Source organism: Marmota flaviventris, chromosome X, assembly GCF_047511675.1.
Source record: "Marmota flaviventris isolate mMarFla1 chromosome X, mMarFla1.hap1, whole genome shotgun sequence".
NCBI classification, from domain to species: Eukaryota; Metazoa; Chordata; class Mammalia; order Rodentia; family Sciuridae; genus Marmota; species Marmota flaviventris.
In genome coordinates this window covers 63,927,254-63,999,342 of record NC_092518.1, presented here as the reverse complement: position 1 = coordinate 63,999,342, position 72,089 = coordinate 63,927,254, and the positions used below count along the sequence as shown (strand labels likewise).

Here is a 72,089-nt window from a genome sequence, read left to right as displayed (position 1 = left end):
GAAAATAACCCTAAAAATAATTACCCCTAAAATATTAGACAGGCAGCCCTAAATAAATCAGCTCAACAGCCGATAGCTAATTTCAATAAGAAATTTAACATGATAGACCTTTTTTCAACTTCAATAATATGAGGTAATTCCCTCCATACATTGATATTTTTAAAATTGATAAAACCATAAATTATAATAATTGTTTGAACTAATTTCACTACATTAAATAAAGTTATTAAGGATGCTCATGTTTTGCTTCTTATACACAAAAATTACTTTGACATAAACCCCTCAAAATGCCATTGCTAGCTCAATGTCCTGTAAAATTTTAAATTAGATCACTGTCTTAAATGCTGGGAGCCATTAGCCAAGTAGGTATGACAATTTCCTTGCCAGCGTACCCCATGTTGCTGACATGTTGCAGCGACATTGAATGTAGGTGACCTTGCTCAAGGACCAAGGCAGATTAGGGTGTTCCCGGTTTAAGATAGTCGTGTTTAGGGCGTTCCCAGTTTAGGTTCCAGGCAAGTTCTGCAAGCAGTTCAAAGCAGAGGAATCTATCAATATGTCCATTTCCTCCCAAAATCCGTTTCCTCCCAAAGTAAGTTGACTCTTTGATTGAGCATTACTTGTTGAGTTCTTCACCGGCACTGGGATGGAGATAGGAATTCTGGCAATGATGCTAAAGAGACATTATCCTGAAAAGAATTATTAAATATAATGAAAAGGAAAGGTGAAAGTAAACAAACAGATCTGTTAACCTACTTTAAAAACAATCCTTAACAGCCTTTTACCTAATTTAAACTAGTAAACAAACAGATCTGTTAACCACCTTTAAAAACAATCCTTAACAGCTGTTTACCTAATTTAAATTAAACCATTTAAATCACGTGAATAAAAATAATAATAATTCGGATCCATTTTTTCATGAGCGCTCCTCATATAAGAAATATGGACATACGCACATACAGACATACAACACAAAACACAAGAGTGTACACAAACGTACAACACATAAGAAAATAGTAAAGGCCTTGTAGCTTTACCTAGGTGAAATCTCCATTGCAATGTTTAAAAACTCCACAGTCAAAAAATAAAACTGATCAGAAAAACATTAACCTAGGTTTGTATGAGCTCAAAAAATAAAAATAGAACCTTATGATGTGGAAAAATGCAATAATAAAATAGCTATTGAAAAAAGCATCCTGGTTAATCACTGTCGCAGATGTAAGAATGGCCAAGCTGGAGTTCTGGATATCAGCTGTTATGGATTTGAGTCAAATCATCTTCTTTTCGATCTGTAGAGACTGTTTTAGTTAATCTCTCTGGAATCCAAATGGGCTGCTGTTCTCCCTGTGGAAAAACACAAACAGACCCCCGACTCCAGACAATCACTGGGTCAGGACCTTTCCATTGTCCTGTTAGAATATCTTTCCAAAGTACTTTAGGCTTATGTACATTTTTTGGATACATATGTCTTTCTGCAGCACTAAGTCCTGATGAATCCAAATTTAAAAAGTTTAGAGTAAAAAGTGTTATTTTAAGTTTATCTTTGGGGGATATATACCCCTTTCCAATTCCCTCTTTTTGCTTTAATAAGTATGTCTGTATCTAATAGTTGTCTTAGCTTTTTGCATTTTCTATCTGTGTAATACCTTACTTGACATTTTCAACCATTTTCTATCTTATTTCTATCTTCTAGTTTTTTTTTTTTCCTAAGGTTTGTATTTTTACCCTTAGTTGCTTATTTTCCTCCTAGTTTTTTTTTTTTTTTTTTGTAGTTGTTTTCTATTTTGTGGGTTTAAAATTATTGTCTTCCTACATTTTTTTATCTTCCTACATCTTTTCTCTTTTTCTTTTTAACTTTCTATACTTCTGTCTTTAAAGTTTTTCACTTTAAATTTTTAATCTTCTTTATCTAAATATCTTTTATCCTATTATCTTCCCATTTTTTTTTTAAGTAATGCCTTTAAGATTAACTAGGCTTCGAATGATGCAAAAAGCAATCTTTTTTCCGCCATGAAGGTATCTCGACCACCTTCAATTTAACCTTTTAAAGCCTTTTAATTATCATCTATACTGTACTTTTAAATGTACTTTTTCACCACCTACAACTTCACTCTTTTAAACGAGGCTTAGATTCTGTTTAAATCGCTTCAATGTTAGTTTACATGGCTGCCCTTCAACCAAAGGCTTTTTTTTTTTTTTAACTCCATTGAGAAGCTTTGTCTCAATCTGCCATGTACAAATACCTTTTTCTTCTTTCTTCCTTTCTCAAGCTTTTAAAGTAAGTCTAGTTTCCTCAAAATCTTTTTAAATGGCATTTTACAACTTTTTACTTTACCACACAGAGATTATCTCATCTAGAAACATTTCTTTTTCCTTTAACCTTTTAAGTGCTCCCAGCACTTAAACAACACTGTTAACTTGTCTTTATCCATTAACATTTGAGATATTAACTCCCCTTACTTAGGTCATATTGTTTGATAACAATAATGACAGTTTTTCATGGATTCATAGATAAAAGACTATTCATTTTTGTATTTCACTCTTTGTTAATGGTAAACAAAAACAAAACATCTTCTCTAGGCTTATTTAGCATATGTACTCCCTATTTTGGATAGATGTGTATAAATTTCTCATGCCCCTAGTAAAGGCCACAGCTTATAAGATAAAAACTCTGTCACTAGCCTCATCCCAAATTAAGATGATTATTTAAGTTAATCCAAGGCTAAATTTCAAAATATAAAATTTCCATATACATCTTATTATATTTTCTATTTTTGATAATCCCATGAAAGTCAAAATCGAGTCATACCATTAATAAAGACTAAGTTTCCATTTGCCATAGTCCCTTTAAAAAACTTTTGTCAAGTTTCATGGCCAGCTAGAGATAATAAATCTTTTCTTATTATTTAAATACTGTAATATTGTCTATTATTAAACTAATAATGACTTGTGCTAGCGTTTCATTCAGTGTAAATATATTAAAAATGGGAGGAAACAGGACCCTACAGGCACATAATAGATCTTACAAAATATTTTTAAAAATTTTCTCTTAATTGTGATATTGAGAGTCTCACTGCTGCTGAAAATGATTTAGTAAGTTAAATCAAATTTCAAAAGATAGAGTTTAAACCAGCCATCATGAAAAAGTTGAAAACCATGATGCTGGGAGCCATTAGCCAAGTAGGTATGACAATTTCCTTGCCAGCGTACCCCATGTTGCTGACATTTTGCAGTGACATTGAATGTAGGTGACCTTGCTCAAGGACCAGGGCGGATTAGGGTGTTCCCGGTTTAGGTTCCAGGTTTAAGGTTTAAGATTATTCCTGCTGGGAATAGGGCGTATCCTGCTGCCTGAGTTCCCCTTGAGTTCTCACGGGATTCAGACAGTATTTTTTGGGAGACAGAAGCCCAGTGAGAGTGGATTTGGGCAGAGAACGTGGATTTCCCCAGAACGTGATTGTAGACGGCTGGTGTGAGTTCGGGAATAAAGAGTTGCTGTTTGAATCTACAAGCTGTGTGGTGGCTCATGATTGTGTGCCCAGCCAGACTGCGGCATTTGTGCCCAGCCAGACTGCGGCACCATGACACAGGCAAGGTAAATCTCCCAGCTGCAGAATTTACAGCCATGCAGCTATACAGGCTTGTCATATAAGTAAAAATTATGAAGAGACTTCTGTAGACCCATCTCTCAGGTCCACCTTTAATGTGCATTGCAGTGTGGACTGGAAAATCCACCCATGTAACTAGATTAATTGTACTGAGTATAATAGCCAGTTATATCTATATGTTGATCCTATGGTAAACAGGCTGTCTGGGAGTATCTTTTGAGAAAAGACAGCATATGAGAAACCTAAACCAGCCAATCATGCTGGTCCTTAGAAATTAAGACTATATATCTGGACAATTGTCAAGATAGAAAGATCATTGAAATAGAACTTTTCTATACAGGCCAGTTATTTGCATAAAATATCCACCAATATATTATTGCCCTAATCATTCTACAATAGAAATTGGCACTTTACCTAAGTGGAAGAATTGTCAAATGTCCTGTCAGTATAATGAAAAATGTCTAGAAATGGTGGATATATTTTAGGCTGGTCTCCAAGAATCACGTGAGGATGCCATAACTTCTATAAACCTCAACCCTCAGCGAGATGGCATCCCAAAGGATGTTTTGATGTTTCACCTCTGCCTTCAGAATATTTACATTACTGACAGACCTAAAAGACTCCTTAAATGTGAGAATTGAGAGAAAGGATGGTTAAATATCCTATAACCTATAAAAGGTACAACTTGCCTAATTTTAGCACTAGTTATAGTAGGGGAAAGGAGATTGATTCTCCATCAATGTTCCTTTGTCCTATGCTAGCATGCTGAAGTTAATTTTCAGGGCTTGAAACAGGTGCATGCCAATTAACCAGACCTAAGCAAGTTCTTGATCTCATAATCCTTGAAGGGACTATTTAAAATATTATTCATTGTTTCTACAATCACAGACTTTATGGCTATGTTTTAAAACTTACAACATATGGATTTTCTTAATAGACTTAAATTACTTTCAAAATACTTCATAGTTAAGTGCTGATGGAAAGATTGAAACTAAGTTAAAATGCTCTAGAAGCCACTGTAATGACTGATGTAAATGAACCCTCTTCTCTATGGTTTGTGGAAAGGCTTAAATGCCATGCCAAATAAAAATGTCTGTGTTACACAATGCTTCCCAATAAAATTGGGAAAAGATTAATAATCTTATGATGAGTGTTTGGCAGAGTAATAATAATAACCTGAATCTTCCACAGTTAATTAAATGACTTTAATTCTAAATATGTTGAAACATTATATATGGTATGTTCTTAATGGCTTTTTTCCCCTACTAATTCCTTTCTCAATAGGAGGTTATGATGACCTCAGACCAAGAATCCAGTGACTGAAAGACATAATTCCCCAGTTGCCTTTTCTTTATTAAGAAAGGGGGGATATGTCAGGAGCTACCCTGGATGCATACGCCTTTAAGTCTTGATGCACCAGGGTTCTGAACAATTATTGCCTTCAATCTGGCACAATAATGCTAGGTTTCAGTAACTTGGGTGTTACCCCAACTCAGATAACAAGGCGTGGCTGCAAGAGTAGGTGTCACTGCTGAGGTTGAGTTACACTCACCTATTCCTTTGTAATCCTACCCCTTTTCCCTTTTGAAAATAGAATATTCCATGGAACAGCCTCCCCCAATTAAACCCAGGTTCGAGGCATGCTCTGTCTATTTCTTGTCTGCCTTGCCTCCTTTGTGGGAGCTGGGTTAGAGGAGCTGTCATAGAACACAAAGAAAGAAGTATTTCTCTGTCTCTGTGTGATTATTTCATGCCAGCCCATTTCACCTGGAATGACTAAACCCTGACTGGTTTAGTCATGTGTTTCAACAAAAAAGTCTGTCTTTCTACACTGATTTATGAAGACTAGCAAGGGAAAGCTATTCCCCCAAGTTTTTTTTTTTGACTGTGGAACATAAAGAATTTCTTCATAATAGTGATGACACCAGAAAAAAAATCATCTGTATGAATTCAATTGTATTGCTCAAGGGATATTTTGGCAATATATTCTACATTTAAACAGCCTGAGCTTATCACTCCAGGGCTTAAATATTAAATATGAGGATTTCTTTGGGTGTCTTAAATGTGGTACAAATGGTTTAATCACTGAGAGTTTAACTTGGTGATTTTTCTCCCTTATCAGAGAAAAAAATGGCATATTCTAAAACTACATCCACGTGCTGAAATGAAATGGGAAAAATGCCTTTCAGAGCTGAATACAACCAAAGAAAAGATTAGATCCATTTGCTAGTATCTTCCAAATTGAAACATTTCAAACTTTCAGCTTGTAAGTGTGAAATGTTTATCATCTTCATATCTGACAAAGTGTCGAAACTAGTCTTTAGTGGAAATTGTTCCACAATTTCTAGTTAATGTTCTATTTGAATATAAATATCTAAGACTATCTGCCAAAGCCATCAAATCCTTTCTGCCATTCCTAACAACTTAAATTTGTGAACTGGGACTTTCTATTTTGGTGAAAGTAACAGAAAGTCTACAGAATCATGGCTGGAATTATAGGTATGTGCACACACACATCCATTAAAAGCTATTTTACAAATGTGGTGATATATTACAAATAAATTATTGTTAGTAGCACTACAAAATGATGATTGACATTGATTGAATTTGGGTCTGAGAAACTTTCAATCCAGCTGAATCCTCCCATGCCTGAATTTCTGCTTTAGGAATTTCCTTTAATTTTTTTCAAATCATAAATCAATCCCCAGTACTTCCCCTTTCCTTCCCTGCTCCCTCTCCCCATACATACATCATCTTAGTTTTTATTTTATTTGTTCTTTTTAGTGATAGACAGTAGAGTGTATTTTGACATATTTGTACAAACATGAAGTATGTCTTATTCTAATTAGGATCCTAGTCTTGTGGAGATTCACATTAGCACTTGTGCACATCTATGAATGTATGAAGTGTGCTAAGCATGTGCTATGGACTTTTATAATTATAATACCAGGTATTCAGCTGTATTTCTTCTTTGTTCTTTTCAGTAGTGAAAATATCCTGTGAAGGTGGAACCCAACATTAAGTTAGACCAAAATATGTTGAAGTATTAAACGACTACCATGTTTAATTCAGTTTGGTGGAAATCCTAGATAATAATATAGTACAGAGTGTCTCTTCTTAACTCAGCATTCAGTGATACCACATTGGTAGCTTGAAATTGGCCATGGTGGGATTACTTACAAAAAGTAATGGGGACAATTTTACAAATTAAGGCCTTCCCCTTAGAGGGAAACAACCTGCCCCAAAGAGCTGTTTGTCAAATATTTACCAATATACCACTGGACTCACCTTCCTTACATCTCTAAGGAATCTATCTCAAGGGGAACACTAGGAATTCTCTCCATATCTCTGTGCCCCAAATGGTATTTCCTTGTACAGCTCTGTAATGTGCTGTTACTCCTCCTGACCTCTTTACACTCTGTCTCCTCCCTTATATGCTTTCTTCTACTTTCTATTCTGTCTTTTTAAAAGTATCTCTTTATAGTCCTTCTTACTGAAGGCATATGTTGGATTTATTTCTACCCTTTAAGTGTGTATGACCATGAGCTCCGAACCCTTTTAAGTGCCAGGAAAGAAAGAACTTAAGCTTTCACTATAATTAAATGAAAATATGCTGGCAGGGTTATAAATTCCTACATTCATGTAAATTGGGTTTTTTTTGTCTTTGTTTTCTGCTGACTGCAGTTTAGACTCTTTTTTTCTTGGTACTGGGGATCAAACTTGGGGGCACTCAACCACTAAGTCACATTCTCAGCCCTTTTTGTATTTCATTTAGAAACAGGGTCTCACCAAATTGCTTAGTACCTCACTTTTGCTGAGGCTGATTTTGAACTTGCAATCCTCCTGCCTCAGCCTACCAAGCTGTTGGGATTGTATGCATGCACCACTGCACCTGGCTCATATAAATGCTTTTTAAATCAAGCATTCATTATGGGCCAAGATGCTAGGTACTGAGAATCCAGAGAGAAAATAAGACATGGCTCTACCCTCAAGGACCTCACATTATAGAAGGGAGAAAGACAAGTAATGAATAAGCAGATATTATGATAAGTACTGAAAGAGAGACATTATGTAGTATTATGGGAAGCCAGAGGAGATAAGCAACTGAATTTTCTTGGCGAGGAAGGGGATTGGGAAGTTTCACAGAAGACTTAACACTTGGATTTGGTATTGAAGGATGAGTACACATTCTTAATGCCAAGGAGGCATGGAAGGTGGATGTTTTGAGGATTGGAAACAAAGACTTGGTGTATGGGGGGATGGTAGGCATTGTAGTTAAAAACTGTAGCCTTAAGTAAACTTGGCTGAATAAAGGAATTTAATGGAAGTATTAAAAGAGGCTTTGGGGAAGAATTAAATAAGAACTGGAGTATTTCTGAGAATCTGGGCATATAGGAATGGAGTGCATGGTCTTTTCAAGGTACCACAATATGGCTGAAACAGTTCAACTATTTTCTGTCTTTGTGCTCCAGATTCAAATTCCTGAGAGAGGATGTGTTTGGCATACTTAGTATTACCTGCCCACCCAAGACCTGGTTAGGATTGGCTACAGCATCTTGATTGACAGTACCACCAAAATTGTACCAAATGGAAAAGGGGCAAATCCCTAGAAAAGAAAATCACAGTGTAGGAATGGATGCTGGATGAACAACTCAAAAGATATCTAGCACTGTCCTTTAATTCAAGTGGCATCTCTAATTGGACACCCTCCTAAGTTCTAGCTTCTTCTAACAAGCCCTCCCTCCAATGTATGCCCTCTACCTTACAGCCTCTATGATGAAATTGGCACCTGAACTACAATAACATTACCTCCTCTGTGTCTTCTCATAGCCCTTAGGGGTAATAGGCAGGTGTCTACTATTGCTAACCTCTGGGTGCCCTCACTTTTTCCTGTTTGGTCTTTTGACTCTCCCAACTTGTTCCCCCTATTAAATTGCAGCTCTGGCCAGGTATGGTGCCAGATGTCTATAATCCCAGTTACTTGGGACACAGGAGGATTCCAAGTTCAAGACTAACCTCAGCAACTTAGCAACAACCTGTCTCAAAAATAAGAAGAGCTGGGATATAGCTCATTAATAGAGCACCCCTGGGTTTGATCCCCAGTAGTAAAACAAAACAAAAAAGCCACTAGAATAGCCCAGTGGTAAAGCGCCCCTGGGTTCAATCCCCAGTATCACACATACATAAAATTTCATCTATGGACACTTGAAAAAGGCTGTGTTTTCTTAACTGGCATAGTTCCTACTCCCCTTGCAAGGGTAACTGCTAACAAAAATCAACACAGAGGTTCACTGGGCTCATAAGAGCCCACATATCAAGGTGCAAATAGGTCCAATCCACTCACATATTTGGACTTTAATCTTTGTACTGAGCAAGATTGGCAAAGGAGGCTGAAAAATCACAGTAGTTTATCAAGGGCAACAGAAGTAGCTATAAACTGTAACCAAACATTCACCAAGTTGTTGTTTTGTCCTAAAAACTCCATTTTTAAAATGACTTTTCCATAGATTTAGTTAATTATTTAGTAGGCCTTTTCTTGTGACCTTGTCCTTTTTTTGGGAAATAAATGCTTTGCTGCTGTTGTTTTAGAGTAGAACCATGCTACATTTTGGCCCACAGCATGTGTGTGTGGGGAGTGTGGTATGTGGGCTCTCAGGGGACCACGTGAGTGCAGGGGGCTGGGTGTGCATGCCTATAGATCTGGCGACTGCCGTTTAGACTTTTCATCTCTAACACTTATAAAGGAGAACCCTGTCCCTGGACAGCGAAGCTGGAGAGTTTTGCTGACTCATAGAACTTATCCTTTCCTTCACCCCATCAAGCCCATTTATGCAGATCATTAGTCATTATTGGCCAAGAGAACTAAGGGCCAGCCAGAGGTGAGAAACCTGGGTTCACATTAGGGGAGAGCTGGGGCTTTAAACTCCACTAGTCACTGGCAAAATCCCCATGAAAGAATATGACCTGATTCAAAAGAGTATGATTGCAATGCAAATGGGGTGTCCCAACAGATCTCCCAGTTTGCACTCACCCTGGTCATTTACAAACTGCACAATTATCAGAACTTCTCATACTAGTAGAAACTTCTTTCTACTATGCAAGAGAATTATTTCTTTGGGATTCACTTGAATTTCCTTCAGTCTTTGAATTTGGGGTCTATGTACTTTTCCATGGCTAATAAGACCAGTAACCCTACCTCTGAAGAATGGGATTAAGCCAAGATCTATATCCAGCCATAGCTGTTTGGTTTTACTTAGACTGTGATTCACTTAGGTCAAAGTTCACCGGTATTAGGGGTGTAGAACCAATTGTGAGTGTCCATGAGTGTCTATTGTTGGGGAGAAGAAGAAAGGGAGCTATAAGTGGAAGTCAATTCACTCTAGATGCCTGCTGTGGATTTCTCAAAGAATCCAACATAGAGATGCCAGAGTGCCACAAAAAATCTCCAGCTGCATCCCCAGGAAGATGAGCCATGTTTGAAGGCCATATGCTATTTTAGACCACAGGTTCTCAACTAGAGCTTACATCAGAATAATTTATAGGGCTTGTGGGTGTTCTGCCCTCCCATAGAAACATTTAAAATCAAGAAAAAAAGAACAGAACCAAGTTTATCAGGATTCTGAAAATCACACCAGTTGTAGTGGCACATGCCTGTAATCCCAGCGGCTCCGGAGGCTGAGACCAGTGGATCGCAAGTTCAAAGCCAACCTCAGCAAAAGTGAGGCACTAAGCAACTCAGTGAGACGCTATCTCTAGATGAAATACAAAATAGGGCTGGGGATGTGGCTCAAGGGTTTTGTGTCCCTGAGTTCAATTCCCAACACACCCTACCCCCCCCCCCCAAAAAAAAGAAAAAAAAAAGAATTCTGAAAATCAGTCAAAGCTTTACAACAACTAAGTGAATGCTTAATTAAGAAAATCAACTTCACAGTAGTAGGAACACTCGGTGGTATTTTGGTTTGTCCTTCCCTCCTCTTTCCCTTTGTGCAGCAGCATCTTAGTCCACATTCCCCATGTGCAGGATCCTGTTATTCCCTGGTTCTAGAAAGAGAAGACCTTATTTGTAAACTCTTGAGTATATCTGTTCTAACCTATCTGGGGCTACACGAGGATGGACACAAGTGTTTATCTCTGTTTCCCTTCACTTGTATCTCAGGCTAAGAAGCGTTTGCCATCACTTAAAAACTTTGCAAGCTGAACTGAAAACAGATTCCTTGGGCAAAGGATTGCCTGAGGTCTGGGGAACCAAAGCTGGGGAAAGTTTCTTTGGGAAATGAAGGCATTTGAAAAACACCATGCATATTAGAAAGACACAGACATACCCAAGACAAAGCACAGAGGGATACATCTCCATGACCTTGCATTTGGTACTGCATTCTTAGCTATGACACCAAAACCATAAGCAACAAAATGAAAAACAGCTAAATCAGAATTTGTCAAAGTGAAAAAGACAACATAAAGAATGAGAAATAATATTTGAAAACCATGTATCTGATAAGGGTTGAGTGCCCCTGACTTAATATCAAGAATAGGTAAAGAACTCCTACAACTCAACACATAAACAACCCAATTCAAAGACATGGGAAAGGAATTTGTAGACATTTCTTCAAAGAATATATGTAAATAGTAATAAGCATATAAAAAGGTGTTCAGGGCTGGAGTATAGCTCAGTGGTAGAGTGCTTGCCTAGCATGTATAAGGTCTAGGGTTCAATTCCAACAGCCAAAAGAAAAAAAAAAGTTCAACATCATTAGTCATTAGGGAAATGCAAATGAAAACTACAAAGATATACCTTTTTATACCTACTAGGGTGGCTATAAGTTAAGAAAATGAAAAGTTGAAGTGTTGGAAAGAATGTATAGAAACTGTACAGAACCCTCATACATTGCTGGTGGGAATGTAAGATGGTTCAATTATTGTGAAAAGGAGTTTGGTAATTCCTCAAAAATTTAAAGTAGGATTACCATATGACCCAGTAATTCTCTTCCTAATACACATCCAAAAGAAAGGACATTTCAAACAGATACTTGTACAGCAATGTTTATTGCAGCATTATTCACAATAGTCAAAAAGTAGACTTAACCCTAGTGTCCATCAACAGATAAACAAAATGTGAAATATATACACAGTGGAAGCGTATTTGGCCATGAGAAGGGAATGGAGTTTGAATACATGCTCCAAAATGCATACATGTGAAAAACACTATATAAAGTAAGATAAATCAGATACAAATGACACATTTTGATTTTGTCTATTGTACCTCAATAAAGCCTTTTTAAAATTAATAGCTTATTCAAAACCAGTTTTGTTAAAGACTGAGTCTACTTTAATCAACAAGATAGATGATAGATCCAGTTTCTGCTGTCATGGAGCATCACCCTAGTAAGAAATATATTATTTAATCAAATAATCATGAAATCACTGCATAATTATAAACTGGGAAAAGTTCTATGAAGAAAAATTATGGGGAACTCTGAAAGTATGTTAATATGGAGTCTATTCTAGTTTGGGCTTTCCTTAGCAAATGATGTTTGAATTGAGGGTTCATAAATAAATAGGCATTGATTATGTATGGATTGACGGAGATGGAGGGATGGGAAGCGGGCAGATTTTCAGTATGGAGAACAGTTTATGCAAAGGCTCTATGGTATTTAGAGTTGGGCGTGTTTGAAGAAATAAAGGAAAGCCAGTGTGGCTAGGACAAAGTCATTGGCAGAAGTTGATAAGAGAAAACTCTGAAGATTGCTGCCTGATCTGACACTGCCTTTTTATAAATCATATTAAGGGTTTGGTCTTTATCTTAAGAAAAGTGAGAAACTGCTGGGTGTGGTGGCACATGCCTGTAATCCCAGTGGCTTGGGAGACTGAGGCAGAAGGATGAGAGTTCAAAGCCAGCCTCAGCAACTTAACAAGGCTAATCAACTCTGTGAGGCCCTGTCTCTAAATAAAATACAAAATAGAGGGAGATATGGCTCAGTGGTTGGGTGCCCCTGAGTTCAATTCCTGGTACCAAAAAAAAAAAAAAAAAAAAAAAGAAGAAGAAGAAGAAGAGGAAGAAAAAGTGTGAGAACATTGAACGGTTTTAAAGAGAAGGGTAACAAGTGTTGAGAGCCACAGCCGAAGGGGCCCCAGCAAACTTCCAGCTGCCAGCTGATGATTGGCTCACAGCGGCCCCAGCAAACTTCTAGCTGCCAACTGATTGGCTCCTCTGCGGTGATGCTCATTGGGCTGTTTCCCCGCCCTTTCAGACCACAGAGCTGCTCATTAGGGGACTTTTTTTGGCTCTGCCCACCCCACCCAGCCAATGGGCCTCAAGAGCAGGAGGAGTGGGGGAGGTTGAGAGGCTTGTGGGAAGCCAGTGGTGGCAGTTGGGCTCTGAGGGTTTTCCTGAGGAGCTGTGTGGTGAGGTGTGTGTGTTCTAAAAATAAAGTTCATTTCTTTTGACAAGTGGCTCCTGAATTGTGCCCAGCCAGACTGTGGCATTGGTAACAAGATCAGATGTTAACTTTGAAAGGAACACTCTGGCTGCTTTGTGACAAGTGGACTATAGGACAAGAGGAGAGTCAGGGGAAACTATTGGGAGAATCCTGAAATGAATGGTCCAGGCAAGAGATGATAGAGGCTTGGTCTAGGGCAGAGGTAATTGAGTTGATGGGAAGTGGACAGATTGGAGATCCTTTTTATCGATTTGATGAAAGAATGGATTTTGAGCAAACAGTTACAGTGTGCAATAATAATTCTTATCCAACTATAGCCTGCAGGCTGAACTTGCCCACTGCCTACATTTATAACGTTTTATTGGAACACAGCCACACCAATTCATTTGTGCACCTTTTATGGCTGTTTTGTGCATGTTTTAATGGAGACTGGGGTCCTCAGAGCCTTAGGTATTTACTGTCTGGTACTTTATAGAAAAAAGTTGATGATCCCTGATCTAGAATGATGACTTTTAGGTATCTGGCTTGTATGACCCAGTGAATGGGTAGTCAATGTAAATAGAGGGAGAAGGCAGAGAGCGAGAGAAGGGAGTAGGGTTAGTAGCCTCCTGGGTAAAGAAGTTTGGTAATATGGGCGGAGTCGAGGATATGTGGAATGGCCCTAGATTAGGGCAACAGGGGTGAGAGATGTGACCACAGCATGTAGTCGTGAAGAGGCCAAAAGTTTGTGACAGTTCAGAGTATGGAATGGGAGGCTGGTAGAAGGGAAGAAGAGATTGCTTTTTGTGAAAACATCATTTTTCTCAGAGGCTTAGTTAGGGACATTTGGAAAAGTCACAAAGCAGGAAGGACTAGGATTAAACTGGATGATGAATCTGAATCCAAATCATAATGTTTATTGAGGCATTAGTACCTGCTAAGCTCTGTTCTTTCTGGGCTGTGAGTCCTCGCAACAATCCTAGGAGGCAGTTGCTCTTCTTATAATCCTTCCACAGATGAGGAAACTGAGTCACAGGCAGGTGAAGCAACTTGTGACACTGACAGCTAATAAGTAACAGGAGTAGGATTTGAACCCAGGTAGAACCCTCTGCTCTTATTTACACTATGAACTCAGATGAAGTAAAAAGAGATTCTAGCCTGGGGGACGTGAATGCATTCTGGAGAAAAACATTCAAACTATATGGGGGTATACAAGGGTACCCTTGCCCTGTAAATCAGTGTTTCAATAACAAGTGTTGAAAGCACAAGGTTTAAGAGAGATTTGGATCAGAACCAGCATCAATAAACATCAGCTCTCATCAGATCTCACATCTCCCTCCCTCTCTCTCATATCTCTCTCTCCCTCCCTCTCTATCATGTCTATCTTGCTCTCTCTCTAACTATCTATCATCTATCCATCCATCCATGTCCCTCCCTCTGTGCAGTTCTGGGGGTTGACCCCAGGGCCTGGTGAGGCAAGTGCTACACTGCTGAGCTACACTCTCAGCGCATCTTGGAGTCTTTTGAATACCTGCTCCCCACCTTACAATACTGAAATGCATTTCTATCTTTTCCTTCTCTGAGCTGCTCCACTAACTTCATGAGGAGAGACTCTTTTTTTTTTGTACTGGGTATTAAACCTGAGGTCTTGGGCATGCTAGGCAAGTGCTCTACCACTGATCTACACCCACACCCCTTTTTATTTATTTTGAAACAGGGTCTTTATAATTCACCTGAACTGCCCTCAAACTTACCATCCTCCCTCAGCCTCCTGAGTAGCTAGGATAAAAAGTGTACACCACCATATCCAACTAATACTTTTTTCATTAAGATCCCCAGATGCCAACAATCATCCTGAGCATACCAGCTGCCTAGCTCAGAAAGCCCCCAACTTCCTCACTAGACAGGGTGCCCACATTGCCACAATGGCTCCTTGGATTATCTGCACTCAACCCAGATGGAGTGAGCCATGTCCCACTGTTGCCACCAGCTGTCCTCTTCCTCCCCACTTGCAGCGCCAATGAGAGACCACCAAGACCCCAACCCTCCAAACAAGATTTGAAATACCTTGCTAGTCTGGGTCGCAGTGAAAAGGTCCACCTGCATTTTCCTCCATCACATTTACTAGTCCTTGTCAAACACATCCTACCACCCCACCCTGCCACACACACCTCTTGGAAGCCATTAGCTGTATTTTTATCAGAGTCAATTTCCCATTTAGTTTCATCTTTTTGTTAGATTACTTGGAATGTCTGCTTCACCTGAGCCTCATTTTGCCTTCATTTCTAAAGCCTCCATCTTGAAAACTGATCCCAGAACAACTTCCACCTGAAGAAGTGTTTGGAATTTGAATTGGTCTGGCTTTGTCACATCTATGTTTAGGTAGGAGGTATAATCCTTTTAATAGTCTTGCCATCTCCTACTCTTCCCCCAGGCCATCTCCTCTTGTACACATTGGCCATGGACAAGGGCAAGACTGAACAGAATTCTTTCTGCTTCAGAGGAAACAAGGAACATATATAGGGGCCAAGTTTCATTGCTGTCATTGCCAGCCTTGCCTGCCTGCCTAGCTGTATTGAAGCCTCTTCAGGAGGTCTGGTATAAAGCAAATGTCCTAATTCAACACAAATCACGTTCGTAAATTTAAGATTCTGAATGTGGGTTCAAAACATATTCAGAATAGAAGTTTGTAAAGGATGTTAAAACTTAGCAGTAGCCTGAATTAAAAAAAAAAAAGTTTGAGGTTTTTTTTTTTGTTGTTGTTCATTTTTGTTCTAGGGCTTGAACTCAGGGTGGCTTAACCACTGATCCACATCTCCAGCCCTTTTTGTATTTTATTTTGACACAGTGCCTCACTAAGTTGCTGAGGCTAACTTTGAACTTGCAATCCTCCTGCCTTAACCTCCCGAGCTGCTGGGATTGCAGATGTATGTTGTCTCAACTGGCTTGAGGGTTTTAATCACAGGATCTTCTGTAGTATGATGTGGACATCAAAAAGCAGTGAGAACATAACTGTGACTAGAAGTTTGTTACCCATAGCAGGTAGTATGGTGGTATTGCTCAGAAATGACAGTACATGACGTTATGACCACACTGGATAATGAAATACTGAAATCAGCTGGGCATGGTGATGCATGCCCGAAATTTCAGCTACTCAGGAGGCTGAGGCAGGAGGATTACAAATTAAAGGCCAGGCTGGACAACTTTTGAGACACTGTTTCAAAATAAAAAATGGCTGATGAGGGGCTGGGGTTGTGGCTTAGTGGTAGAGTTCTTGCCTAGCATGTGTGGAGCACTGGGTTCAATTCTCAGCACCACATTAAAATAAAGATAGTGTGTCGAATTCCAACTAAAAATATTTTTTAAAAATGTCTGGTTATGAAGCTCAGCCATAGGGAACCCCTGTTTTCAATCCCTGGCAAAAATTATTGAACTTATTTTATACTGATTGACATGTAGCAGCATCCCAGTATCCTCCAAGGGCGTCCTATGGTATCCCAATGACTCCCTGGGCCCTGGGTCTCTACACCATTCAGAAAGAAGAGGGTAAGTGTCAGGCCTGATAGAAAACGTATAGCCTCTACTTCAGTATTCAGCCCATACTTATGGGTAATGTCCATGCTTTAATAGGTTATTAAGTATGCTGATTTGCTAAATACTTGCATCGTCACCCCTCTATTCCATCCTGGTGAGAGAGAACGCACCAGTGGAAGCTGAGAGCAATAATCAGGAAAATCACTTTATAAAAAGCAGCAATAAAAGCAAACACTGTACAAAATGCTTTATATGCAATAGCTTATTTAAGCCTCATTATGACTCTATGAGGTAGAAACCAATATTGTTTCTTTTTATGCTGGAGAAATTGAATCAAACTGAAGTGAATCGACTTGTTCAAAGTTTCACAGAGTGGGATTCAAACCCATGCTACCCAATCGTCCAGCACAGTACAATCAATAGAGACATGAAATAAATGGCTACCTAGGAATCTGGGTGCTAGTGAGAAATGGCTTACAAAGAGGTATAGGATTTCTTTTGGAGTTAGAGTAAAGACAGTTTTCTAAAATTGACTGTAGTAAGTGTTGCCCAACTCTGTGAATGAACTAAAAGCATTGAATTGATTGTACCCTTTGAATTAGTGAAGTGGATGGTGTGTGAATAATGTATCAATGAAATGATTTAGTGGGGGTCTGGCTGGGGAGTAGGAATGGCAGAGTAAGCTGTGATCATCTAAGTGAAGGACGCTGCCAGGAAGAAGGAGCCATCCTGTGTGGGTGGGGTCCCGAGGGCAAAACTTGGGTGAGTAGGAGGAAATCATAAGGGGCAGGCCTGGCTCACCAGCAGGAAGAACGTTCTAGCAAGTGGATTTTTGTGCCTGCAGAGTCAGGGAGCCTGCAGGTGCTGTCCAGTTCACTTGGGAGCTGGGTGGGGAGTACTTGGCAGGAAGGCTGGGGAAGGGAGTTCCACGGCAAGTGGAGTGATCTGAGGGATCTTCTAACCTGTGTCTGCTGAAGGCCTGGAGGAAGAAGGTCTTTAAAAGTAAGAGAGGTGGCCTCTTCAGCCCTTTGCGTCTGACACTGGTGCTCTGAGTGGGCCCTGTCTGCCATGTTTTAGTCCTACCTATTTATTATCCAGCTTGCTAGGAGGAGCCTGTGGGGCTGAAGATGGGAGATTGGAACCTGTCTCTCTAAGACATAGAGGCGCTTCTTCAGCAGCAGTTAGGGCCCAATTCTCATGGTGGCCCCTTCCCTGTACACTGTCATAAATGTGAGGTCCAATCCTGAGAGCAGAATGGGCTCACTAAGGTGAGGACTTTGGCTCTTGGTGTTATCGCCTCTGATTAAATCTGGGAAACCCTGTTTACTTCATGGGGCTCTTCTCTGGGTTCTTCTGGAGTGTGCTGTCTTGTTGGGAAAATGTGGATACGGGAGAGGCAGGCAAGAGGGTTGTCCTTCAAGAGTCTGTGTACTTGATACTATTAAGTGGCATCTCAGGCCATCACACCTGAACATTCCTAGACACCCCCTGCCTGGGGTATGACCAGTCAGGATCATGTACCCATATGTGTAGAACATAGGGATCACTCTGCCATGACACCCTATAGCTGAGTGGTCCTTGTTGATGCCCCTAAATTGGGAGTGACAGCTGATTCAGAACTGGCATTGAGGATGGGGAAGGGAAGGTGTGTGGTTCCTGTTATAGCCATTTAGAACCCTGGAAACAGACTCCAACACCTGTTTGAATGTAAACCTACAGGACATTTTGCCTCTGTGAGTCATGTGTGCAAAAATCACTTGTGTTCCTTGTGAGAAATACACTTGGCCAGGCCCCATCATAAATCGAAGAAACCCCAATCTCTGGGAATGTGCATGTTTAACAGGTTCTCTAGGTATTTTGGAAGAATGCCGAAGCATGGGAAACACTTCTGTAGATAACTGAAGCTGAAATGAACTTTCAGAACTTTCTTGCTTCTATTCCCTGTCTCCCATTGTTGCTGGTAGGAAAACAGACCCCACAGAAAACAAGTGAATTATCCAAGGTCACAGAGTCCACTAGAGACAAATCCATAGAATTAATCTTGGTTCTGTTTTCTGGCCCATGTCTACTCTCTTATCAATAGAGTATCTATCCATTTAGCCAAGCCTTTGTTTGATCAAAGAGCAAAAGTATCTTGAATAGGGATATGTTATCAGTATTTTTTCAGGAAACATTTACTTAGGTATATATGTGTGTGCATGTGCTTCTGTTTGTTCTGAGATGCATTCATTTTTGTGAGTCACAGACAAAAACACCTATAAACTGTTACTCTCCAAATAGCTTTGCTGAATTGAACACCTTCCACCTTACTAGAGATAATGCCAAAATTGCTCTTTAACACAATTGTACCAAATCTCATTCCTGCCAGTAGTATAAGATAATTACATATGTCCTTTCTCACTTTAACTTTAGTAAGTCAGACTTTTATTGTACTGCCAATCCAGTAGATGTGGAATCATATCTTATGTGATTTTCAATTACATTTTTTCTGATTTTTATTATATATATTTATACAAGTTTTGTTATTCAGGGTTTGCCCACTGTGAATCATCTGATCCTGTTCCTTACTTTTGTGTGTGTGTGTGTATAATTTTATATAATAACAATATGTACAATACAATCTTCACAACAACTCTCTGAAAGAGCCAGTGATTTAGATAAAGAAGACAGGGAGAAACCTTGCTGAAAATCACCCAGCTAATGGTTTGTTGAGCTAGTCCAGATCTAGAGGCACCCTAAATCCATGGCTTTTGTTTTACAGCATGTCAGGGCCCAAGATCAAGTTAGAAAAAAAGAGAAAGGGAAAAATAGCTTCAGACGTGTAACCATAAGTAATGTGTCTAATTAGGCTTTATACAATTAGGACTTTATTTACTAAAGTCCTCACAACCATCTGTGAGTAAAATATATTATCTCCATTTCATAGGTGAGGAGACTCACTACCCAAAGAAGCAAAGAAAATTGCCTTGGAAAGGATAAATTGCTGCTAATTAGAGATAGATCTGTGCTTGGGTTGTAAACCTATCAAACTTACAAAGACTATGTTTAGCATCCATTGTGCCAGAAAGGCCATCCTTATAGTGGTCCGCCAAAATGAGGAACACAAAGGGGAAGAGGAGGGCCACCTAATGGATGTGTGTTCTCTAGACCTTTTAGAAAATGCAGACTTGCCAGGTGCGGTGGTACATGCCAGTAATCCCAGTGGCTCTGGAGGCTCAGGCAGGAGCATTGCAAGTTCAAAGCCAGCCTCAGCAACAGCGAGGCACTAAGCAACTCAGTGAGACCCTGTCTCTAAATAAAATACAAAATAGGGCTGGTGTTGTGGCTCAGTGGTCCAGGGCCCCTGAGTTCAATCCCTGGTACCAACCCCCCGCCAATGCAGACTTGTTCCTTTAGCCACATACATGTAACTCTAAAATCAAGGTGATATATAAACATCAATAGAATTGGTGCTGTTTAAAAAGGGATGCCCCGCAAATGTTACCAAGGCAGAACTGGAAGTCTATAATGTTACCCAGAATGCTGTTGGCATTGTTACAAATGAACCCGGGCAAGATTTTTGTCAGAGAATTAATGTGTGTATTGAGCACACCTAAAAGGTGAGATACCTTCCTGAAAGGCATCAAGGAAAATGAGGAGGAAAAGAAGGAAGCCAAAAAAGTACCTGAGTTTAACTGAAATGGCAACATGCTCCACCCAGAGGAGCACACTTTGGGAGAAATAATGGGAGGAGGCTGAACTTCTGTAACTATTTTCTTTGAAGTCATGGCATAATAGGTGTAAAAAAATAAGACCTCTGGTCTGTTAAAAGAAAACAAAACCTCCATGCCTGGTGGCACATGCCTGTAATCCCAGTGGCTCAGTAGGCTGAGGCAGGAGGATCTCAAGTTTAGGTCCAGCCTCAGTAACTTAGTGAGGCCCTGTCTCAAAATAAAATATCAAAAATGTCTGGGGATGTGGCTCAGTGGTTAAGCACCCCGGTTTCATCCCCAGTACCAAAACAACAACAATAACAACAAATGACCACCCGACCTCTATCATCACACACACACACACACAAAAAATCTCCAAACCAAAGTCTATGCTTTTCCATAGTCACTCACGTTGCCTGTCCATAGATATTCTTGTTTGGAGGTAAAGGCCTCCCACAAATCAGGCCAGACTGATCAACTCTTAATGCCCAGTCTTGACCTCCCATTCTACCTTTTCTCCAGAGCACCAACAAACTTGGGCAATATCAAGTCTACTCCTACCATCTATCTGCATAATCTTGGCCTGGGGCAGCCTTAACGACAGGCCCAGCCCTGGAGGATCCTATTAAAGTGATTAGAGTAGAAGAACTCCCACAGATTCATCTTCCACTCCCTCAGGTTTCTCTGATGAAGCCCATTCAACACTCCTCATGGTAACCAGAAAATTCGAAGTTGGAGTTCTCAAATCATCTGCAAATTTAGAAAACAATCCAAAATCCCTGGTAACTCCTTGGACCCATTATGTCAGGATGGCTGGGGATGATACCAAACACCCAGAATAGTTGAAGCTCCCCTGGTGATATTCCAGTTTTCAGTCAGGATTGAGAACCCCTGGGAAGTCATCTTCTTTAAGCTCCAGCAGCTGTGCTCACAGTGATTTCCACATTTGAGTAGTCATAGAAAATCCTCAGAAAAACTCACTCAACCTACTATCCCTAGAGTGTCCACATTTGAGACTGGACCCAGGAATCTGCATTCATAACAGTCATCTCAGATATGTTCACTTTGAGTCAGCAGTAGGCCACATTTGGGAAATGCTGCCTTTAGAAGCATGGGAGTGAGATGGTCCTTTAAGGTCTGATTGAGGGATGGCATTTACAACAGCTGTGAGGCAGAGCACCTCCCTACTCTTTCTTTCTTCCTTCTGGATGAGGTGAGGGAGGCAGTCCTTCTCCTTGACTTTGGCCTCTTAGAGAAGCGAGTGGCACGGGCACGCTGCCTTACCCACCTCCTCTTTCTGCTCATTTTGATGCTACTTTGGCCTAGGAGGTCATCTTGGGAAGCAATATAGGGCCTGCCTTTCATTCCTTGTCCCATCCTTGGTCCTGGAGCCTGGGTGTGGTTACTTGCATGAAACGAAGGGATCAGAGTCTTCAGGGTCAGGTTAGAACTCTATGCTGAACACCAAGCTTTCCAGGATGGTCGTCCCCAGCATTCTTAGAATACTTCTTTGGGGACTGGTGCTTTCAATAGAACATGGGGTCCAAATGGAAATGGTAGACCATTCTTTTGTCACCCCCCTGCCCACTGAAACCCCTCCATTGTCACTGTTTTGGGAGCTGGTAGAAGCTCCAGAGAAGCAGCAAAGGGAGCCACAGCTCAGAGGGTATCCTCTACAGTACATGCTGGAGTTGTACCAGCGTTCAGCTGACCCCGATGGACGTCCTAGGGAGAATCGCACCATTGGAGCCACCATGGTGAGGCTGGTGAGGCCTTTGGCCCATGTAACAAGGCCTAGAAAAGGTGAGTTCTTGTGTGCCCATTCTACCCTAGCATTGGGAGAAGGACGGAAGAGTGTGGAGAACAAGGAATCAGAGTTTACTGTCAGGCCTCAATGCCTGGTGCACATAGGCATGGCTTCATTTTCTTTTTTCTTTATTTTGGTGCTGGAGATTGGACCCCAGGGTGCCCTACAACCAAATCAGTCTCCATCCCTTTTTAGGGGGTGGGGGAGTACCAGGGATTGAACTCTGAGCCACATCCCCAGCCCTATTTTGTATTTAAATTGGAGACAGAGTCTCACTGAGTTGCTTAGCGACTCTCCATTGCTGGCTTTGAACTTGTCATCCTCCTGCCTCAGCCTCCCAAACTGCTGGGATTATAGGCGTGCAACACCACGCCAGGTCCCAGCCCATTTTATTTTATTTAAAAATTTATTGATTTATTTTTTGGTACTGGGGATTGAACCCAAAGGTGCTTAAGTGTTATACCAATACCACAATCCTCAAATAACTCGCAGATCACAAATTGCCATTCCAATTAAGCCTTTATTGTTGGCCAGTGGGGTGGACACTCAACCCTAAAAGTGAAATAGTCAGAGTGGCGCACCCCCTTTGGTTTGGCCTCATATTTAAGCCAAAAAACTACAAAAGGGACATTTGGGGGTTTAGCCAATGCAAGCAAGCCAAGTTACAGAAGCGGGAGATTGCAGTCAGGTGGTGGGAGGCTTAGCTAATCAAAATAAGCCCAGTTACCCAGTTACAGAAATAGGATCCCAGATCCCCCAGTTACAGAAACAGATCCCAGTTAGATAGTTCCGTGTTCTTGAGGGTTTCCACAACAAAAGGAAAAAAAGAAAAGGAAAACTTGCCCCAGTCGTGACCTTTCTGGTTGGCATGGCTGTTTCACAAAAAGGAGTTTCTAAACAAAATGAAGTCACTATAGTCAAGACTTCTGTCTCATCATATTAGCTCTGAGCCCCATTCCCAGCCCTTTTTCATACTTTAATAGAGACAGGGCCTTGCTGAGTTGCTTAGAGCTTTGCTAAATTGCGGAAGCTGGTTTTGAACTTGCAGTCCTCCAGCCCCAGGCTCTGGAGCTGCTGCAATTACAGGCATGCACTACCACATTTGGCTGATTTTTAAATTTTGAGTCAGGGTTTTACTAATCTGCTGAGTGTCTTGCTAAGTGGCTTGGGCTGGCCTGAAACTTCTGATCCTCCTGTCTCTGCCTCTGGAGTCACTGGGATTACAGATATGTACCACCATGCCCTGGTTTTCAAGGGACGGCAAGCTCAGGAAAGTTGGCTCCAAGCCTGTTTTCCTTTGGGGACCCTGCTTAAGAGCAGATAGCTTGGGGCCTACTTTCCAGTCTCCATGACAACTGAGTAATGTGTTAGCCACTTTCTTTCATAAAAATCTTATTGCTTGTTACCTCTAAAAATTGGAATTGAGTTGCATTTTTGTGGAGGGCTGTTTATGTGGTGGTTTGTAAGGTCAGGCAATGGCGACCAAAAGGAGGCAGATTTAAAAAGGCTGCTGAATGAGGCTTTATTGAGATTTTGCTCCTGGGAGGGACCCTCAGACCAACAAGATGGGTCTGAGGAGAAGTGCATGGGGCTGGACAGGACTGGAATTTTTTATTGGGCTTAGGGCAGGAAGGGAGGGCTTGGGACAGGAAAAGGGGGTTTTTTAGAGTCCATTGTCCTTCTGGGGTTGGTTGCAGGAGCTGGCTAAGATCCAGAATTGGCCAGGAAACCCCACTGATTGACAGGTTCTGTCAGCACTTGATTGGTGGTTCTTTCTCGCCTGAGGGTTGCTTGGTGCTTTGTTCTGTAATCGCCTCAAACCAACCTAAGGGTTTGCTCTTAAAAGGAAAATAGTACAGGATGCTGTGTTGGAGACTTCTAAGGCCTCAGAAAGGATGAGAGAAGCTAACCCCTGAGGATATGTGAGTATCTGCTGATACCACCGGTTATGGATAATGAGTCCTGCTTCCTCACATGTTGAAGTTTGAACATTAGAGAAGCAAGCCGAGGGAAGCATATGCAAGAGGGCTTATTTGAAAAGGACTAAGGAAGACTTTTCCTGGGAGTGAGAAGGGGGCCATAGCTGGTATCCTGCTATCCCAGGAAGCGAGGTGTTGTGCCCATTTTATATGTCCTAGGCTCCCTTTGTTCTCCTGCCCTCTTCCCGTCTTTCTCCTTCCTGTGTATGTGACTAGGCATTTGACTAGGCCTAGCAAATGCTTGGTGGGATGGCCAGATGGTGGGAAACTGGTGGGCTGAAGGGGAAATGACAGGATGGAGCAGCCAAGGACACATTAATTAACAACCTTACACCTTCCTATAGGGATGGGCAATTCCTGGGACATGTTACCTTAGCAACAGGTTGGAGCAGGGGGAGTTCTTGATAAGGCTGGAGGGAGGGCTCTGAAGGAATTAACATTTTAATCCCTCAGGGGACAGTCCCCAATTTCCTGGAACTCACTCAAAATTGGCCTGACTTGATCTGACTTGACTCAATTTACCTATCTATACTGACTGTTGAATTCTGGCTTCACTGTTACACTTAATTAATGACAGCTACTGCCAGCTGTAGTTGTGGAGCAATGGAAAATGTTAGAGACAAGAAAACTATGGCATGGGGAGAGAAAGCAACTAGCAAGTGTCACACAGTGGGTGGCTGTCGCGACCCCTCGCCGGCAAGGGAAAAACACGACACAGGATTCTTCTTTCAGCAGTTTATTCAGGCCTTGATTCAAGTATCATCTTCTAGCGACCCCCCACCGAGCGCCCAAGCACAGCCTAATAAAGCCTCCCGCATACCAATCCCAAGCTGCCATGTGGATCTTTCTCATAGGGTGATAAGGGATTACATGCCAACTCTCCATAAAAGGAGTTGTTTATCACAGGCCACAGTGGAAGCCGGCGCCATCTTCTAATGGCGGCCACGGTCTATAGGAACGGCTCACCACAGGTGGCAAAGATGGAATTTGAGTTCAAGTCTGATTCCAAAATCTGTCTATAACTTTGTAAATCTTTAAATGCAGTATCCCAACAGGCCAAGAAGTTCTCCTATTTGGGCCATTCTGCTACTTTGAGATTTTTGGCACCAAATATGCTTTGAGATTGTCTTTGTCCCCATCATACTCAATTCTACTTCAAACATCTGCATTAGACACTCTTCCAGGACAGCAGCAGATGTGCAGGGTTCTCCAGGGAATGTAGGCAGCCATCAACTTCAAGGAACTCTTGAGAACCTGATGAGATTAACCTGGGGTTTTTCACTAGTCTCCATTGACAATGGACAGAATTCGCACTCTCCTTCCAAGTAAAACAACCAATACTCTCCTAGCTATCTCTTACCATGGGCTTTTTGTGTGTCAGGCATTGCAGAAGATGCTGTACAAAACTATCGCCCTTAATCCTTGCCATTACCAGATGAGGTTGGTACTTATTAACATAAACATTTTATAGATGAAGAAACTGAGGCTCAGTAACTTCGCTAATGTTACACAGCTAGTAATTGTTAGTCAGGGGTCAAACCTAGGCTCTTGGGCCCCAGAGCCTGTGCTTTTAATCACCATGCTGCGCTAAATTCCTAATAGATTTTAATTGAGCACTAGGCACTATATCTGGGTTGGGTATATGTGGGCAAATAACTATCCCTGATTTCTAGGAGCTTCTAGTCATAATGACAGGCCAAAGGTGCAACTTATGCAGTCGAGGGGGAGAAATAAAGAATGTCCATGCGTTTCTGCCCTTTTTCACTCAAATCACTCAATACAATTTCACTCTATAGGTTCTTAAGAAAATGAAAATCCTTAATGCTAGGCATTGCAATACAGAAATCAATTCACAGCAAACAATTCTAGATTAATTCTAAGTACTGCAAACACACTTATTCATAACAGGTTCATGACAGACATTCCCTCTGCATGCTAAGTGTGAGGTCAGGCAATGGGTGGCGACCAAAGGAGGCAGATTTAAAAGGCTGCTGAAGGAGGCTTTATTGAGACTCACAGAATGGACAGGAGAAGGGTATGAGGAGAAACCGCGTGGGGGCAGGACTGGAATTTTATAAAGCTTATGGCAGGAGGAGAAGGGCTTGGGACAGAAAAAGGTGTTTTTAGAGTCCCTTATCCCACTGGAGTTGGTCTGGAGAACTGGCTGAGACCAGGATTGGTTGGGAGACCCTGCTGATTGACAGGTATTAGCTAGGAGATCCCGCTGATTGACGACTGATTGATGATTCTTTCCAGTGCTTAGGCTGCTTGGTGCTTTGTTCTTAAGTCACCACCACTGACCTGACATCTGGACTTTTTTGATGTAGGGCTGCGAATTTCATCTGGATACTTTCTGCTGGCTTAGGGGAGTGGAGGAGGGGGGAGGGGAAGGGGAGTGGCTTGGGTGTTGGTTCCTTAGGAAGGCAACTGTAGGGGTGTAGTATCATCTGGTTGTAGGTCACTTTGGCAATTTCACCTATGCACTTTGGAGAGAACCTGAGGAGGCAGGGAGCAAACATTAATAGAAGTCCTATTACTAATATAGGGGTGAGAATGGGAGCCAGCCACATAATGAGGGTTGAGTTTAGCCAGCCTGACCAAGGGTCATTTGATTGTTGCTGTTTAAGCTTTTCATCCAAACAACAACAGAGGGTGTTGACATTCTTTTCGACCAATTCAGTTTCATTGACATAGTAGCAGCATTCTTGGTTCAGGAATAGACGGGTTCCTCCTTTGTCTGCTGTCAGATCTAGGGCTCCAAGGTTCTGTAATGAAACTTGGGCAATGGATGTTATTTGCCTTTGTAGGGAAGCCAGGGATGCAGCCAACACTCTACTGCTTCCCAAAGTTGTTGTTCAAGCTTCTGAGTAGTGGTTACTGTATAACCAAGTCCTCCTGCCCCCAGTTTGGAAGCAGCAAGGGAGAAGGCCAGGGAGAGTCCAACTACTACTGCTAGAAAGACAGCCTGCCTTGTCCTTGAAAGGGAGGTAGCAACAAGCCATGTTAATTCAGCCTCACTGTACAGAGTTAATTGAGGGACCAAGGTGGAAGGAACACAAAAAGCAAAGGGCGTGTTGAGGCTTAGATTTTTTTTGTTGTTGTTAGGGCACCACTGCACCAGAAAAAGAACCACAGTAGGGCAAATGTTGGGGAAGAAATTCGAACCATCTTGTCACAGGGTGCTGAACCAGAGGAAGTGTAGCATCAAGGGAAATTTCCTGATGAATTACAAACAAGAAGTACTTCCTCAAAGGCTGGAGAGGGGGGTCCGTGGGGTCTAGTTGAGGTATGGAGAGGAAGATCAATGGGAATTACAGTTAATGGAGTATGATCCAAAGCTGTGCAGAAGAAACAGCATGAAATGTTATTAACTTTGGATAAATTGAGAAGCTGAAGGCCCTGATGTATTAGGGCCATCCATGAGTAAGGGTCAGCTTTGGGATGGGCAACTGCATCCAGCTCGTGTTGGAGTTCTTCTCTTACTCCTGGGTGGTTATGTGAATTTGAGGGAACACTTGTATATAAGCTCTCAATATTCTGATAGAGGCTGAGGGGTGCTTGGCAAAACCCCCCAAATAGAATTTACCATCAACACCCAAAGCCCACTTCGGGTCCCATGAGTTAATTTGGTGTATGCTTGATTCTCATAGCAAGGCTTATCTAGGAAGTGTTTCTTGCATGAATTATAAGGACACCTGCCATAGGTGTCAGGCCAGCACTTACAAGATTCCTCAGTTTGGTCTGCTATGAAGCATAGCATTGCTAAACATAAGTGGGACGAGGTAGCAATCCAGTAATGTTAAGGGTGACCACCCGATTGCAGCCAGTGGAAGGGCAATCACCTTGACCTATAAACTGAGAGTGGGTGGAGCCATCCTGCTGCCATGTGGCTTGGATATAGAAGCACCATCTGTGGGTTGGGATAGAAGCTTTAGAGAGATTATAATGATTAGTAAAAGAAGGAGAGGGTTGGTGAGAAGTCGTGAGTTTCGTGGGCCTCAGCATGGTGGAAGTCCAGGACTGGACGTTTGGAACAGTGCTTTTCTAAGGTGAGAGACATGGTACCAGGGGGAGTGGCCCAAAAGCTTGGCCACTGTTGGGGTAGTAAGTATGACTGTATGGTGTCCCTGTCCAGCGAGGTTCCAATGATTGAGGATGCAGCTGTCAAAGTAAGATTCACCTGGTTGAAGAGGGTTCGATTGAGTACCTGGTTGTGCTGGGATTGAGGTAATGGATGGCGCAAGAAGGCATTGGTCTGCATGCTCCCTTAGGAGTTTGTGTAGAAGTATGAGATAGGGCAAGTAGGACACAGGGGAGGAGCAGTGATTGGAAAGATGTGGTTGATTAAGAAAGGGTGCCCATAGAGTAGCTCAAAAGGACTAAGGCCTAAAGGGGCTCGAGGCCAGGGTTGCCCAAATTTGGGTGAGGGCCAATGGCAGGAGATTGGGCCAGGACAACCTGAGTTCAATAGCAAGTTTAGTGAGATAAGCCTTGAGAATGCCATTAACTCTGTCAACCTTACCTGAGGATGGGGGTCAGTAGGGGATGCAGAGCTCCCAAGTGATGCTGAGGCCTTTGGAGACTAGTTGAACAACCTGAGAAGTGAAGGCCGGACTGTTGTCTGACTGAATGGAGGCAGGAAGTCCAAACCTGTAAATGATCTGCTCAATGAGGATGGAGGTGATGGTGTCAGCAATTTCCCTCAAGGTAGGGAAGGCTTCTATCCAACTATAAAAGAGTGCTATCCCAAGCCACAAGCAGTTAGATTCTGTGCCAAGGCTTGCCCAAAGAGGTGGGGACTGTTCCTGAAGCCTTGGAGTAGGACTGTCCATGTCGCCTGTTCAGACCTCAAGGATGTAGGGTCTTACCATGTGAAGGCAAAGAGGTAATAAGAGTCTGAATGGAGAAGCACTATAAAGAAGGCATCTTTAAGATCCAGGACAGTAAAGTGAGTGGTTGAAGGGAGGAAATGAGAAGAAAGAGTGTGAGGGTTGGCAATCACTGGGGGTGGATGGGAATATCCGCCTCATTAATTAGGTGGAGATCCTGGACTAAGCCATAGGCTCCTGAGGGTTTGCGTACCTGCAATATGGGAATGTTGCAGGGGAAGTCAGTAAGGATTAAAAGTCCCTGGGTGAATAGCTGGTCTATGATGGGTTTAAGTCCCTCCCTGTGGGTTTTGGAGATGGGAAATTGGGGTTGCAAAGAAAATTTAGTTTGTGGTTTCAGCTGGATGTGGACTGGCTTGTAGTGAAAGGTTATGACCGACTTGGAGATGTCCCAGACCTGGGGATGACTAGGTCAGGGGGCAATGGCACAGTAGGTACTGTTGGGTTATTAGGGTAAGGATTAGAGGCAGAAGGAGATGGGTGGTAGTATTCTTGGGGTACAGTTGGGGGTACCTCCTAGTAATTGGAGGACATCTCTGCCTAGGAGAGGAACCGGACAGGATGGAATGACCAGAAAAGAGTGTGAATGGGTGTCCCTCCAGGGCACAGGCCAGCATAGCAGTTCGGTTTGGGGAGGAGGGTTTGCCATCAATCCCCATAACTGAGACCTGGGAATGAAACAGAGGCTCAGAGTGGGTAGGCAAGACAGAATAGGTAGCCCCCATGTCCACAAGAAATGTTATGGACTTACCCGCTGCCTGGAGAGTTACCCTGGGCATGGTGAGCGTGATGGGGGTCGTGGAGTCTGGGCTTCTTCAGTCTTCTGTGAAACCCAATATTTCAAGAGAAGAGATGGCCTGGCGGGTCATACCCCTGTGTAGAGGCACCAAGGAAGGGCCAGCAATGGGGCAGTCACTCTTCCAATGTCCTGTCTGCTTACAGGTAGGGCATGGCCTGGAAGGAGGCCATGAGTTTGGGCATTGGCAAGCCCAGTGACCTTCACATCCACATTGGAAGCAAGCCCCTGGCAGAGAGGAATGCTAGATCCCCCGTGAAGCTCTCGCTTGAGCTATAGGCCTCAGGGCCACTGCCAAGGCCTGGGTTTGAAGTGTTACCTTTTTCTGCAATGGAGCCTGCTTTAAAGGCCATTCTCACCAGATCTCAAATAGGTGTCTGAGGGCCCTCCTCAGCTTGTTTGAGCTTTTGTCTAATATCATGAGCCGATTGAGTAATGAAATGGGTTGCTAACACTGTAGCCTTGGTGGGAGACTCATGATCCAGCTTAGCATATTTGGTGAGGGCCTCTGTAAGGTGGTAGAGAAATAAGGCTGGATTTTCATCTGGATTCTGGGTGATTAATCTCAGCTTATTAAAGTTAACCACCTTATTGGAAACTGCCTGCATGCCCGCTATAAGGTATTGGACCATGCAAGCACAGTGACGGCAACCTTGTTGGCCATCTTGATAGTCCCAGTTGGGTTGGGTTAAGGGAATGGCTGCTTCACCCTTGGGGAGAGTCATATCTATTAAGTAAATTTGATCAGCATGATCTCCTGCAGCCTGCTGGATGCAGGCTCACTCATTGAGGGGTAAGGGTGGAGGACAGAATGACATAGAGGTCATGCCAGGTAAGATCCTAAGTCTGGGGGAATTATCAGAAGTCCTTAATATAAGTAGAAGAGTCAGCAGAGAAGGACCCAAGGCACTTTTTAATTTGGGGAAGATCTTGAAGTGAAAATGGGTTGTGCATTCAAATGATCCCTTCAGCACCAGTCATTTCCCTGAGAGGACAAAGGAGTTGGGTTAGCTGGTGGGATCACCTGGTGGGATCTGGTGTGGGAACTGATAGAAGAGAGGAGTGAGTGGGGGGAGGGGGGGAAGTTTCTCAGTAGAAGAGGGGAGGGGAGGGGAGGAGCTGTGTCAGCAGGAGAAGGGGGAGGAGGCTTGGAGGGATCCCAAGATATCCCTGGCACAACTGCCCTGACTCTTTCCCACCCACTCCCAGAAAGGCGGGACTCCTTCTGCCTAACTGATGAAACCTGGGTGGCAGACCTGAAGCAAGCAGAGAGGGATGCCACAGTGGAGGGGGTGGCTGTGGCAGGGCGGCTGTGGTGGCTGTGGTGGCTGTGGAAGCAGCAGCAGAGGCGGCAGGGGGCAGGGACGCCAAGCCATACCTCTGGCAGGGGGAGGACAGGAAGGGGAGGCTGAGAGAAGCTTGGGTATCTGAGAATGAGGAAGAAAAAGTGGAACAATGGGAAAGTGGCTCCCCAGCAAGGAAAACTTTAGCAGTAAAACAGAACAGAGAGGAGGAGCGGAGAGCAGAGGGAAGGACGGGAGCCAATCTCAAAGCCTCTGTTTTTGCCTACTTTCCTGTCTGGCAACAGAAATTGTCCAATTCAGTGAGGGCTTAAATCAAAAGTTCCTTCTGGGGGCCATGGTGACCCATTGTACTTTTGGGGTCTAAGGAGAGGACTCTGTTTCCCATGACCTTCCTGCACCCTCAGGGGTGAGTGGGAACAGTAAAAGGCGTCCCAAAGTTTGCTTGCGCTCACCTGAGGAATAGATAAGGGCCGGGCAGGGGTTGAGGCATCCCAGCAACCCACTTGGGGGCCCAAATGGATTGGGGGGGGGCTTGCAGGAGGACTGGGGTGTCTCCACAGTTCCCGGAGACTTGAACGGGACATGCAGGGTCTATGGCATGCATGTGACTTAAGGATAGACCCCACAGTCCGAAAGGGGCTGTAAAGTTGGGAGAGACAAGGGAACTTACCCCACTCCTTTTGGCCCTGATGAAGAGAGGTAAAGAGCAGCTCAGGAATTTTCCAGGTTCATTTGAAAGGGGAAGGGATGGACTTTGATCCCCTGTGGGAGAAGCCCGAAAATCTCTCCTAAGTTTAGGCACCAGATGGGAGGTCAGGCAATGGGCAGTGACCAAAGGAGGCAGATTTAAAAGGCTGCTGAAGGAGGCTTTATTGAGACTCACTCCTGGGTGGAACTCGATCAGACCCACAGAATGGACAGGAGAAGGGTATGAGGAGAAACTGCATGGGGGCTCTACAGGACTGGAATTTTATAAAGCTTATGGCAGGAAGGGAAGGACTTGGGACAGGAAAAGGTGTTTTTAGAGTCCCTTGTCCCACTGGAGATGGTCAGGGGAACTGGCTGAGACCAGGATTGGTCAGAAGATCCCGCTGATTGACAGGTGTTTCCATTGGTGCCTCATTGGTGTTTCTTTCCGGTGCTCAGGTTTCTTGGTTCTTTGTTCCTAAGTCACCGCCACTGACCTGACACTAACCTCAAGTGTCAGATCAAAAGTCTCAAACCTTAAGCTTTAAGACCAGCGGAGGCACACTCACTCAGACCATGGTGATCAGATCAGGAACCAAGGCAGGCTTCTCCTGGGGTGGAGCTGGCAGCCAGTTTAGGAGAGAGTCCTAGGGAGAAGTTGCAGCTCTGGCAGCCAGTTTAGGAGAGAGTCCTAGGGAGAAGTTGCAGCTCTCACCAGGGTCAAGATGTGGCTGTAGAGTTTGAGAGCGTGAGGAAGAGGCAGAAGATCAGGCAATCCATGAAAAGAGTTGGGATGTCAGTCCAGGTTCTCATGAGGCTCTCCAGTGTGAGGGCCTCAGTGCGGGCTGGCTGAATGTCTGTTCATTTGCTCCACCATTTATACTAAATTTTGGGGCTTCTGACCACCCTTTCAATCCCTATCAGCTGTCACCGAATTTCTCAGTGATGTCATTTGCCCTGGGGTTAAAGCATCTAGTTTGTGGTCCCCATCCTGAGTTTTCTTGCCTCTCCCCCTTATTGGGATGAGGACAACATGACAGAGACTTCACTCTGAGCTTCTCAGGGTGGGGAGAAATGACTTGTTTGGGCCCGAGGGCCATACGAAGGCTCTGTAGGTGTGCCTGGTAAGACTGCAGGTTTCAAACTGGAATTTTAAAATGCAGTTGCTTAGGCTAAGGCCTAAGGCCATCCTTGCACTAGTATAATAGAATAGGTAGATAATGTTATAAGTGCTTAGAAAAGGATAAGCAATTGGGATCCCAGGACTCCAGAGAAGAAATGGCTCAGGCCAGGGGATATAATGCAGTAGGTAGAGTGCTTGCCTCAGATGCACAATGCCCTGGGTTCAATCCCCAGCACCCCCCTCCCCCCACACACACGGCTAACTGTTTGGAGCAGAGAAAGGGAAGCAGAGATAATGCTGGAAAGCCTCACTGAGAAGGTAATATTTAAGCTGGCATTTGGGAAAGGAAGAGTAAGGAGCCTATTACATTGGCAGAGAAGTTCATCCTGATTTAGGAAAGAGAAAATAACTTGGTGTGGGTGGAAATTCACTCAACAAATATTTATTCTGCACCTACTGAGGGCTGAGCATGCAAATGTGATTAAGACAGGCAAAGCTACTAGCTTGGAGCACGTGTTCTGGTGGGGAGATAAATGTGCAAACAGTTAAGTTGCAAATTGTGGCAAATGCTGTCAAATGATGAACTAGGTTATGATTGAGAATAGCAATGAAGTCATCTCTTTCCGTGGGGTTATGTGAAGGTACCTTTGAAGAGGGAACCTTTGAGTGGAGGCCAGTTAAGAAGGGAGACATGACAAGAGTGGAGAGACAGCTGACTTAGGTTTAAGGAACTAGGTGCGAAGGCCTAGGGGGTGGAAGGAAGGATGTCCTATTTGTGGCTGGAGTCTAGAGAGCACTGCAGGGAATATGGCAAGATATGAGGCTGGTGAGAGGTGGGGTCTCAGAAGCCCTGAGGAGGGCCCCAGATTCCATTCCTAACTGCAGCACAAAGCAGACCAAGTCAAGTTTGTACTGATACTGTGAGGCTGAGAAGGAGGATGCCAACAATTAGGCATATATCCCAGGCTGACTATGAAGCATACTGGTATCTTAGAGCCTCTCTGGAAAGGATCCAGAAGCAAATGACAAATTCAGTCACAGGGGATGTATGAGTCCTTCCTTTCCCTGAAAAGTTCTGAGCAGACCCTTCCTGGCTCTGATCCTCAGCAACCCCACTCTGCTTCAGGAAACAGGTGAGGTCAAGGTCTGAAAGGAAAGGGCAGTTCCTCACTAGACAGCCTGTTAGAGGTTTGGGTTGGGTTCCTTTTCAGGCAGGGTGGAATGGGTGTATGGGTGGGCCTCTAGGAAAGTTTATTGTTAAGACGGGAGTGTGGAATAACATAAGAAAGCAAACACAGGTCTGACTTGGGCCTGTGTGAATGATGGCTAGTGAGTGCCCCAATCCTGAGGGTGTGTTTAGCATGAGTTAGAATACAAACTTTTAGAAGTACTCTGGAACATCAAAATATTAAAGAGTTCTGTTTAATCCCCAGCACTATTACAATCCAAGACTTGTGGATTCAGTGGCGGAGCAAGGTTAGATTGCCGCAGTCCGGCTGCAGCAAAATAACCGGGGGGTGACGAGCAACTTGTGTACATTGATACAGCAGGAGTGGAAGCCCTTTATTGTAGGACCGGAGGGATATTTATACATTCCACACAGCTTATCTTAATTAGCATAAACTAGATACAGCAGTCAACCAATAAGGAATCTCCACACTTAATGGCTCGCTGGCTTACTTCACAAACCACTCCCTCTGGCAAAATGCCAGTCGCCATCCAGACTTGTTTACAGACTCTTACATTAGATGAATAATACATAAATTAATGTGGAAATACTTACTCAGATGTTTGTAAGGAGAGAGAAAACCTTTTCCTGAGATGACTGGTTTTGTAGTCTTTGCTCTTGACCTTTACCAGGATGGGGAGGAGCACAAGTTGGGAACTCTGCAGGCCCAGCCTTCCTACCCTTTGGCCACTGGGTGTCAGCACAACAGTTTGGATTAAATCTCTCAATTGCTAAGGGGCATGTAGTTTTTAATAGATTTGCCAGCAAACAAAATATTGGTGATCAAGGCCTTGTTGAGATGGTATTTAGAGAAGTGAGGGTAAAATGAATGGGGAAAATGGAGAGCCATTTCTGGAAAGGAATGGAAAAGGGAGAGATGGGGAGTTAAAGGAGAAATGGCCAAAAGATACTCAAGAAGCAATTAAAAAAAAAAAAAAGCTTCTTGTCATTGTAGATGAACAGAATGCCTCTATTTTATTTATTTTTATATGGTGCTGAGGTTCAAATCCAGTGCCTCTCACATGCTAGGCAAACACTCTGCCACTGAGCTACCGCCCCAGCCCAAGAAGCAATTCTTGAAGTTGTTGAAAGACAGAAATGGCAAAAATAGCTGTCCCTACTAGTGACATAATTATTTTGTGGTGCCTTGGTCCTGGATTTAAAACAATGACAGAATAGCACCCAATACTGAATTGTTGCCCCAAACCTGTATCTGTATAGTGATGTGAAATAAGGACTCCTTTTAAAATATTTTAAACTCTTATTTTTAGTTACACATGACAGTAGACTATGTTTTGGCAGAATATATATATATACATGAAGTATAACTTATTCTATTTAGGATCCAACTTTTGTGTGGAGTTTTTCTGGTCGTGTGTACAAATACAAGGCTAGGAAAGTTATGGCCAAGTTTCTACTGTCTTTCCTATTTTCCCCCCTCCCTTCCTTCCCCTTTGTCCAATCCAATGGATTTCTATTGTTCCCCTCCCCAACCTCCCTGTGGGTTAGCAATCAGAGCCAATCCCAAGAAATGAAAGGCCACATGTTTTCTCTGAAATAAGGACCCTTAATCCATGTATGTTTCAACATGTCTTTTGGTCACCTTATTAGTCAATAATATAATTGATCTTCTAAACTCTTCTATGCTTCCCCCCAAGTCTAGAACTGTAAAGTGATCTAAAAGTGAGACAAAATTACTTTCTTTAGTGCTTTATTTTTAATTTGTATTGGTGCACTATAGTTATACATAATAGATTAATTATGACACATTTTACATGGACATGACATAATTTGATCAATTTCATTCACAGTATTTCCTTTTCCCTTACCTCCTCCCTCTCCTGACCAACTTCTTGGCCACTGGTACAGTTTCTTTTCTTAATTGCAACCAGCTTGAGTTCAAATTTTAACTTTACCATATACTGGCTATGTGTCCTTCATGGTTTTGGTTTCTATGGTGCTGGGATTGAACCCAGGGCCTTACATATGCTAGGCAAAACTGCTCTCACCACTGAGATACATCCAGCACTTGGGTGTGTGTCCTTGACATAGCTTCTGTGAGCCTCAATTTTCTTGTCTGCAAAATGGGAATAATAAGTCTCTCATAAGACCATTGAAGATTCAAGAGTTTATAAATATAAAACATCTTGTACATTTGCAAGTGTTCAACAAATGATATATATTATTACCTTGAGTTAATTTCAGGGCTGATTACAGCTGTGTTTCTCTTGTACTGTTTTGTAAAGGATTTTCAGGCTCGGTATTCAGGCAAGACACTAATCCCCTGACCCTGTTCTGTCTTATGTGTACAGGTTCCTGGCATATGCAAACCCTGGACTTTCCTCTCGGACTAAAGCGGGAAGTGTACCAACTAGTCAGAGCCACTGTGGTTTATTGTCAACAACTCCACCTAGCTCACTTTAATTTATCCTGCCATGTAGAGCCCCGGGCCCCACAAAGCCCAACCAACCACTTTCCTTCAGGAAGAAATTCCTCAAAGCCTTCTCTGACATCTAAAGCCTGGACAGAGATGGACATCACACAACACATTCTGCAGACACTCTGGAATCACAAGCATCCCAGGGTCCTAAGACTCCGCTTTATGTGTCGGCAGCAAAAATGTAGCATAGTTCCTGGGATCCAATGGAATGGCACTTCACCTTTGGACACTGCGTTTGTGCTACTCTATTTCAATGACACTCATAAAAGTGGCCAGAAGGCTAAACTTCCCAGTGGACTAGAGGAAATATTAGAAGGGGAATCTTCTCTTTTGAGGAGGGTCCGGCAAGTAGGCAGCATCCTATCTAGGGTTTCTGACTCTTCCCAGAAACAATATGGGTCTGCAAATAATCAGTCTGCAAATAATCAGTGTTCCCTTCATTCTTTTAAAGTCACCTTCCAGCAGCTGGGCTGGGATCATTGGATCATTGCTCCTCATCACTATACCCCAAACTACTGTAAGGGATCCTGTCCTTGGGTACTACACCGTGGTCTCAATTCCCCCAATCATGCCATCATTCAAAACCTTGTCAATGAGTTGGTGAACAAGAATATTCCCCGCCCCTCCTGTGTCCCTTATCAGTATGCTCCCATGAGCATCCTTCTGATTGAGGAAACTGGGAATATTCAGTATAAGGAGTTTGAGGGTATGATTGCTCAGTCTTGTACATGTAGATAATGGCACAGGAACAGCTAGCTCAGGTTGCCCATGTAATTGGAGAATGACTGGAAATATCAGTGTGAAAGATGTACGTGACCTTAAATCTATAGGTCCTATCCCTTGCCCTAAGTATTGTTTCTTTAGTCTCTTTCCCCCATTTGTAATCTATTCAGTTGATAAGAACTGTGCTGATACCCATTTGATCTAGTCAAATTTGGTCACTAGAACAAATCTGACCACTACTATTGGCCAGCACAATTGGACCACCAGTTAGAGCCCTTATTGCTTGGGTAAGATGGTCCTTTGGAGATGTTCTCTATATTTTGTCACTTTTATTGTGACTTTTTCAAGTCACTGGAAGCTGATAGAAGTTTATAAAGTATCCCACCAAAGCCTGGGAAAGGTGGACTTTTGCTAGTGTTCAGCTTCTAAGGCTCTGGAAGATTTGGAGTGGTATTAGTAGCCTGAGATTTTTGTACCCTCTTCCTCCCCTCCTGTCTCCTGTTTCATGTCTCCTATCCAGACTGTCTGCTTCTATGCTCCTTCCACCTTCTAATTCTTGGACTTGAGAACTTTGTAGGTAACCGTCTTTATAAGAATCTTCATGTAAACGTGTACGGCTTTTCCTCTCGGCCTCTGCATCTGGGAAAAGGCCCACAGGGAAGCAGCACCATGGAGTTGTCTGAGATGGCAAGTGCTTGAAAACAACCAGCATTTGTGGTAAAGAGGAGAAGAGCTGTCATTGCTGATTAGGATGAGGGAGATATTTCAAACTTTTTATGGAGCAGTAGGTTTATCACAGGATGTTTTCTTTTTTAAAATTATTTTCCTTTTTTATTTCTTACATGATTTAAAGTCCTATAATCACACCCAAAGAAAGTTCCTTGGTGGCTCAGAGACCAGGAGGCCTGTTTGGGGAGGGAGAGGAGGAGAGGACTGTGGTGGGGGGGAGAGATATGCAGAGGCCTCGAGCTGACTTCATTCTGGCTTACCTGTTTCATGTATCCATTTGGGCTCTGGACATTAGACTTGGGGAGATGGGGATGAATGGAACTCAGTCGTGGGCTGCTGGTAGCAGGCCCGCCCTGGCCCCTGGGGACTCAACCCCCAGTTCTTTGTTATGCATGTCAATGTGGCCAGCTCACAAGGCCATGACGCGGGCTTGCGGTTCCCTGTTTATCTGCCTCGCACATATGTGTCTCTCGGGAACATCTTGACCTGTTCGAGCCTCCTGATAGGGGACGGTGACGTGACGGTAACCCAAGGACGCAGTTATTACTCTTCCCTCCTCACTTTTGAGTAATTTCCCGCAGCTGTTAAAAAGATATATAAGGGGAACAAATCTGGCAATAAAGCGCGCACACGCTCCCTCCTGGATGAAGAACCTTGGTGTCCTGTGTATTTTTAACCCCGCCGTCCCTCGCCGGACTCGGCTCCGTTAGCCGGACGCGGCAGTGGGCTGACCGATGCTTGTGCTGTGACTCTGTTCTATATTCCTATGCTATATTTAAGTGATGGGATAGGGATGTGTTACAAATACCTTGAGGGAAAAGTATGAGAAGATGAAATTTTTAAATATATTGTGCATGTGTACAAATATAACAGTGTAGAATTATAATGCAAAATAATTAAAATATATTTTTGCTGAAGAAGATCATGAACATTTGGGGAATTGGGAGAACAGGTGGAAGGAATTTGTTTGCTTTGTTGGCTTTTAGCTATGATTAGGATCTCATCTCTAGTCCCTATAGGGCAGGCTCTGCAGAAGTCTGTTTTCTTAAAGGCATACTGCTGGTGAACAGGACTCACCAACATGCCCTGTTGAGGAAGCCTGGTAAGTCTTTCCTTCTGCCCAACTCTTCCTCATAAGTTAGTACCATTCTTGGTGGGATGGGATTGATTAAGGGTGGGTACATGTGTTTACAAATGTTAATCCCTATCTTTCTTATCCATCATAAATTAACTCATTTTTACCACTCCCTTCTCAACAGTTAATTCTAGCTAGACTAAATATGCTGCAAGTAAATATCTCGCAAGTCTATGCATACATAAATGCTATTCTTCCCTTTAAGGAATTGTTCCTTAATATTCTTTTGTCCATGTACCTCCTGCAGCTTTAGGAATCAGCTAAGGTTTGTTTTTTTTTTTTCTCCAATCTCGGTAGCTCCCATGCCCCTCCAGACTCAGGTAGGTGTCCACTTTGTGTTCACATAGCATTACATGCTCTCCCTCAGTATACACTAGTATAACTGTCTATTGCAAAAAAGGATGGAGCCCATTTTGAGGGATTTCACCCATGTCATACCCCTGTTCTCTATTGCCAGACCCTAGTACCTAGTAAGTCATTAACAGAAACACAGAACACTAACAATACTTCTTACAGAGGGGGAAATCCAACCCAGGGCCTCATCCGTGCTAGACAAGTGGCCTACCCCTGAGCTTTATACCCTACCCAACAGTGACATTTTTGTTGGGGATGCGTTCTTCCTGATACAATAATTCAATATTTGCATAGTTCACTAATTTTTCATTGGAATAAATGTAATTTATGCATATACTTTGTACATAAATTAAGATGATTAATATTTGTGCCCCATTTCAAAAGCATGCTACAAATGTCAATAGAATGTGACAGTTTTGTTACTGAACAAGGCAGTTTGTGAAATCATATGTACTTCAATTTGAACTGAGAGGAGATATGGACTTTCAGTCCAGTCACTTTCCCAGTTTTCCTGGATTATGCACAAATACATAACAGGCCTGAAGACAAACCTTGGTTATAGGATCAGATCCTGAGTTCAGTTTCTTGGTTCTTTGGTATTTGTAGAAAGTCCTGATCTCCTAGCCTTGAGTCCTGAATACCTGTGAAACAATCTGTTTATGGAGTACTCAGTTAATTGGCCCTATTATCCATTAAGTCCAGACTCATCAAAACCCCCAAAGAAATCACTGGCTGTTAGTATAATCGAGGTCCCCTGCAAAAATCTCATATGTAAGATGAGATTTAGAAGAGAAATGTTTGAGTTTAGAGGAGAAATGATTGGGTTAGAAAAGCCTTAGGGATTAATGGAATGACAACCATAGGCTGGTAGGCTGGTGGCTAGAGGAGGTGGGTCCCTGGGGCATGCCTTTGGGATATCTATTTTGTCCTTGATGAGCAGAACTCACTCTCTTCTGCTTTCTGGAGGGATGTCTTGAGCCGCTTCCTTCTGCCACACTTTCATGGTGATGTTCAGCTGTCCTTGAGCTCTGAGGAACATAGCTGGCTCTCTGTAGACCGAGGCCTCTGAAACCGTGAGCCCCCAAATAAACTTTTCCTCCTCTAAAATTGTTCTTGTCAGGTCTTTTAGTGATAGTGGCAAAAAAGCTCACTACAATACTGGCAGAATGGGGTAAGTTGTGATTGATGTGATGGATTCTCTTTTCTTTTTTAAATATGGCTTTCAACCAGCATTGTTTCTCAAATCTGAGGAGATCTCTACTCTGCGCATGCATGCATACTGTGGGGGAGCTGTCTGTCCAGAGAGATCTAGTCCAGAGAAAGAAAGCAAGAAGGAAAATCCAGAAACTCAGTGAACAGGCCAGAATGTCATTTGATGTATGGAAGCAAAAAGAGCAAACATTTGAACTTGCTTCTTGCCCTGGAACCTTGGGGCAAAGTTGAGGAATCGGGCAAAATTTACCTTCTATTCCACGAAATAGTTGGGCACTTAATCTTATTAAACAAGATTTCACATGTCTTCAGTTAATTCTCCCAATAGTACTATGGAACAAGAGGTATTAGCCACATTTAAAAAAGTTTCATGAACTAAATTTCATATACCATAAAAGTGGCCACATTAGGTATACAGTTCAGTTTTTAGAATATTCAGTCATGCAAATATAATCGTAGCTGGGATTACAGGCATGTGCCATCACACCTGGCATCCCATAGGAGCTTAATTCTGTTGATATCTTTGCTGCACAGAATCTTTTTTAATCTTTTTTAGTTTAGGTGGACACAATACCTTTATTTTTGTGGTGCTGAAGATCAAACTCAGTGCCTCATGTGTGCCAGGTGAGTTCTCTACCACTGAGCCACAACCCCAGCCCCTGAACAGGAACTTTTTAATGTAACTTCATTTATCAATTTTTGTTTTTGTTGTGTGTGCCTGGGGGATCATATCCCAAAATTCATTATCCAGATGAACATAATGGAGCTTTACCCAGAGTTTCTCATAGTAATTTTAGTTTCAGGTCTTAGCAGTTTAGTATGGTATGAGATAAGGGTCTAGTATTCTTAAGTGTGTGATTATTCATTTGTCCTAACACCATTTGAGGAAACTATCCTTTTATCTTTGGGTGTGTAGGGCACCTTTGTCAAAAAATTGTTTGTCTCTAAGCATGTGGATTTATTTAGAGGTGCTCTATTCTGTTGTATTAATTTGTGTCTGTTTTTATACCAGTGCCATAGTGTTTTGATTACTACAGCTTTGACATCAAACAAAAAGAAAAAAGCTAAGGGCATCACACTTCTGGCTTTGAAATATACTACAACCTATTTATAGCCTCTTGTTACATAAAAATTTTATGACTATTTTTGTATTTCTGTGAAATAATGCCATGGGAGTTTTGACAGATATTGCATGGCGTCTGTATGTTTTGGGTAGTATGGATGTTGTTGAAAGCTTAGTCCTTGTCCCTGATGCCAATCCAATAATGAGGACATGGTTTTGAGAAAAAGGAGAAAGATTTATTGCTTTGCTAGCAAAGGAAAAACACAGGGGACTCCTTTCCCAAAGGAGTTCTGCCCATCAGCATGAATGGGGGGCTTTTAAAGAGGTGACTCAAAGGCTACATTCTACCTGTTCTCCATTGGCCTGGTGATTCACTTGTTAATTTGGGAGATAGTCATTTCTAAATATTCTCTACCATCCCCAAAGTCTGGATTACTTCATTCCTCTAGTGGGCCTGTACTCAGGGACAGATAATTCTGCCACAAATGGGGAAAAAAGGTAATCTTGTTTCCCCTGAGATTAGGGAGGGGAAGAGATTAGGGAGGAGCAGGGAGAGAGGAAGAGAAAGAAAAGGTCAATTTTAAATATCAGTTGCAGTGGCAGAGCAGCAAGGGCTACATTCAAAGCATAAAGTGGGTCACTGTTACATTTCCCCACAGTCAATTTCTACCTTCCATTTCTATGGAAAAATGGGTGACAACACCTCCAAACTGATTCCTGCAAAAAGGGGGCAAAGTTGAGAGAATAAACCAAAGTCCTTGTTCTCTATTGGGTGGGGCATGGAAACTTGAGGGTATTCAGCATCAGAGCAGTCCAGAGGTCCATGGTGGCAGATGGCAGGTGACTAGACAAGGCATACATAGAGCAGGGATCTTGCTAAGACAACAATAAATGAGACAGCAAAGCATTACTCTTTTTGTAAACAATTAGCACCAATGCAACTGGTATTTCAGCCTGTCTCTGAAAACCATGAAGATGGTAACTCATAATCATGTCAGCGGAAAACAGATCAAGGTTGTTAATGTAGAAGGTTGTGAAAGTATGTAGGTCTATAAGATGAGGCTCAAATTAGGACAAAATTGCGACTCTAGAGTCCTTTATGATCAGTATTAGGCACTCTCACACAAGGACCTTACTTTATAGCCTCCAGCTTTACTTTTGGTAGAGGTGACACACGTGTACATCTTAAGTTACATTCAAAATATTTTGTAAATGTAGAACTATGCTTAAGCTATACTCTCGTACTAGGTGTTTAGGACCAAGTTGATCAAAACTGACCTTTTTCCTATCAAGAGTCAGCTGAGATTCCTCAGATCATTCTTGGGTACATGTGTGAAGCTTCCTGGATCCTTCAGCTTTCCTCTACCAGTGGTGCCACCTGCCAGGATGGGTTGGGGTCTGGCTGACCACATATGGCTTCTCTTGGAAGCATCAGGGATATTTTGGTCTCCAATGCTGCTGCTCTTTGTAGAAATTGCACTGGTTGGCTTCCTGTTCTCTAGGGTCCCCTTGATCTCACTGATCAGCAGCTTGGGTGACTTATCAGAGTTGCAGGGCCCAGAGAGGGGTCCCAGCATTCTCTGGGTCCTGGATGACCTTAGAGGACAAGGGCCGAAACGTTGGCTGCTTTTTCCTTGGCACTTTTATTCCTCACATTGGTCTCCAAGATTTTGGTTTAAAATACCCAGCAAGCCAGTTTTACCAGTCTTCAAGAGGGAGTTATAGGTTATAACTTCAATATCTATAATTTTACAGTTACCTCTTTCATTTAATTGTGGTTAGTATTTAGTACTGGAAGTCAGCATTTTATATTTTCTGTCCTATACTGGATGGCTTATATCTCAAGTTTTGTTGGTTCTTTTTTTTTTTTAAAGAAATACCTCTGCAAAACACTAATGGGCAGCATTTATAAATTTTACAAGGAAAATGCAAAATGAAATTAAAAGAGCAAAAACACATTCAGTTTGTTTAATAGCTATGAACCAAGAAAAATGGCTCTTTAAATCTTGAACCTTTAGTTAGTGTGTTATGCTCGAATTCGGGACCCCCCAAAAGACCACCAGAGACCAAGATCGATGTAAGCAGCAAAGAGGTGTTTACTGTGAGCTAGCTTGGTCCTCTGCCCACACACAGCAACTGGTGACTCTGAGAGGCCCCGAGGTCAGGGTTTGCAGCAGTTTTATACACTCTTTGTGGAAGGCAGGGACTTCACATACATCATAGCATCTCTTAGCAAATCATCACACACAGTGGAAAATCATCAAACAAATCTAAAACATGATTAGCACATTCACTGGTGGGAACAAGTTGGGTAAGGGTGATTGGTTAGTACAAGAGGGGGATTCATTTGAACTGATTGGTTTAAGCCACGAGGGGAGTGTGTGCTGAACTACAAAATTTCCCAACATGTTATCAATCACCATAAACTACTGGGAGGGTCGGTCATCTGGCATCCCAGGTATTTTCCCTGTCTCATGCTGATTGGTGGTTGCCAGGGGGTTGCTATGGGTCCTCATCTAGACTTACTGAGTCAGGGACACCTGGCTCTGCAGATCTCTCCTATTATTTGTAGATAAACAACTCAGCAGGGTGGGTATGTGCCTAGGAGTGCTCTGGGGTCTTTCCAAGGACAAGGGTCACACCCCCTTCCTTGGACAGGCTTTGCTCTGAAGTAGAAGTTGGTTTCTCAAGTTATACATTATATCCCCTGTTTGAGATCACAGTAATTTTTACAACAGAAATCAGTATTTTGAGCACATCGTTAAATGAGTTGAAGTCTAGCCTAGTTTGGAGCCCTTCTAACATGTATTAAGGTCGAAGGCAGAGGTTTGGCTCAGGTTAAGGTGGGGCTCTTCACACATAACAAGATAATATTATATCTGAAACATGAATCAAAGAAAAGCTAAGACCTTTTTGCAGAAAAAGTACAGAATACTTCCATGTTTTACAGTGTCACCTTTAAACAGATCAGGCTCTCCTTATCTTCCAAAAATGGACTTTAAATTCTAATTCCATTCTGAAGAGGAACACAAAATTCTGTATATAACTTATTGACAACTGCTAACTTCATCCTGCTATAAAACATCAAAGGACATGAATAGATACCAATCAAGTGTGTTATTTCTAGACAAATCCAAGATTTTGCTATAAGTGATTTTTAGTTTGGATAACGCCATCTTTGCAAAGGGCTGCCCTAAGCTTTACATTTACCCAAGTTTAACTTTTTTTAAAGTAGAATTTAGAATCCAGAGTATATGGTAACAAGAATCACAGGTCTGCCTGGGTTAATAAAAATCAAAGAATAGCCTGAAATCTTATACACTTAGGAAACAGTGTTAATGATCAGAAATTGACATAGTTAAAGCAAACAGATGTAAGGTCTTCAAATGACAGTGTGGCCCTCCTATGTAAGATACAATGCATAAAAGAGCACTTATTGGTTATCTTGCTGGTAAACGTATATCAACTTTCATTTTGTAAACTTTTACATAACACTTAGACAAGGCTTAGACAGATATACTTCTCAGATGCGTACATATACTAGTCACATACATTTAGGTTATAACAATATAGTGGATACACTAAGAGGTTTCTTTAACCAGTTATAAAGTAATCATTTATGACTTTAAAAGTAGGATTTAGAATCCAGAGTGTATGGTAACAATATTTTCTCTGACATGCCCATGCTAATTCACAATGCCGGGAGCTGGGGAAGAGTAGTTACTTTAGACTCCATAGAGGGGAGTAAAGGGAGGGGAGGAGCACTGGGGTAGGAAGGACTGTAGAATGAATCACACACTATTATACCTATGTAGCTATATAACTATACAACAGGTGAGCTTCTACATCGTGTACAACCAGAAAATGAGAAATTATGCTCCATCTATATATCAAAGTGCATTCTACTGTCATGTATAACTAATAGAACAAATAACAAAATACATTATCAAAAAAAGGTACAAACCCTAATTCCTTTAAGACTTAGTTCCTCTAAGTAATAAAACCTAACAAGTACAAGAAAATTGGCTTGACAGTTAAGAGCAGATCAATGTTTCAGACTTTGCTGTATATCAGTACAATAACTTTAAATAAATTTGTGCTAATTTAGCCAATTTAATCACAAACACAAACTTGTTGAGGTTTACCATCCACGAACCTTCTGCGACTTAAACATTAACAACTTATTTACTATCCTTAGTTTTGTCCTCTTTCATCCTGGACTTTAGCACAAGAATATTACTTTACCAGACAAAATACTTTCTCATCCCGAAACGTTGCTTTTACCTTCCAATTTTCTGCACTAAAATATATTTCCATGCCTGTAACTATCTTTCATCTTTTCTAGTTTCCAATCCTAGAATCCTGAAGTTCTTTAAAATTTTCTTCAATTATTTCCTTCAGTATGTCCTCTGATCCATTCTCTTCACTATCTTTTTCTGGAATTCCTATCAAACGGATGTTGGCACTCTCTCCCTTAGCATTTCTTTATTAATTATCTGCTTGGCCATCTGTATGGCATCCTTAGAGAATTCTTCCATTTCATCATCTAGATTGCTCAATCTTTCTTCAAGGATGTCTATTCTACTACTCAGATCATCTATTGAATTGTTAGTTTCCAAGATATCTGGAAGGCATTTTTAAATTTTTCCAATCTCTTCTCCCATCTCTCTGAAGATACTGATCACAGTCGTTCTATAGTTTCTTTCTCTTTCCTGGATTAGGTCTGTGTTTTTGGATGTTTGTGTTTGAAGAGTCCCGTGTAAAAAACCCTCCTACTTCCTCTTCCTCCTCATTCTCAGAATTCCGTTACTGAAAACCATAATCTCTTCATCAGCTCCCATCTTTCCCATTATATTTGTCGCAGGAACACGGCGACAGGTTGAGTCCCGTTTCTCACATAATATTGAGTTATCTTTGCCCTCCTCCTCCCACCACTCCTCCTCCTCTTCCCCAGAGGTCTCCCCTTCTTCCATTTCCTCTTCTCCCTCCTCTTCCACGTCATAGGACCCTTCTTCCTCTTCTGCCCTCACATAAAAGAAGTTGTCCTCGTGGGTCTCTGTGTTACCTCAAAGGTAGGGATTCCTTTATCCTTCCACTCCGAAAACTCTTCCTCCCAAGTCTTTAAGCTCTTCACTTCTGGCCTAGAGACTTTTAACTCTTTGATGAATAAGGAATGCAAGCCATCACTTGCTGTTCCTCCAGCTTCATGTTTTGAATTTACTAGAGCTTTACCCCCTTTTATGGGGGGATCCCACATCCTCCTCCTGGATTTGGTTTTACCTTATTGACTACACAATTCAGTGATTCTTCTATGACAGGTTTTTGGTTGGTAAATTTTTGTAAACTTTGCAGGTCTGAAAATGTCTTCATTTCATCGTCACATTTAAATGATAATTTGACCTCACACAGAAATTCTGGTTCAAAGTAATTTTCTCTCAAAATGTTGAAGATGTCACCCCACTGCTTACTGACTTCCAAGGTGGCTGATGCCAGAGGGTCTGCTGCCAAGGTGAGCACGGCTCCTTCATCCATCAGAGTTTCTTCTTCTCTTGATGCTTTGACAGTCTTCTCTTTGTTACTGAAGCTCTGGAGGTTTTCTTCTTCCATTTCTTTTGCAGCTCCATCCTCCCTTTTCTTTCTCTTCTCTTTGTTGGGCAGTTGTATATGGTGACTGCCATTTCTACATGTGTCATCATTAATATCTGAGGCTTCTGCCATCCCTCCAATGGCTTGGTAACTTTGGGGCTCCTTCTGGGAAAATTCCTTACCTTGATTGCTAGTGGACATCTTCGCATTGTCCTATTTACCACTTGGCTCATCTATTTTCCTGCTTCTAAAAGTTATGTTTTCAGTACACTCAGCTATTTTAGAATTTTTTTCTTCTTGTTCCCCCAACTCTGTTTTTTTGTGAAGCTAAATCTTTCACTTCCTGCCACTCTTCCCTGCTACCACAGTGCTCTGTATCTTTTGTTTCAGATATCTCACTTTTTACTAACATTTCCTTTAGGTCACTTTTCAGGGTTTCCCTCTTCTTGAAAAACATCAGGTCCTGCATTTCCAACAAGACCTTAAATTTCTCCATAATAGTTGTTGATATATAATCTTTGTACTTGAAATCTAACATTGGAGGTATCTCCTCATCACTTCCTATTAGCTGCATTCTTTTGACACAGGTGGATTGTTCCTGTTCCTTTGCAAGTCCAGACATTTTTGATAATATAGTCGACATGGTGTCTATGTTGTCCAGATTGTATTGTTTTCCCTTTTGAAGAGTAATTTTAGTTCTTGCACACTGGCTAGGCTCCAAAAATCTAAAATCCTTTAAAAACTCTCATCCGCTTGCGTGCCTCTGCCAGGAACAGACCAGTTTCACAGAGCACGATGTGGTCTACAGTGCAGCAGTGTCTACCTGGGAGGAGATTACTACTGCAGTGGGGCATGGTGAACAAAGGTCTAGGTATTTCATTATAATGTGCCTTGATTGGGTCTGTTGTAATTTGGAACATTTGGCATCCTGTAAGCCTCTTGTATTTGATTTTCTATCTTATTCTTTAGATTAGGGAAATTTCCTGATATTGTTTCTTTGAAAAGATTGTGCATCCCTTTGGTTTGTATCTCTGTGCCTTCATCCATCCTGATCAGTCTTAAATTTGGTTCTTTCATGTTATCCCATAGTTCCTGGAAGTTCTGCTCATGGTTTCTTAGCTCCTTCTCTCTATGGTCCACTTTATTTTCAAGATTACATATTTTGTCCTCACTGCCTGAGGTTCTCTCTTCCAAGTGGTTTATTCTGTTTGTGATGCCTTCTATTGAGTTTTTAATTTGGTTTATTGTTTCCTCATTTCAAGGATTTATGTTTGGTTTTTGTCAGAATCTCTATCTCTTTATTGAAGTGATCTTTTGCTTCCTGTATTTGCTCTTACAGTATCCTTTACTTTGGAGATCAGTTTAACTATGTAACTGTGTACACTCCAAACTCCTTCTCTGACATTTCTTCCACTATGGTGTTGATGGATTCTGTTATTGGAGTATCTTGGTTTGCTTGGGGTGATTTGTTCCCTTGGTTTTTCATATTGTTTGTGTGTCTACCCATCTAACAGTATGTATCAGAGGCAGTAGAGTTTCTCCCCTGTGGACGTATAGTATCCCTGGAGGTTTCCAGTACTTCATTGTTTAGGGGGAGAAAAATAACTTTAACCAATGCAAACAAATTACAGCATTAACCAAGTAGTTCCTACTACAATGTCTATAATGATAATTATCACAATAAACAGAAATGATATGATCAGTTATTGCCTATTATAAAAACAGCAAGTTTGCAAAACGGTTTATATTTTCAAATGGTGGACAGGGAGTGAACAGAGGTGATATAGGATGTGATGATTGTGAGGGAGGAGAAGAGAACACAGAAGAAAAAGTTTAAAGGAAGAGTCAAAGAGAGAACAATAGATATTGGCTATTGGCAGAAGAAAAGAGAACAAGGGAAACCGGAGAAAAAAATATTAAGCAAAAGTTAAAATTAAAAAGAAAAATTATACAAAATAAAACTAAAATATACTAGTCAAATATCCAAGTTCACAAAAAGCTAATCTATGTAAAATAACTGGCTTCAAAGATGCTAGAGATGAGAAGAAAATGTAGGAAAGTATATAAATGTGCATGTACCATTAAGGTCACAATGAAACAGTGAAAAAGAATTTAAAAAAAACAGAAAAGGAAAAAAATCTTGTTGAAAAATTAAAGAATTCTTTCCATCGGAGTTGAAAATATTCTCAGCTTCACTTCTCAGTAGTGTTAGGTGGGGTCTTCTAGAGTGTGATGCTCCACCCTCTGGCTTGCTGGAGCAAGATAGGTAACCCATAGGTGGAATTCCTGGAGGCAGGGTTTAGGCCTAGGTGGGCTCCAGGGTCTTTGCTGAATGCCAATTGGTCTGGAGATTTTAAATCAGCACACCTCCAGCACCTCCAGTTGTTGCTGGTCCTTGCTGGAAGATTTTACCCTAGGAATCTCCCCTGAGTTCCACTCACATGGTGGGGGACCCAATTCTGAGTCCCCTACATCACCTGCAGATCCCACATTTCCTGGTCGTGGGTTCAGTCTCCAAACAATTTCGCCTGTCCCTGTCCTTCCAATTCCCCAGCCAGATTCATCTCTCCCAGTAAGTCCTGCAAGCAGTCAGATTGGAGGGGGAGGGTAGAGCTGGGTGGGTTTCCACAACCAGTTTTCCCCTGTGTAAACCTCTCTCCACGTTTGGTTTTTTCCTGGTCACTTAAGCACACTCTATGTCATTTAGTCTGTGTTTACTGGGTCTGCATTTCAGGCCAAACTTGGGTTTGCCAGGAATTGGCTTCCTCTGTTCCTGGCCCCATGCCGCAGCTACAGAATGGTTCCTTCCTCTATTCTCTCTCCGCACACCAGGTAGAGAGATGGCAGCTTCTTTCCCCACACACAGACATCATGCAACACATCTTTCAGGTTTGTCAGGCGATGTTCTTGGTCTTTAAAGGCTCCATACCCAGACGTACCTCAGGGCTCCCAAAAGTGCGGGTTCCTTTAATTCCTTTATCCCTCTACTATGCCCACAGAGAAACCACTCTGGCTGGAGCTTCTGGGCTGGCTGTGCTGCTGGGGATTTCTTTCTTATTATATCCAAACTCCCGAGTCCCTGACCTGATTTGAATGTTCAGTTTTAAATTCTAGTAAAGTCCCCCTGGTTTTTTGTTCACCCACCTTGCTGCTGAGAAGCTGCCTGCCAGTTTTCTTGATTTCACTTCACAGAGCATCCAGGAACATGACCTCGAGGATGCAGTTTTGAGAAAAAGGGAAAAGGAAAGCTTATTGCTTTGGTACCAAAGGAGAAGCAAAGGGGACTCCTTTCCCAAAGGCTGTGATTCTGCCCATCAACAGGAACAGGGGGGCTTTTAAAGAGGTGACTCAAAGACTAGATTCCACATGTTCTCTGTTGGAGTTGTAATTGACTTGTTAATTTGGGAGATAGTCATTTCTGAGATCTTCTAGTGCCATCTACAAGGTCTGGATTACTTCATGGTAGGTGTGTGCTCAAGCACCCTCTGCCTAGGATGGGAAAGAAAGGTAATCCTGTTTCCCCTGAGATTAGGGAGAGGATAGGGAGGAGCAAGGAGAGAAAAAGAAATGAAATGTGTTCTTTTAAAAAATAAGCTGCAGTGGCAGAGCAGCAAGGGCTATGTTCAAAACATAAAGTGGACCACTGCTACAGTAAGAGTGGGCAACCTTGTCTTGTTCCTGATCTTATAGGAAAAAATGTCTCCCTTTATCTCAGTATGATGTTTGCTGTGGAATTGCCATATGTGTGGAGGTACATTTCTCCTATACCAAATTTGTTATTTATTTTTTAACATAAATGCATGTTGTATTTTATCAAATGCTTTTTCTCTATTTATTGAGATGATCATATGATTTTTGTCCTTTATTCTGTTAATGGGGTTTGCCACAGTTACAGATTTGCTTATGTTGAAGCATTCCTGCATTGTGGGGATAAATCCCATTTGATCATGGTCTTTTTAGTGTGGTTTGAAGTCAATTTTCAGTACATTGTTGAGGACTTTTGCCTCTGTATTCATCTGGAATATGACTTGTAGCTTGCTTCCTTCGTTCTTTCCCCCATTCTTGATCTGGATTTGATACAGGTTCATGCTGGCCATGTAGAATGAGTTTGAAAAAAATTCCTTCCTCTACAATTTTTTGGATATTTGAAACATGTTGGTATTATTTCTTCTTCAAATATTTGATATTGTGATGCCTCCAACCTTGCTCTTCTTGCTTAGAATAGTTTTGGCTATTCTGGATCTCTTCTTTTTCCAAATAAGTTTCAGAACTCCAATTTTGAGTTGTGTGAAGAATGTTCATATTTTGTAGACTCCAGCTGTGAAGCTCTCAGCTCCTGGACTTTTCTCTGATGGGAGTCATTTTATTACTAATTCAATCTTCTTCCTTTTTATTGTTCTATTCAAATTTTCTGTTTCTCCTGATTCAGTCTCTGTAAGCTGTGTGTCTCTCCAAATTTTTGTATTTCTTCTAGCTGATTTAATTTGTTGGTATATAATTGTGTGATTGTCTCGTACGGACCTTTGTGTTTCTGTGCTGCCAGGTGCAATGCCTCCATTTTAATTTCGAATTTCATTTGAGTCTTCTTTTTTAAAATCAAGTAAAGACTTACCAGTTTTATCTCATCACCCAAGTTTGTGTACATTACTAATCCTGTACATACATTTTTTAAAGAGTAAGAAATTAAAGTTTCCAATGTATAATAGAAAGCCCACCAACTCTTAGTTTTGTTAATCCTTTCTATTGTTTTTCTAATCTATATTTTATTTATTCCTTCTGTGATCTTTATTACATATTTCCTTCTAGTAACTTTGGTTTTAGTTCGCTCTTTTTTTCTAGATCCTTGAGCTGTGGTATTAGGATATTTATTTGAGATCCATCTTATTTTTTGATGTGGGAATTTACTGCTATATTTCATAAGTGTTGGCACATTGTATGTTCATTTTCATTTGTCTCAAGATATTTTTAAATTTCCCTTTTAATTTCTTCATTGACCTCCTGGTTGTTGTCTAAATTTCCATGTATGTGTGTTATCTGTCGACAGCTTTCCCTTCCCTCTCCCTTCCCCCTTGCCATCCCATGGCAGCCATGGGCTGGGACTTTTCACCTGGCTGAAGTGACCCGGCCCCTAAACTCTGTTTGGCCAACCTGCTAAGGGTAGTAACAATGCAGTTGGCCTAGCCCTCCTTCCTCTAGGGACCTAACTGGGTATGGTTCTGCCTGAGCACTCATGACTTCCCCTCATTAGTTCATTGACCAGTGAACCTGGACCCGGAGCGCCTCCCCCTTCCCAGTAAAACTCCTTTGAATGCCCTAGTATTCTTGTTCTGTGGTTCCTGGCCTTGCGCCTTTTTCTGCTTTAGTGTATAATTGCTAAAGTTTTTCCTGTTCTAGTTTCATGGCATTGTGCTCAGAAAAAACACTTGGTGTGATTTTTTGATTTTTTTTTTTTTTAATTTGTCGAGAGTTTTTTTTTTTTTTTTTTTTGAGATCTACTACATGGTTTATCCTAGAGAATGGTCTATGTGTACTTAATAAGAGTGTATGTTCTGCTGCCTTGAGATGGAAGGTCCTATATAGGTCTGTTAAGTCCATTTGGTCTAGGGTAAAGTTTAAGTCCAATTTTTCTCATCATGTCTCTCTCTGGATGATTCTTCCACTGCTGAAAGTACATTAAAAGGGTATTGAAGTCCCCTACTATTACTATATTTCAGTCTGACTCTTCCTTTGGACCCATTAACATTTGTCCTGTATTTTTAGGTGCTCTGATGTTGGTGCACATGTGTTTACAATTGTTATGTGCTCTGTCTGAATTGACCCCTTTATCATTTTATAAAGATCTTATTTGTCTTGTTTTACTTTTTTTTAATTGCAGTCTACTTTGATCTGATTTAAATATAGCTACTCCTGTTCTCTTTTGGTAGCTGAGTCAGCCAGTGGGTGTACCTGCAGCCTGGATCTACTGGACTGGAGCTTTTTATTGCATCTGCTTTGGGTAGGCTTAGATCCTGTATCTCTTGGAGACATTCTTAAGCAGAGGTCCATAGGGCCTTGCTTCACACTAGGATAGTCCTTGAACTTGAGTCTTCAGGGCCTACCCAGGCACTACATTGGTCTTGAGTCTAAGTCTTTGAGGCCAAGCCTGGGTCCTATGTTCACAGAGTTGAATTTAGACCTTGGATTTGTGTGGGTGGTCCTAGAGTTTCAGTCCATGGAGGCTGGCCTGGCATCAAGGTCTACTGGGATGAACTTGTACCCTGGGTCTACTGGAACTGGCCTGGACCCTGAGACTCCTGTAGCCTGGAGTCAGCTTGGTGCTGAGGCAAGTATAGAGCCTAAAGCTGACCTGTAGCCTGAGATCACATGTGATGTGCCAGTGCTTATGGCCATGGGGTTTGTCATTAGGGGGATGACATGGAGTTTGTGTCCATAGAGGCCAGGCTAAAAGCAAAGTATACTGGAGGCTAGGTTTGTAAGGGCTGGCCTGGGTCCTGGGGCTTTAGGGGCCAGCTTTGAGTGTATTAGGGCTATAGGGAACATTACAATACAGGGTAGGTGTAGATATTGTATCCCTGGGTTTTGTCCTAGTTCTTGAGAGCAGATATGCTGATATGACATAAGAGCAGGCCTGCAGCCTAGGGCTCTGTGGGCCTACTTGGTTCTGGGCTAATTGGTAATCTGAGGTGGACCTGGAGCCTGGAGCTAAAAGGCCTCACCCACCTGGAGGCCGAGTCCATGGGTGGTAGGCTGATGACTAGGGCTGTAAGATGTGGCCTGATACTGGGGTGATGGGTGTCAGGTGCTGAGGGTGGTGTGGATCCTGGGGCTGCTGAGTGAGGCTGGCCTGGTTCTGGGGTGGCCTGGAGACTGAGGCTGTGGGGACTTGCTTGGTGCTGTTCTGGGCCTAAAGCCTGGTACACCAGCATTGATCTAGGATTAAGAGTGATCTAGAACCTGGGGTTATTGAAGTCAGCCTAGCAGTGAAGAGATAGTTAGGTGTGCAGGCCTAGAGCGTGGGATTGTGGTATCTAGCCTGCTACTAGGACAGGCTGAGAGCACGACTCTCTTGTCTACCCAAAGCACCAGGGGCTTGCCTGATGCTGGGTTTTACAGTATTAGATTTCAAAGCAAAGTCCAGTGCTTGGTCCCCTCTCCTATACAAGTAGAGGATGTCTCTCTCTACACTGTGTAGTCTCATGTTGTGGGAGGGGGATGATACAGACAATGTAAAATTGTCCTTTGTGCCCTCTTCAATGTGTTTTTTAAAATTTCTGTGCTATACTCATGTAACATGATCTCTTATCTGGTTTCCTTAACTCTTGTAAAGGTATTTTGTGTGTGGATCATTTTCAAATTGATATTTCTACAGACAGCGGATTCCTGAAGAGTCCTATCCACCATTTTGCTAAGCATCTGTCTCAACACTTTGTACCATCTGCTCAATTTTCCTATAAACCTAAGACTGCTGTAAAAATAAAGGATTAAAACAAAAAAGGCTTTTTGTATGGAGCAAGTTCTGATACAGATCAAATGAAGATGAATCATATGAGTAGGCACTGCCAAGAAACTTCTCCACAGGTCAGATAGTGATAATTTTCTGAAAATGGGACTTTTTGGGGATGTCCAATTCAGCCTCTCCCTCTAGTGACTGCTAGGCTACTGATTTTCATAATTACTGTAGTTGTCAGTACTACTACAAGCTACTGTACAGCTGGGAATACAGGGATTGGAATAGGACAACTGAAAATTTCACAAAGCTCACAATTCTTATAAAAGGTTCAGTCATTTTGAACAAATGCTCCTTGGACTGTCACAAGCCTTTAATTAATTGCAGAGTTCTGAAAACGTTGATTTGGACAATTTATTATTGATGCTCTTATTTTTATTGGGGAGCAGATTTTTGGAGGTCCTTGCTCCATCATTCCTGTACTATTTCATTTTTAGTCCCTTTTCACTGAGGCTTGTCTCCCAGAGCCATAGCTCTATGTCCTCCATACTCATTTATTTGTTCAAATGATGTAAGTGAATTTGCCCAGGAAAAAGACTATTTCTTGGGATGAAAATTAGAAACCAGAATGTATATATACTTAAATACATATATGCATACAAACACACATGCCCTCAGCCCCATGCCAATATATCTATCTATTACATGTATAATTCCACTTGCAAGTAGAGTAAGTTACTAGTGTTAATGTGGAAGGAAAAGATCTTGCCCCCATTGTCCTCTTCCCAATTCAGATGCTTTTATCAGTTTCTCATCTTTATAGATTTGTGTGACTCTATGTTCAAAAGAAGAAAACAGACCTTGGCTTTAGTGACCCAGAAGGGCCGATGTAAAAATATCAGAGAAAACAAGAAGGGAGGAACAGAGGAAAAAGCATTTCCACACACCAAAAATGTACCAGATACTTGAACAATGTCTATTAGGTAGGAAGAACAATCTCAAGTGTGGGTGTAGGTATTGGGCAACAGAGTATAAGGAGACTCAGTAACTGTATTACCTTTCACTGAGATGATACAAGCTCAGCTGATACCTGCTTGCTGCTCTTACTGGAGTCATGCCATGTTTTCCTGATGCTGCTGATGTCTCAGCTGATAAGTCTGAAAAAACCTTTACAACCTTAAGGATTAGGAGGTAGGTGAGATGGGAGCTGAACATGAAATTGACTGTGCTTTCGCCCTTTTCCATTTTTTTTTCAGACCTTGACATACTCAAATAAAGATACCCATGTCTTTGAAGCTATGAATAAGGCTTTAGGTGGTGAAATCATTTGGTGGAATGAGAGTCTCAAGAAGTTCTAGGTAGCATTCTCTAGGATTGAGAATATTCGATAGCAAACCTTTTCAGGTTCCCGCATTTATAGCATAGAGTGTGTAACCAAAAACTGCAGGTAAGAATCTATCTCAGTCTTTGTTTCTCTGGTTACTCATAGCTAAAATGCCTAACTCCAGATTCCAAGGTTTCACATAATATCCTACTTTGTCTTTTTAGGAATGGATATTATGTATTCAAATACATATGGGTTGAGACTATGGAGAAAGTAGGCACAGAGCCATGAAGGTAGATGCGCCACTGGTGCTGAGAATTGCACTTATTCTCCCTTGTTTCTGTGTCACTAGGCCTACATAATTCCTAGCAGAATTGATTTTTGTTGGATACAGTGTATTTTATAGACATCACTGGCAGGATATATACTTTATAACAGGCTGGGTATGGATGGGAATGGTATGAGGATGGGGGAGAGACCAAACCACTAGTCCTTATTACTCTGTGTCCATTGTGCCTTGGGAAGTCCTGGTTATTGCTTAGCAATGGTGGAGACCTGTTAAGACAGCATTGCAATAAGTGGTGAATTTCTTTTCCTCAGAAAATGTCTGAGTTTGGGGATAGTTCAGTGTAAAAAGGCAGAAGGAATTCTGTTTTCCCCTCCATTCCACCTCCCCACCCAATACACATACATGTACATTTTATCTATCAGCAGTTGAACAGTGCCGAAAGGAAGGCAGTCAGTGATTCCTATGGAAATTCCCTAGTCCTGGTACTCTTAACATTAGGACACTAATTTCCCCATTCCATAGCACATGAGGCTTCTGCATCATGTGCCACATCTGTCTGCCTGTCTCTACTCACCTCTGCTAAAGACTTATGTCCTTCACTGTGATGAGTGCTTTCCCCTTCTCGATTGTACACACATTGCTGTTTCTCATCTTCTACACCTCCTCATAAACCAGGAGTGAGTACATTATTTTATTATTCTTATATGTGAATCTACCCTTTTGCTCTATCCTGAAATCCATTGGTCTAAAACTCTCAATAGAATCAGGTGGAGGGCAGATGTCAAGTGGAGAGAGTCCTGTGAGCCCTTATTAGTATTTTGCTCCTCCTTCTTGGATGGAGCCAGAAGGATGCCACAGGTTTAGGACAGCAGAGGCTGCTGAGTCTGGTTGGGAGGACTACCAGGATCAGGGGCTCTGGGCTGTCATTTTCCTTCAGCTTGAGGACACTGCTTGGCCCTGATTATAGCTATGAAGCAAATGAAGCCTGCAAACTTGGAGACAGGCTTTAGGCCCTGAGTTTTAAAATTTTGTTCTAATTAGTTATATGTGACAGAATGCATTTGACACATCATACACAAATGGACTATAACTTCTCATTCGTCTGGTTGTACATGTTGTAGATTCACACCGCTTATGTAATCATATATGCACATTGGGTAATCATGTCCAGTTGATTCCACTGTCCTTCCTACTCCCAGACCCCCTCCCCTCCCTTCTCTAGGCCCTGATTTTAATACCATAGCAGCTCTCTTTTTCAAAATAAAAATACATTTTCTCCCTATGATAAATTAAATAGTATGGTTTTAAAAATCAAATACATAGTATGATAAAAAGTGAGTAGTAAATGTCTCCTTTCCCTCACCCTGACCTCTTTCTCTCAATCTTAAATACTTTTGTATATGCTTTCAGGAATTTTATATTCCTGTAATGTATCTACTCATGCATTCTTTTTTTTTCTGGTTGTATACAAAGTATATTCACACCTTTCTTCTATGTGTACTCTGGTGCACATTGCTTTTTACAAATTATATATGTAGAACATGTTTCATATTGGGACATGTAGATCTAATTCACTCATGTTTGCCTTAAAATTAAATCTGGTTTAGAAATTATAAAAGTAATGCAAATGTCTGTGTATATATATACCAACAGTCCTGAAGAATAGGAAATAAGTAAGTCACACACAACACAGAAGCAATCTCTATTACCAATTTATTTTGTATTTCAGAAACTGTTGTATAAATTTATAGATATGTAACAGAACTTGTTCTTAAAACAAATGGGATCATCCATTCTGCTCTGAATAGTGTTTTTTAAAACTCAATTTATTCATTAACAACATAATTACTACATACAAGTCCACCTCATTCTATGACTGTTTTCTTGACTGCTTTCCTGAGACCTACACAGAGAAGATAGCTGGAATTAGGCATCAGTTTCCTCATGCGTATAATGTGGAAAATAACAAGTCTTAAGCTTCTTAATAATACTGTTAGTGAAAACTAAGAGAAACAATGCATATAAGGTATTTAGAATGGTGCCTGGCACATATTATAAAGTACTGACTGTTAATGTGACTCCCAAAGTCCATGGAATGAGACTACCCCACATGTTAATCTTGAGTCTAATCCAGATATCATAATAATACCATAACAATACTAGTAGTATCTAACACTTATCTGGCATAATAGGTGCCAGAGTTGTTGTAAGAGCTTTATATGTATTAACATTCAATCTTCAAAACCATCAGGAAAATCCTATCATCCAACTTTACAAATGAGAAAACTGATATAATGGCCAGCTCTGAGCACTGCGGCAGGTTGGAAGAGATGTTTCATTGGGCTTTTGTCAGGATTTCTTCAATGTGAGCTGCTGCTGACCATGCCCTTTCCATCTCTGCCTTGTACAACACCTGTTTCCAGTGAAAAGGAATTTTACTGCTACTTTGGGGAGTATTTCAAGCCCCAAGGGATCTCAGAAGGGCTGAGAAATAAGTACAGAATGCCAAACTATTGTTCAAATTCCTGCATGTCTGTGTTAATGGGATGCTTAGACTTCTGAGGAATATTCCTAAGAAATAAGTGACGAACCTCAGTGACTTATTCTGAGAAAGTAAGGAAGAACAAGCGGAGTTAAATTTTTTAAGCCAGGTCATACCATTTTTAAAAAATGGAATCCAGAGAAAAAATAGTCCTGAAGGGGTCAATAATGAATTGACCACTGGTCACTTGGAGTTTAAGGTACTAGTACGATATCTAGTTAAATGTGTTTCTATTGGTACAAATACCAGTGTAGGATGAAAAGAGAAGTTAGGACTGGGAAGAAAAAGGATAAATGAAGCTATAGGGGTAGATAAAACCATAATTAAAGAGTGCTATGAGAAGAAGGCTCAAGATGGAGCATTGGGGAAGGCCTATATTTAAGAGGGAAGTGAGTTAACAATTTTGAATGTGGAGCTCCCACGGACACCCAGGATTGAGTGGTCACCACCCCCACTAAGGGTAAAGTCCCCTCTGCCCTGGGTGCAGTGGTATGCGGAGCTCCCGTTGACACCCAGGTTCGAGGGGTTGTCCCCTGCCACCTCCCCCAGAGTGTAGTCCCCTCTTCCCTGCATTTGGTGGCATGCAGAGCTCCCATAAACACAAAGGTTCCAGGGTTCACTGCCCACCCTGAGGGGGAAAACCCACTGTCCTGGGTGCTGTAGTATGTGGAGCTCCCCCTGACACCAAGGTTTGAGGTGTCGCCCCCATCCTGGAGGGGGGAGTTCACTCTGCCCTGCGTCCAGTGGTAAGTGGAGTTCCCCCCAACACCCACATTAGAGGGGTTGCCCCCCCTGAATGGGGAGCCCCTCTTCCGAGGGTACAGTGGAATGCGGAGCTCCCCCTGACACCAAGGTTTGAGGCATTGCCCCCCCCCCCAGGGGAGTCCCCTCTGCCCTGTGTGCTCTGGTGTACAGATCTCCCTCACCCCCGACACCCGGGCTTAAGGTGTCTAGCATCTGGAGGGGGGAGTCCCCTCTACCCTGGGTGCAATGGTGTACAGAGCTCCCCCCTGAAACCTGGGCTCCAGGAGTCTCACTCCTGGAGGAGGTAGTCCCCTCTACTGTTGAGAGCCGCAGCCAAAGCGGCCCCAGCAACCAGCTGATTGGCTCATCGTGGCCCCAGAACCAGCTGATTGGCTCCTCTGCGGTGATGCTCATTGGGCTGTTTCCCCGCCCTTTCAGACCATGGAGCTGCTCATTGGGGGACTCTTTTGGCTCTGCCCATGCGACCCAGCCAATCAGCCTCAAGAGCAGTTGAGAGGCTGGCCGGGAGAGAGCCGGTTGTGGCAGTTGGGCTCTGCGGGAATTCCTGAAGAGCTCCTGTGGTGCCGCTTGGGCATTCAAAAAATAAAGTTCGTTCCTGCTTATTGTGCCCAGACAGACTGTGGCATTTGGTGGCCTGTACGGGGAATGACTGAGGGTAAGGGATAAGGTAAACTGCTCACCCCTGAGGGCAGGGCGAGAGGATGTGTAGCCATTTTAAGATTCTTCTTTTGTTTTGTTTCGCTTTTGTTTCAAGCTGCCTGTTCCTAGAATTTTCTCAGGCAAACTGGGGAAAATGGTTGGCTCAAGGTTTGAAGTTGTTTGGCCCTGAGGAAGAGATAGAGATAGACCACGAAAATACACTTCAAGAAAATAGGAAAATTGATACAACGATTTTTTGTTCCATTTTGGTTTCATTCTGTTTTGTTTTGTGTTATCTTGTTGGGTTGTGTTATCTTTATTTAGATTAGAAATTAGTAAAAAACAAACCGAAAGAGTGTTAAGTAAATTGTTAGAGGTTCAGACTATGGTAGAAAACATGTTAGATCAAGCAAAAGAGAAGGTCTCTCGAACTAGTCAGACAGAGGAAGAAAATTTAAAGGAGGAAGGACTATCAGGGAAAAAGTTACAACAGGATGCTGCTACTGACACCTTTCTATCACCAGAGGGTGTAAATGTCCAACCAACAGCTCCACCTATAGAGACAACATATGCTGGGGGGCCCCCAACCCCCGTAGTTGATAAATCAGATCCTGAGACAGGATCTCAAAGATTGGCATGCCCTGTACTTGAGCAGGCAGGATGGCAGCGAATTCACCGTGCTTTTGATTTCAAAACAGTGAAGCAGTTAAAGGAGGCTGTAACAACCTATGGTCCCCAAGCAACCTTCACTGTAAGCATGGTCGAATCCATTACCAACTTGGACATGACGCCAGCAGATTGAGCTAGTATGTGTAAAACTGTGCTAAATGGAGGGAAATATTTGTTATGGAAGGTTGCCAATGAGGATTTTTGCACAGAGACGGCTAGGCAAAATGCAGCAGCCAGTTATCCTCAGAGAAATCTAGATATGTTGTTAGGAAAGGGTCCTTATGAGGGTCAGCAGCAACAAATTGCATACTGCCATATATTCACAAGTTGCTGCAGATGCAGTTAGGGTATGGAAGACTTTACAAGGACATGGAGATTTACAAGGTCAATTATCTAAAATAATACAAGGAGCTAATGAACCTTACGCTGAATTTGTAGATAGGCTTATTCAAACAGCTACCAGAGTTTTTGGGAATACAGAACAAGCAATGCCATTAATAAAACAACTGGCTTATGAGCAAGCAAATCGTTGGTGCAGAGAGGTCATTAGACCATGGAAACATGAAGATTTAAACACATATATTAAATTATGTAGAGACATTAATGAACAAGGGCAAGTCTTGGCAGCTGCAGTACAACAGGCTTTAGATGCCAGGCCAAAAAATGCTACAATTGTAAACAAACAGGACATTTTAAAAGAAATTGCCCCATAGGAGGAGGGTTTAACAAAACTAGGTATCAAAGGGGTAGAATACCGGGTATTTGCCCACAATGCCGTAGAAGGAGACATTGGGCTAATGAATGCCGTTCTCAAACCACCACAGAGGGTACTCCATTATCAAAAAACGGACAAGGACGATATGGTGAAGAAAGGCATTGGGCTCCATTGCCAAAAAATGGACAGGGGGGCCCAATGCTTCGGGGTGCACGACCACAAATATACGGGGCAATGGAGGAACCCAGGAACACCATCAGGGTAGTGCCCAGGACACATTATCCAACAGATCTCTCATCAGCCAAACCAGAGGGAGTGCAGGGTTGGACATCTGCGCCTCCACCAGAGCAGTACTAACTCCAGAGATGGGAGTTCAAATCATTCCCACAGGAGTAAAAGGACTCTTCCCCAAGGAACAGTAGGTTTATTGTTAGGATGCAGTTCTTCTACTCTAAAAGGACTTATGATAAGTCCTGGGGTAATTGATCCCGATTATGAAGGTGAAATAAAAATTATAGCCAGTTCTCCAGAGGGTATATCAGTAATTTCACCAGGAGATAGAATAGCACAGTTATTAATAATACCCAGCCTGCATGATAAATTTTCCAGTAGTACTATAGAAAGAGGTTCCAGGGGATTAGGCTCTACAGGTGTAGAATGGGCTATGCTGTCTTTAAATTTAGATTCTTGCCCCATGCTAAAACTAAATATTCAAGGACATGAATTTAATGGGCTACTGGACACAGGTAGAGACCTTAGCATCATCTCTTGTCAAGAATGGCCGAAACATTGGCCATTACAACAAGCCACTCAAATGCTTCGAGGCCTAGGAGTGGCAAGTAATTCCCATAGAAGTGCAATGGTATTAGATTGGAAGGATCTCCCCTGTCTGTTTTTGGCAATGGAGCCCGATGCCTTTCTTCACGATATCGTCCTTGTCTGTTTTTTGATAAGGGAGTACCCTCTATGGTGGTTTGAGAATGGCATTCATTAGCCCATAATACTCCCATTTTTGTCATTAAAAAGAAATCTGGTAAATGGAGATTATTGCAAGATTTAAGAGCCATTAATAATGAGATGGTTATTATGGGACCTGCTCAATTGGGGATTCCTCAATTGTCTGCTTTGCCAAAAACCTGGTATGTTTTAGCTATAGATATTAAAGATTTTTTTTTTTCAATTCCAGTTCATCCTGAGGATAGTCCAAGTTTTGCATTTACTATCCCTGCACTGAATCATGAAAGTCCTGATCAGAGATATGAATGGAAAGTACTCCCTCAAGGGATGGCTAACAGCCCAACTGTTGAGAGCCATAGCCGAAGGGGCCCCAGCAAACTTCCAGCTGCCAGCAAACTTCCAGCTGCCCGCTGATGATTGGCTCACAGCGGCCCCAGCAAACTTCTAGCTGCCAACGGATTGGCTCCTCTGCGGTGATGCTCATTGGGCTGTTTCCCCGCCCTTTCAGACCATGGAGCTGCTCATTGGGGGACTTTTTTGGCTCCGCCCACACGACCCAGCCAATCGGCCTCAAGAGCAGGAGGAGTGGGGGAGGTTGAGAGGCTTGTGGGAAGCCCGTGGTGGCAGTTGGGCTCTGAGGGTTTTTCCTGAGGAGCTGTGTGGTGTGGTGTGGTGTGTGTGTTCTAAAAATAAAGTTCGTTTCTTTTGACAAGTGGCTCCTGAATTGTGCCCAGCCAGACTGCGGCACCAACTATGTGTCAAATTTATGTTAACAAAGCAATCCAGCCACTTAGAAATCAAAATTCTGAACTACAAATATTTCACTATATGGATGATGTATTATTAGCACACAAAGATAAAAACACATTGCTAGAATGTTATGCCACACTTACAAACTTATTAAAAAATTATAATCTAGAAATAGCAATAGATAAAGTACAATTAAATCTTCCAATTAATTATTTAGGAGTTCTATTATCCTCAACCATGGTCCGTCCACCAAAAATTCAAATACGAGTACATCAACTCAAATCACTTAAAGACTTTCAAAAGTTATTAGGAGACATAAATTGGATAAGGCCTTATCTCGGCATACCAACAGGAGAGTTGGGACCTTTATTTGATATCCTAAAAGATCCATCAGATCCAAATTCACCCCGCATGTTAACGCCTGAAGCAAGAAAGACATTAAAAATCATTGAAACATATACGGAAAATGTGCATTTGGATAAAATTGATATAAGTTTGCCTTTATTATTTATTGTACTACTAACAAAAAATATTCCTACAGGAGTATTTTGGCAAGAAGGTCCATTATTATGGATACATTGATCTTATTCTCCTAACACTATTCTTACTAGGTATCCTGAAGCTGTAGGACAATTAATACTCAAAGGAATAAAAGCAGCAAAGGGAGTGTTTGGAATTTCTCCCAATAAAATTATTACTCCATATACTATGGATCAAATTGATAAGTTAGCTAATGAGTTAAATACTTGGGCAATAATCATGTGCAAATCTAATGTTTCATTTGACAACCACTTACATCTAATCCTTTGTTGTCTTTTTGGTCTTCGCATCCTGTAGTTTTTCCAAAAATGACAAGAAAAACACCTATCATGAATGCTCCAAATATATTCACTGATGGGCCAAATAATGGTACAGCAGCAATAGTTACCCCGATCAAACTTTTACATTTTTAGTACCCAAACAATCAGCTCAAAAGGTAGAGCTTAATGCAGTATTACAAGCTTTTGTGATGTTTAAAGATTCTGTATTTAATTTATTTTCTGGTAGTTAGTATATAGTTAATGCTACAGTATCCCTTGAAGATGCTGGTAGGATTTCCCCTTCCTCTACTGTTTTCTCTTTGTTTTCCACTATACAAAGTCTAATCTGGGACAGAAAAGATCCATTCTTTATAGGACATATCAGGGCACATACAGGATTGCCTGGAGCCCTTAGTTTGGGCAATGATTTAGCAGATAAAACTACACATGACATACATATTTTCTCTACACTAGAAGAAGCTATAAATTTTCATAAAAAGTTCCATGTCAATGCTAATACTTTACAAAAGCGTTTTAAAATAACTAAGGAACAAGCTAGACAAATAATAAAACAATGTTAAAATTGTGTGACCATTTTACCACAAGTTAATCTTGGAATCAATCCTAGAGGACTGATACCTAACCATATTTGGCAAATGGACGTCACACACTTGCCAGAATTTGGAAAATTAAAATATTTGCATGTTATAGTTGATACTTCTTCTGGATTTTTGATGGGCTCCCTTCATGCCGGAGAAAAAACTAAAGATATTATAGCTCATTGCTTACAAAATTTTGCCACTGTGGGCGTTCCAAAACAGTTAAAAACAGATAATGGTCCTGGCTATACTTCTACCTCTTTTAAACAATTTTGCTCATCATTTGGCATTACTCATATAACAGGAATCCCATACAATCCACAAGGACAAGGCATAGTTGAAAGAGCTCATCAAACTATTAAAATGTACTTATTAAAGCAAAAAGAGAGAATTGGGAAGGGGTATATATCCCCCAAAGATAAACTTAAAATAACCCTTTTTACTCTAAACTTTTTAAATTTGGATTCATCAGGGCTTAGAGCTGTGGAAAGGCATATGTGTCCAAAAAATGTACATAAGCCCAAGGTACTTTGGAAGGATATTCTAACAGGACAATGGAAAGGTCCTGACCCGTGATTGTCTGGAGTCGGAGATCTGTTTGTGTGTCTCCACAGGGAGAACAGCAGCCGATTTTGATTCCAGAGAGATTAACTACAGCGATTTCTACAGACCAAAAAGAAGATGATTTGGCTCAAATCCATAACAGCTGATATCCAGAACTCCAGGTTGGCTATCCTTACATCTGCGACAGTGGTTGTCCCACACCTGGAGGCTAATGACACCAGGATGTTTTTTTTTTTTTTTAATATCTATTTTATGATTGCCCTTTCCCACATCATAAATTTCTATTTTGCTTTTTGAGCTCATACAGACCTAGGTTAATGTTTTGCTGATCAGTTCTATTTTTTGTCTATGGAGTTTTTAAACATTGCAATGGAGATTTCACCTGTAAAAAGTTACAAGGCCTTTACTATTATGTTATGTGTTGTATGTATTATATTATGTGTGCACACTTGTGTTTTGTGTTGTATGTTTGTATGTGCGTATGTCCATATATCATATATGACGTATGCTCATGAAAAAATGGATCCAAAGATTTTTTTTATTCACGTGATTTAAATGGTTTAATCAGCTGTTGAGGATTGTTTTAATATGTGAACAAAAAAGGAGGTTAACAGATCTGTTTGTTTACTTTCACCTTTCCTTTTCATTATATTTAATAATTCTGTTCAGGATAATGTAAATTGTTCAGAAAATTGTCTTCTTTTAGTGCCTGCTGAAATGTTACATAATTTTTTCTTTAGCCATCATTGCCAGAATTCCTATCTTCAACCCTGTGCCGGTGAAGACAAAGATAAAACCAAACTACAGCTTCTGCAATAGCTATCACTGAACTGCTTGCAGAACTTGCCTCAACTATGTATCACTTGTATGCATTGTGAACTATCTGTTGGTGCAGCGACTTGTGGTAGTGCTGGGGTATTTTTGCTGATGGTGTCATCTGTGGTGCAATTTTTCCAAAAGGAGCCGTCAATTGGCTTGGTGTATCCTCCTCCCTTATGCTTGTGATGGTCGTTCAGCTAATATTTGGGGGCCAACAGAGGTGAGGCAAAGAACCTCACCCCCCCACTAGTACAAAGGTCTATCCACAGGTGTGGCTGTATGCTGGACCAGTAGTCAGTGACGGGTAAGATCCAATTGCAATGGTACCAACCTAAGACAGGAGGCTGATGCCTTGAGGTCAGCTCATCCGATGATGCGTAAGGACCATATGTAGTATTGGACAACCTAAGGCAGGCATGGTCCCTAAGCCACATGTTTGTTGTTTAATTAAACAGAGAGTTTGAGATGTTGGGAGCCACAGCTGAAGCGGCCCCAGGAAACTTCCAGCTGATTGGCTCACCACCGCCCCAGCAAACTTCCAGCTGATTGGCTCCTCTGCAGTGATGCTCATTGGGCTGTTTCCCAGCCCTTTCAGACCATGGAGCTGCTCATTGGGGGACTCTTTTGGCTCCGCCCACATGACCCAACCAATTGGCCTCAAGAGTGGCAGGAGTGGGGGTTGAGAGGCTGGCTGTAAGCAGGTGGTGGCAGTTGGGCTCTGAGGGAATTCCTGAAGAGCTCATGTGGTACAGCGTGTGTTCTAAATATAAAGTTCATTTCTGCTTGACAAGTGGCTCGGGAATTGTGCCCAGCCAGACTGCAGCACCTCTCTGCCTTGGGTGCTGTGGTGTACAGAGCTTCCCAAGACACCTGGGCTCCAGGTGTCTCACCCCAGAGATGGGAGTCCCCTCTGCCTTCAGTGAGGTGGTGTACAGAGCTCCCTGCTACAACTGGGCTTGGGGAGTCCACTCTACCCTGTGTGCGATAATGTACAGAGCTTACCTCCACCCCGACACCAGGGCTCGATGTGTCCCGCTCCTGGAGGGGGGAGTCCCCTCTACCCTAGTTGTAATGGTGTACAGAGCTTCCCCTGACACCTGGGTTCTAGGCGTTTTGCCCATGGAGGATGGAGTCTCCACTGCCCTGGGTGCTGTGGTGTACACAGCTCCCCCTGACACAAGTGTTCCAGGTGTTTCAACCTTGGAGGGGGGAGTCCCCTCTGCCCTGGGTGCGGTGGTGTACAGAGCCCCCTGACACTGGGGCTCCAGTTGTTTAGCCCCAAGAGGGGGGAGTTCCCTCTACCCTGGTTGTGGTGGTGTACAGAGCTCCCTGTGACACCTGGGCTGGAGGTCTCACCCTTGCGGGGGGAGTCCCCTCTGCCCTGTGTGGGTTGGTGTACAGAGCTCCTCCCATAAAACAGGGCTCCAGGCCACTTGCCTCTGTAGGGGGGAGTCCCCTCTATCCTGGGTGCTATGCTGTACAGAGCCCCCCCCCCCCACACACACACACACACATCCAGGCTTCAGGTGTCTAGCCCCTGGAGAGGGGAATCCGCTCTACCCTGGTTGTGATGCTGTACAGTGTCCCCCCCACACACTCCCAGGCTTCAGGAGTCTCACTCCTGGAGGTGGGAGTCCCCTTTACCCTGGGTGTGATGGTGTATAGAGCTCCCCCCTCACACCCTGCCTCCAGGCGCGGGGGCGAGACACCTCTGCCCTGGGTGCAGTGGTGTACAGAGCTCCCTCCACACCAGGGCTCCAGGCGTCTCGCCCTGGAGGTCGAGTCCACTCTACCCTGGGTGCGGTTGTGTACAGAGCCCCCCCAACATCCTGGCTTGAGTCGTTTCGCCCTCGGAGGGGGGAGTCCCCTCTGCCCTGGGTGCGGTGATGGTCAGAGTTCCACGGATATGCAGGCTCCAGGCGTCTCGCCCCCAGAGCAGGGAATTCCCACTGCCCTGGGTGAGGTGGTATACAGAGCTCCCCCCACTGACACCCGGCTTGAGGCGTCTCGGCCCTGGAGAGGGGAGTCCCCTCTGCCCTCGGTTTGGTGGTATACAGAGCTCCCCCCTTACACCTGGGCTCTAGGCATCTTGTCCCTGGAGGGGGGAGTCCCCTTTGCCCTGGGTGTGGTGGTGTACAGAGCTCCCCACTGACACCTGGGCTGGAGGTGTTTCACCCCTGGAGGGGGGAGTCCCCTCTGCTTTGGGTGTGTACAGAACTCCCCCCTACACCTGAGCTCCAGGTGTCTTGCCCCTGTAGGGGGGAGTCTGCTGGACCCTGAGTGCAATAGTGTACAGAGCTCTCCCCACCAGGGTTCAAGGCCTCTGGCCCTGGTAGAGGGAGTCCACTCTACCCTGAATGCAAAGGTATAAAGAGCTCCCCCATAACTCCTGGGCTTCAGGCATCTCGCCCCTGGAGGGGGGGATTCCGCTCTACCCCGGGTATGATGGTGTACAGAGCTCCCCCTCAACACCAGGGCTCAAGGAGTCTCGCCCCTGTAGGGGTGAGTCCCTTCTACCTTGGGTGTACAGAGCTCCCCCCCCCCCAATACCCGGGCTTGAGGCATCTTGCCCCTGGAGGGGGGAGTCCGCTCTACCCTGGGTACCATGCTGTACAGTGCTCCCCCACCCCACACCTGGGCATCAGACATCTTGCCCCTGGAGGGGGGACTATGCTCTACTCTGGGTGCGATGCTGTACAGAGCTCCCCCCAGACCTGGGCTCAAGATGTTTAGCCCCCGGAGGACAGAGTCCCCTCTGCCCTGGATGCAGTGTTGTACAGAGCTCCACCCCCACCCCCGGGCTCCAGGTGTCTCGCCCCCCGGAGTGGGGAGTCCCCTCTACTCTGGGTGCAATGGTGTACAGAGTTTCCCCCTGACACCCGGGCTGGGGGCATCTCGCCCCTGGAGGCGGGCAGGCATCCTCTCTACCTTGGGTGCGGAGGTTTAAAGAGCTCCCCCGATACCTGCTTTGGAGGCATCTTGCCCACGGAGGGGTAAGTCCCTTCTGCCTTTGGTGCAGTGATGTACAGAGCTCCCCCACCCCCGACACCAGGGCTTTAGGCTTCTCGCCCCCAGGGGGGAAAGTCCCCTCTTTCCTGGGTGAGGTGGTGTACAGACCTCCCCCCCAGACACCCGGGCTTGAGGCATCACGCCCCCAGAGGGGGGAGTCTCCTCTACCCTGGGTGTGATGGTATACAGAGCTTCTCCCTGACACCCGGGCTGGAGGCATCTCACCCCTGGAGGGGGAGTACCCTGTACCCTGAGTGCGATGGTGTACTGAGCTCCCCTCACCCCCCAAACCTGGGCTCGAGATTTCTCGCCCCCGAAGGGAGGAGTCCCCTCTACCCTGGGTGCGGTGGTGTACAGAGCTCCCCCCTGACACCCGAGCTGGAGGCATTTTGCCCCTGGAGTGGGGAGTCCCCTCTACCCTGTGTGCGGTGGTGTACAGAGCTTCCCCCAACACCCAGGCTTGAGGCGTCTCACTCCCAGAGGGGGGAGTCCCCTCCACCTTTGGTGAGGTGGTGTACAGAGCTCCCTCAAGACACCCTGGCTTGAGGCGTCTCGCACCCTTAGCGGGGGAGTCCCCTATTTCCTGGGTGTGGTGGTGTACAGACCTCCCCCTGACACTGGGCTAGAGGCCTCTGGGAGCTCATATAATCTCAAAGCCAAGGAAGAGGGGACTCGCCCCTCCAGGCGGGAGAACCCTCCCACCTGGGTGTCTAAGGGAGCTCAAAATAGGCACAGCCAGGGTAGAGGGGACTCACCCCTCAGGACAGGAGACCCCTCCCTCCTGGGTGGTGGGTGCAGGGCTCCTATAAAGCTATAGCCAGGATAGCAGGGACTCACCCCAAGACCGCTTTGACCTGGGTGTCATGGGGAGCTCATATCCTGCCACAGCCAGGGTAGAGGGGACTCGCCCCTCCAGGCAAGAGACCCCCTCCCACCTGGGTGTCGTTTGGGGGGGGGGCACTCGTATACCGCTGCAGCCAGAGTAGCATGGACTTGCCCCTCCAGGCAGGAGACCCCTTTCACCTGGGTGTCTGGTGGAACTCATATACCTCCACATCCAGGGAACAGGGGACTCGCCTGACCAAGTGGGAGAACCCCCCACCTGGGTATCAGGTGGGAGCTCCTTTACGGCTGCAGCCAGGGTAGAGTGGACTCACCCCTCAAGGCGAGAGACCCTCCCACCTGGGTGTCAGGGGGAGCTTTTATTCCACTGCATCCAGGGTGGAGGGGATTCGCCCCTCCAGGCATGAGACCCCTTCCACCTGGGTGTCCAGGGGGGCTCCTATACAGCTGCAGGCAGCATAGTGGGGACTCGCCCCTCCAGGCAGGAGACCCCTCACACCTGGGTGTGAGGGGGAGCTCTCCTACCACTGCAACAAGCTTAGAGGATACTTTTCACTTCAGGCGGGAGATCCCTCCCATCAGGGGGTCAGGGGGAACTACTAAAAGGCAGCAGCCAGGGCAGAGGGGACTTGCCCCTCTATGTGTGAGACCCCTCCCACTTGGGTATGGGGGGGAGTTCCTATACCGCTGCAGCCAGGATGGAGGGGACTTGTCCCTCCAGGCGGGAGACCCCTCCCACCTGGTTGTCAGGTGGGGTGGATCCTATACGGCCCTAGCCAGGGTAGAAGGGACTCACCATTCTAGGCGGCAGATCCCTCCCAACTAGGTGTCAGGGGGAGCTTGTATACTGCTGCAGCCAGGGTAGAGGGGACTTGCCCCTCTAAGGGGGAGACCCTTCCCACCTGGGTGTCGGGGAAACTCCTATACCACAACAGGTGTGGTAGAGGGAACTCTACCCTCCGGATGGTGACTCCTTCCACCTGGGTATCCTGGGGAGCTCCTATACCGCTGCAGGCAGGGTAGAGGGGACTCTAGCCTCCTTGCGGGAGACTCCTCCCACCTGGTTGTCAGGTGGAGTGGATCCTATACTGCCCTAGCCAGGGTAGAGGGGACACGCCTCTCCAGGCAGGAGACCCCTCCCACCTGGGTGTCAGGGAAAGCTAGTATACCAACACAGCCAGGGTAGAGGGGACTTGCCCTTCCAGGCAGGAGACCCCATCCACCTGGGTGTCAGGGAATGCTAGTATTCCACTGCAGCCAGGGTAGAGGGGAGTCACCTCTTCTGGCGGGAGACCCTTCCCATCTGGTTATGGGGAGGAGAGCTCCTATACTGCAGCAGCCTGGGTAGAGGGGACTCGACCCTCGAGGCGGGAGACCCCTCCCACCTGAGTGTGTGTGTGTGGGGAGAGCTAGTATACTGCCCAAGCCAGGATAGAGCGGACTCGCCTCTCTAGTCGGGAGACCCCTTCCTCCTGGGTGTCGGTAGGAGCTTGTATACAGCCGCAGCCAGGCTAGAGGGGACTCACCCCTCTAGGCCGGAGATGCCTTTCACCTGGGTGTCAGGGGGTGCTCATATACCGCTGGAGCAAGGGTAGAGGGGACTCACCTCTCCACACGGGAGACCACACCCACCTGCCTGGGTGTAGGGGGATCTCCTATAGTGCCGCAGCCATGGTAGAGGGGACTCGCCCCTCCAGGAAGGAGACCCCTCCCACCTGGGTGTTGCAGGGAGCTTGTATACCACGTAAGCCCGGGTAGAGGGGACTGGAGGTGTGAGTCCCCTCTACCCTGGCTGTGGCTGTTTTGAGCTCCCCGGGACACCCATGTGTGAGGGGTCTCCCACCTATAGGGGCGAGTCCCTTCTACCTTGGCTTCAGCGGTATAGGAGCTCCCCCCCCCCCCCATATCCAGGTGGCAGTGGTCTCCCGTGTGGAAGGGGGAGTCCCCTCTACCCTGGCTGCTGGGGTATAGGAGCTCCCCCGACACCCAGATGGGAGGGGTCTCCCATCTGAAAGGGCAAGTCCCCACTCTCCTGGCTGCGGCAGTATATGGG

The 72,089-nt window shown here is 43.4% G+C and overlaps 1 protein-coding gene across 1 annotated transcript; it reads left to right on the top strand.

Moving 5' to 3' along the window:
- Positions 1-21,728: 21,728 nt before the first annotated feature.
- LOC114089517 (bone morphogenetic protein 15-like) lies at positions 21,729-37,241 on the top strand. Its single transcript, XM_027931439.2, has 2 exons — positions 21,729-22,053; positions 36,376-37,241. Exons 1-2 carry the CDS (start codon positions 21,729-21,731, stop codon positions 37,239-37,241), a joined length of 1,191 nt encoding a protein of 396 aa, XP_027787240.1.
- The last annotated feature ends 34,848 nt before the right edge of the window (positions 37,242-72,089 follow it).

Excerpts from the sequence above, each read along its gene's own strand:
- LOC114089517 (XM_027931439.2), top strand. The coding sequence starts at position 21,729 with ATGGTCGTCCCCAGCATTCTTAGAATACTTCTTTGGGGACTGGTGCTT. Across the intron at positions 22,054-36,375 it reads TGTAACAAGGCCTAGAAAAG|GTTCCTGGCATATGCAAACC; the intron begins GTGAGTTCTTGT and ends TTATGTGTACAG.